This window comes from Populus euphratica, unplaced genomic scaffold, assembly GCF_000495115.2.
Source record: "Populus euphratica unplaced genomic scaffold, PopEup_1.0 scaffold120.1, whole genome shotgun sequence".
Taxonomy (NCBI): domain Eukaryota; kingdom Viridiplantae; phylum Streptophyta; class Magnoliopsida; order Malpighiales; family Salicaceae; genus Populus; species Populus euphratica.
The window spans coordinates 639,523-709,684 of NW_011499918.1; the positions used below are offsets into that span (position 1 = coordinate 639,523).

A 70,162-nucleotide genomic window follows, 5' to 3' on the forward strand; every position below is an offset into this window, starting at 1 on the left:
TTCAGAATAAGAATAAAAATGTATTTCTTCAGCCAATAACTCCCTGATAATAGAGTCAACAAAAGATATTGAAGAACGATGCAAAATTGAATCTCTAAGTTCTTCAAAATCACTACGAAGTGCTGTTAAAAATTATACCAATCGTTGCTGCTTTCTACACTCAATATAGGCACCACATGCCTTTAATTCCATAGATTTTGTAAGAGCCAATTGATTAAAAAAATATGTCATAGCAAAATAAAACTCTTAAATACTCGTATTCTTCTCATAAAGATCCTATATATCATTTTGTAATTGATGCTGCTTTGTAAAATTTGATTATGTGAATAACTATTGCAAATGATCCTGAACCATCTTTGTTGTATCATACTTTGCTAACCGAGTGCCTATAAAATGCTCAACGAAATTGTTAATCCATGTAATAATTTTTGCATTGGTTGCTTCCCATACATTTATCGAAGCAGCATCCCCTTCTTTAGTATTCCTAGGTTCCATATAAATTTCACTAACATTCCTACATCCTTTTACCCTTAAGGAAATTTCTCATTATATAGCTCCAATATAAACAATTCCTTCTATCCAATCTCATATTCACATATTAAAGCGAATCATCTCTTTCAGTAGCTATAATCAACAATAATAAAGAACCAGAATGCAAAAGTAGTATAAAAAAAAATATCAAATTGCAAAAACTAAATAGAGATTGCAAAAACTAAATAAATATCTTTTTGAAGTTATACGATTACTCCAAAACACAAAATAAATTTACAGAAATTGAACACAAATACCAAATTATAGAAGCTGAAGGGAAGATGAAATACCAAAATAATTACAAAAACTGAATGCAAATATCAAATTGCAGAAGCTGAAGGAAAGATGAAATATTGAATTTTACAAAAGTGGAAGAAAAAATATCACTCTAATTTTTTTTAATGAATAGTACAATGTTAAAACAAGTTGGATCCTTGAAAGTTGTATTTAATATTACATCTCGTTCCATAAAACCTGTTCCGATACTATGTTAAAATAATTCAATTAACATAAAGAAAATATGAATATGAAAAAGAAAGAGGCTAAAATTCTTCTTTTTATTTATTTTTGAAAATATATAATTTAGTCTAAATACAAAGAACTTATATATAGATTAAGTTAAAAATATTATTCTACTCTTAATAAATAAAACAAAATAAATTTATTATTTAACAAATAATTTAGTGACTTTGTTATATAATTTCTAAAACATGAGCAATTAATACATAAAATAGCAAACTAGTAAATATTTCTTATTGCAATAATGAAGAATTGGGGATTATAAAATATGAAATAAATCAATTAATATTAAAATCATGAAATAAAATCTTATAAGTTTGTTTTAGATTTATATGGGAACATTTAGACACGTAAAATGAGTACTAAAATCCAATACAAATCTAATTAATCAACAACTAGGTGATTAATTTCTAAAAATTTAGGGTATAACAATTGTGCTATTTGCTATCAATGGAATTAATTTTTTATTTTAAAAAAATGATGAGAGTTGATTTATATTGATACTATAATTACATATTGTTGTTTAAGAGGAAAAAAAGATTATTACAACTTATATAAAACTAGATATGCTACACCGATGGATGCTATTTCTAAGATAATTTATTGGGATTAATGACATAAATTTTTATAATTTACTTATACATTTATTTTCAAAACATAAAGGAAAGAAATAAGATAAAGTCTACAAGATTGCATTTGGTTAATGTTGTAAAATAAAAAAAATAAATATAAAGGGATATAAGTATATTTGATTGAATAACGAAGACATAAACATTAAATAAATTCTTATACTTTCGAGATAAAATATGCAAATTGGTTTTCACTATGCACTACCAAAATTTTCTGCCCTTCACAACAACCTTGAATGACTTGTCACCCGTGGACAACCAATACGGCATTTTGCGCCAGTTGTATTTGAATGACATGTCATTTACATACAAAATCAAAATATTATATGACCCGTCGTTTGGTGAAAGAACCGACATGCCTTCTAAAACTCATCCTTTAACACCTTCACTACTTCATGGCTGCGCTCACTCCAAGCAAACTGTGAACAATGGCTTCGCTGAATTTAGCTTCAATCTTTAGCTATAGTTACAGGGGTTTTAGCGCACCAGTCACCCTCCTGCGCACGCTAGCATCCACCAGGGCTTATTCTCTCAACAAGAAGGCTTTGGTTTGGTGTTCTCTGAGTAAAAGGAAGTTCAGCTGTGAATCATTGAAGCAAGATATTGCTAGCACAACTGCCACTTCTTCTGTTAATGGGTATTCTTTACAGTCCGTTTATTTTAATTGGTTTCTTATATTTTAGCTTGGTTTGGTTAAAGTTTCAATCATTAATGTTTTTGTTTGAAGTAAGAGGTAAATTTTTGGTACCATGGCTTGCTCTTCGTATGATGATAAGAAAGTTGAGGCTTACCAAATGTTATGATGGTGTATTGTATTTCAGAATTGTAATGTCTTTGAAAAGTTTCAGTTTTTGGTTTAGTTGCTATCAGTGGTGTAAGTGAATGTACTGAACAATTTTAAGAGCAAAAAATGGCTCCTGCATATTTTGGCTTTGGGGAAAGTTGACCTGAAAATAGCGAGCATTTTTGGTTTCTGAAGAAATTATGATATTTGAGAGTTGTAATGTCTTTGAAAAGTTTTGAGTTTTAGTTTCAAAGAGTTGTTGAGGTATTGTGAGTATTAGTTTTATTTGTTTTCTTTTGTAAGGTTTTTGATAAGGTATTAGCAATGGCCCTTAATGAAGTTGCTGTTTGCTCGAAGAAGGTATCGTGTTCTACTATTGAAAGTTGATTCTATGGAAGGACTGAGTTGGAATTTAGTGATAACAGAGAAGTTGCTCCTACTTGTAGAAACGTGGGATCTTAGCCAAATTTAACGGAAGATAAGAAGAGAGGTTTCTACACAATTTTTCTACCTTCTTATTAGCCTTCAATTAAAACACTTGACAGCCCTTTGAGGCCTTATTTAATTGAGCTTGCCATTCCTTTTTTGGTCTTGTTATCCACATTTAATTTGAAATTCATTTGTTGTTGCAATATACATTTGATGTCGCCTAATCTTGTCGATAGTGAATTTGGAGACTTAATTTGTTTCAGTTACCCGGAATATACCCGCTTGCTTCCGTGCCCCTCTCACAATAGCCCACCAAGAATTGAACACTTGGTTGTTTCAGAAGAAGGTCCTGTTCTAGACTATATCTGTAAAGCTCTGGACCTTCCTCCTCTGTAAGTGCTGTTCTCTTGTATTCTAAATGTTTTTCTTGATGTTAAAACACACATTCCAAAATTTTGCACAGCATGAACATCATTATTAATCAAGATAGAGTGATACATAGCAAATTACATTCTTTGAAGGTTTGTTGCAGATCTTATCCATTTTGGAGCTGTACATTATGCTCTTGTATGCCCACAGCCACCTCCAACAGCAACTCCTGAGCAGATTAGGGTATTTGAAGAAGTTACAGCACCATCAGTTCTAAAGAAGAGAGCTTCTATCAAAGGGAAAACAGTACGAGAAGCACAGAAAACTTTCCGGATAACCCATGTTGATCAGTTTCTTGAAGCTGGAATGTATTTGCGTGTTCATGTACACCCAAAACGCTTCCCTAGGTAAACACAATATTAGGTGGAGGTTTACTGCCATCTTCCATTAAATTGATACTCATTGACATTCTAATTGTCTTCAGGTGCTATGACATTGATTGGAAATCAAGAATTATACATGTGACTGAATCTTTTGTTGTTTTGGACAAACCTGCTGGTACATCGGTATGGCATTGATGCATTAGTTTATCAATTTTGTTGATTTGGCTTGACCAACAGTCTGATTCTGGTAAACAAATTATTTTCATAATTTTGGATTTGATATAAAATACTAACTATGATGATACAGGATATTCTCAAAAGAAAATAAATTAACAGCTTCTGCCTTTGCTCCAAATAAACTAAGACTTGTCAAGCCTTGATGAGCTCTTGTCTGTTCATAGTGCATGAGTTTGGAGCCACGCTCAATTTTATGAATGAAATCTACAGTCACTTTGTGCTTTTCACCATTTACACTAGTGAACTGATTGCTTATATGATATGTAAACATGAACTTCATTTAGGTTGGAGGAACTACAGACAACATAGAAGAAAGTTGTGCCACCTTCGCGACTCGTGCATTGGGATTGACAGCCCCATTAAGGACTACCCATCAGATTGATAACTGCACAGAAGGCTGGTATGCACTCTGATAGAATTATGTTGTTGTTCTTATAGTTATCATGAAGAGTAAATAATGGTGTGTATTTCATGTGTAGTGTTGTGTTAGCCAGGAGCAAGGAGGACTGCTCAGTTTTCCACGGAAAAATCAGAGTAAGTTTCTGATACTATATCTTACATACAAATATTTGATTGGTTAGCTTGGGTGCTGGGCAGGCCACCCTCCAGAAGTGCAGGACCTTCAGCATATTATCACCAAGGTCACCACTCCCAGAAGTAGATGGTCACGAAGTTTTAAGTGCATCTCAAGGCCCTTAATTCAACCACATCTTTTTTGCTGTCATCAGGAGAAAACGGTGAAGAAGCTTTATATTGCACTTGCTGCATCTCCTGTGCCCATTGGTGTAGTTAACCACTACATGCGTCCTATTAATATGGCTCCGAGACTTGTTTCAGAAGGTAATCATCTCCATCAAGCATTGAATTGATGAAGTTGCGACTCAAGCAGTGTTATTCCTGGATATTACCTTGGCATTATGTACACTTGACTTACCAAGTACTTGTCATCAAGTGTCGTAAAGGCTATATACCTCTAGAAAGTGCCTCTCCTCTCTCCTTTATACCTTCCAGTTTGTATTCAAATGCCTCGCCAACTGATACCATGAAACCCATACCAGGAAATTAGTTAAGAGTTGCATTCTAATTAGAGGCTCTTTTGAATTATTACAACTGGATAGGGCACAACTTTCCGAGCGAATATCTTTAGCCAGTTCTTTTTGAAATGATATTGGTTTGTCATCATGCTCATTTATTTATTGAAGGTGGCAGAACTACCGGGTAATCAGTAGTCTTTCTGCGAGGTGGTTGTGGTATAAATTTGAAATAAAAGCTTTTATGGCATGCAGAATTTATAAAAGGTTGGCATTTATGTCAACTTGAGGTCATGGAATGCAAGAGAGTTCCTTGGCCAGATGCTGTTGTGGAAGAGAAATATTGTGTTCAAGACTGTGGGTGGCCCTCAAAGGATCATGCATATGAGTGTAAAATCAACCTTTTGACTGGCCGTACACATCAGGTTATTCAGCTTACCTTTTCTTTCTTTGCAAGTCATAATCCTCTCTCTCTCTCTCTATTTTTTTTTTTTTTATATTTATACAAGTTGAGTCATAATTCTCATGTATTTGGATTGAATATGTATCTTATGCATTCTGTGCAAAAAATTAGCATTTGCTGCATATCCTCATTGAACCATGAGCATTCACTAAATGATCTGGACAAGATTTTCCAATGAGAAAACTCAAAAGTCGTATGGATCTGCATTTCTCAAATCATGATCTTAGAGTCTCTCAGCAGTAAGTCAGCGATTGGCATTGATAGTTAGCTTCTATATTACTTGGTTCATGGATGGAATATCTAGTGGGGATATAATGGTTACTTTGGCTATAACATTTAAGTCATATGGTGCAGATACGAGCTCAACTGGCTGCCGTCGGTGCACCTCTGGTGGGTGACTCAATGTACATGCCAGCTGCAGTTGCAGAAATGGTCAGTCCGGGTTGTAATCCATTTGGAAAATACAAAAAGCAATACACTAGTGAGGATGATAAAGCAATAGCTGTTGAAGAGTGGGTTTTATGTCACGGCAAGGAACCAAACGTTGCTATTGGTCTTCAGGCATGCCAGATTTCATGGGACGATGGCAAGCACATTTACAATGCTGGATCTCCCTGGTGGAGATGCTGAATGGCTTAAATAGGTACTGGATGATTGGGATCAATTACCAAGCTGAGTGTTCTTCTTCAGCTGAAGTTTGAGGTCCATCTAGCATCACTCTTTGATCTAAGGTTCTGACTCACTCTTGCAGCTGAAACTCATTTAATGGACTGCCTTTCCTTTCACTGTTTGCTAATAGTGAAACAGATACACTGTGCAGGTATCCTATGGTCAGAGGGTGAGAATCAATTTAAGAACCGTAAACTGTAGGCCTTGTGACATGTTGTAAAGCAAAGGCAAATAAAATTCTGAAGGGAAGATATAACGTGGCTAGTGTTATATGGTTAGATATCCTTGGTGAACCTTTCTAATCTTTTATACCAAGTCCCTTTCATGGCATTATGCATAGATTGTTACCAGGAGATATTTTCTTTTGATATGATGTTAGTATGGCACGCTAATTCTTTTTGTTTCAATACATCTCATTGTTTTCCATCCTTTATTTATGATTCGGATGTTTATTATTATTATACAGTACACTAAGATGTGGGAAAAAGAAATAGGAATCAAAAGAGCTCCTTTTGTTTTTCTGGATTTTTTTCAATTGCATCCTTCTTTTTTTTTTTTTTTTTGTCAAATTGATAATTGATTGCTTATGATTTGTTATAGGAACACACAATTAAAAGATAGAGGACCGAAGTGTAAAACATGAAAAATTGAGTTGGCCAATCTAAAATTAGCATTAACAAGTACTTTTTTATTTCTATTTTATCATTTTTCTTCTATTTCAATCCCTTTAGTTTTTGGATGTTTTACTTTGATCCTTTTTTTTTAGAATAAAAAAAGCAAGAGAAAGTCTGCTTGATTATGGTGATAGAGAAAGAAAGTTGTCAGTTTACTATAATTTGATGATAAAAATGGCTAATCTTAATGTCATAGGTTCCTTTAATGAGAGGTGTTTAATAGTGATGGTTTTTTTCTATAAAAATATCTGAAAATATAAATGGGGTTCTATTTATTTATTTTTAAATAATTTTAAGGTGTCTTGAGGTAATATGTTTTATATGAAAGGAGGTATAGGAAGATAAAAAGATTAACCAGTTGAAGATGAAGGCTCAAGCTCGTTGAACAGCTAAATTGTCTGCGCTGCAATTGCTAACTGGCTCGGACCAATCACAATGTAAGATGATCCCAATGCTTCCACCTTATTTGTTTTTTGAGATTACCAACGTAGCTACTGTACAATTGTGTCCTATTTTCCTTCTACTCCTCACAGGTGATATCTGAACTGAGCTTTTATCTGTATGATTACCAGAACTTGGTACTATAGATATGGTCTGCAGTTGCATGTGATAGGATTATGTTATGTGTTGTTTCAAATGGCCTGTCTTTGAGTCTCCGTAAGAACAAATTTTCAAAAGGGCTCGAGCAATGGGATGTCCAGTGTTGACTTGGCCGGTACCCAAATACGACTGGAAAAATTCAGATAAATAAATGTCGTTTGTATTTAATTTTTTTTGGTTGAAAAGTAATTTTTTCTAAAATAATTTTTTAAGAAGTATATTATTTTTTAATATTTGATAGTATTATAAAAAATAAATTGAAAAATAATTTCCAGTGTTCGATTATGTAATGAAAAATGAGTTGGAAAATAAATTCAAATTTATTAAAATAAGAAGGAATAAATTTTATAAATTAAAAAGTTGGAAATAAATTCAAATTTATTAAAATAATAAGGAATAAATTTTATAAATTAAAAGGTTGAATGAGAATAAAATTAAAAAAAATTCTAATTTCATAAATTATCTCAGATAAAATAAATAACAATGACAATAATAGAAATCAAATCTAACATATAAAAACATTGAAAAATGATGAAATTAAACAAAAAAAATACAATTTCATAAATTATTTTCAATAAAATAAATAACTATAAAAAAATAAAGACCAAATATGATAGATAATAAATTTTAATTAAGAAAATGATAAGAGAAAAGCAAATAAGAATCATAAAAATAAGAATCATAGTTAATAAAGAAATTTTAAGAAATGAAATTAAAAAAAAAATTAAATAAAATATATAACAATAAAAAGTTTGGAGATCAAATTTGATATAATCAGTAAATAACATGATATTTCTAATTTTTTCACAACTTTTGAAAAAATATTTTCCGCCTAAAATAAAAAGAAAACACTTTTTAGAAAATCAAGTCAAATTTTTCTTTAATTAAAAAGTGGTCTCTGTTGATCAATTTTTCTAATAACAAACAAACATAAATAAGTTTGGAAAGTAATTTTTAAGAAACTATTTTCCATGAAATAAACGGAACCTTAATACTTCAATCGGTCTCCAAAATATTATAAACAAATCTCATTCATATCATATCAAATTCAACTAGTCATTTCTTTTTCTTAATGTAAGGTTTCAATTCTATTATTGAGTTCTATCCTCTCATAATTCAAGATTTTTTTTTTTAATTTTGAAGTCTAAATTTAATATGTCAATTTTTTCCAACATGGTTATCAAAGCTAGTTAGGTTTAATAGGGTGTTTAAGAGATTTATGCATGTGTGTAGAAGGGAGAAATCCCAATAGAATGTAGAATATCAAGTGACATCTAAAGAATAAAAAACCTAAAGGTATAAGAAGATAGAATTTAATAAAAAAAATTAAAATATTACATCAAGAAATAGAGAGAGAAAGCTAAAAAAGGTTATGTGCAAGTTGATAAAATCTGACATAAAAGATGAGGTAATATAAAAGAGACCATATATGAAAAAAAGAAGAAATAACTCATTTTAAGGGAGATGAAAAATGATTGAGGAGCCATGATAAGAAGAAGACAACAACTTGATAAAAAGTTGATTATAAATCATATTTTGAAATCTTACCTAATAGTTTAAGTTTTTGAGTTAAGAAGATTTTTTATCATGACATTAGATTCTTGATAACCAAATAATCATGAATTTGAATTTTATCATTTTTATTCTAATTAATAAAATTAAGTATAAGTTAATGTGATTCTATATAAGTTTCAAACTCAATAAACTTTAAGTTGAGAGTGTGAATTAAAAAATAATATAAATAATTGATTATTATTGAGTTCTATCATCTCATAATTCAAGGTTTTTTTTTTTTTTTAATTTTGAAGTCTAAATTTAATATGTCAATTTTTTCCAACATGGTTATCAAAGCTAGTTAGGTTTAATAGGGTGTTTAAGAGATTTATGCATGTGTGTAGAAGGGAGAAATCCCAATAGAATGTAGAATATCAAGTGACATCTAAAGAATAAAAAACCTAAAGGTATAAGAAGATAGAATTTAATAAAAAAAATTAAAATATTACATCAAGAAATAGAGAGAGAAAGCTAAAAAAGGTTATGTGCAAGTTGATAAAATCTGACATAAAAGATGAGGTAATATAAAAGAGACCATATATGAAAAAAAGAAGAAATAACTCATTTTAAGGGAGATGAAAAATGATTGAGGAGCCATGATAAGAAGAAGACAACAACTTGATAAAAAGTTGATTATAAATCATATTTTGAAATCTTACCTAATAGTTTAAGTTTTTGAGTTAAGAAGATTTTTTTATCATGACATTAGATTCTTGATAACCAAATAATCATGAACTTGAATTTTACCATTTTTATTCTAATTAATAAAATTAAATATAAGTTAATGTGATTCTATGCAAGTTTCAAACTCAAGAAGCTTGAGAATGTGAATTAAAAAATAATATAAATAATTGATTGAAACCCTATTTAACAATTTATATTTTCGAGTTGATATAAATCTTTAACAAAATTAAACATTGGAAAGAGACATTTGACCCAGGAAATCTGATAGCAATCACAAGAAGAGAAAAATGGTCATGTTTAGACAAATTCAATTGTCAAAGAAAGGAGAATTAAAGAGATCTCATTAGCTAAGCATGATAAAAAGAGTACTTAAGATAAAGATGTAAGAAAAATCTTTTCAAGCTGAAGATGAAAGATAGAAAAGAAAGAGTGATAGCAACGTGGGTGTTCAAAACAAATGAAAGAAGACACGATTGAAGTTTTTGTCATCAACAAGAGATTTTAAAATCACATCATTCGAATATATTGCAAGATGATCCTTCAATATATTTATAAATTTTAAGAAATGTAATATTTTTAAAATTAAAGGAAAGTGTTAGAATTAATTTTGAAGGCTAAATTAAATATACCATTTTAGTTTTTTAAGTGAATAAATAATGTATTAATTTATTAATTAATTTATTTATTTATAAAAGTTCTCCACCTCATTGCAAGCTTTCTAACAGGAATGATTAGCTGAAGGAGGATAATTGAAGACAACTCTCCTCCATATCACAATACTCTCAATACATATGTTGTAAGAGTGTAGGGATAACTTGAAAGATAACTGTATTTTTGGACTGCTGTTGGCTGTGCAAAATAAATAAATAAAATAATACATGACAGGAGTTTTTTCGCACCTTGCCGCTTGGACTAGGCTGAGCAACGGGTAGTTTTCTGCACCTGTGCCTGGCCAAATGGTAGAAGACATGTGCACCATGCCGCTTGATCCAGGCCTCAGCCGCATGGTGATTTGAATTAATATTTTTGATATTTTTAAATTATTTTAATATATTAATATAAAAATAATTTTTTTTAAATAATTTTTTTAATATATTTTCAAATAAATTTTTTTTAAAAAAATAACTACTATTCCAATATCAAACAAAATCTACAACTCCTATGAAGCTAGAGTAGGTATTATACATTAGCCCATTTTACAAGTTAACTGAATTAATTGAGGTACATAGAGTATATAGTTTTTTAAAATATTTTTTTGTTTAAAAATTTATTTAAATAATATTTTTATTTTATTTTTTAAAATTTATTTTTGATATCAATATATTAAAATGGCTTAAAAATAAAAATAATATTTTTTTAAAAAAATTCAAAACTTTTGAAAACGTGCACGTGAGGTTTTTATTATTTTTAGTGGTATGGAAAACAGGTAAATAACTGCCTTAACTTCCCGCCACGACATCCTCTGCTTATCATCGTCAAGTGAGTTACTACTCCCTGCCCTTTGTCAAGTAAGGTGTATAAATACTCCAAATACAAACACACTAGGACATTTGGAACAACAACCTCTCCATCGTTATATTAAACCTTCTCTTCCTCACTCATCCTGATTTCTCTATTTTTCCTCACCATTTCACTAACTTGATGTTCAATGGAGTATCCCCTATTTTGAAAAACTTGTTTTGCAAGAAGACACCAAGCCTAACATGCAAGCCCAAAGCCCAGTATACATTTGAAGTGATATTGAGTTAGTGTTGCAGTTCTTGGATCAAAGATTTAGCTTTGTTAGATATCGCCATGGAGAGAGTGCTCATGACCTGATTTGTGTGTGTAAACAACCCAATTGCTCAAACCTTTACCATCGCTCATGAAAGCCCCTTCAACCTGCAAAATTCAAGGGTCGAGAAAACCTTTCTATGTTCATTCATGGAAAAGTTCTACTGTACTGAGTGATAGGGTTGTATAAATTACATTTAAAGGATGATCAAAGTTAACTTGGAGTGTAATGAGAGTGAAGAAGTTAAAAAAACCTGGTAAGAAGAGGGGGCTGTTCCAAGGAGAAAGTTAGCCGGAAATATAGAAGGATCTATCTAAACTTCTTTCAGAGTTTTGTGATCAGATGATATAGAAAGAGGTAGGAGGACACTCTGTTTTTCAAGGAGGATTGAGAGAAGGATGGATGAGAGGGGAGAGATTGAGGAAGAGGGATTGGGAGTATTAGCATACGTTTGACAAGAAGGATAAGGGTTCGAGGATTCAATCTTCCAATTTGGATAATTTGAATGGATTAATCTCATCGTTATTCTTACTTGTTAGCCAAACAACTAGAGGGATCTTAAGCCATCCCTCCACTTAAGCCAATCCATCCTTCCTAACAAACATAGCTTAAAAGAAATATAGCTTTAAACAGAGAAGGAATTCTCCTGGTGTATGGAGGGTTCTGTCTGCATATCCCCTGCTCTAGTGTTCTGTCCGCATTCAATTGTTGAACTTTAATATATAACTTGGGTGGCCAGTTGACAATGCTTTCATACTTGAGGCCACTGAAAATGTTGGTTTTTCATTTTCAAGTCCTGTTTTTTGACGTCTGTACTTGCTGGTGGCCTGATAGTAGCAATCAAGCCACATAACGTATGTTTGTATCAAGCGGGAAACTGTACATGTCATGCTTTATTGCAGAACTCTGCACGGTTTGAGAAGGAACTGCATGTTGCTTTTGGTCTTTAGGCATGGTGCTCCGGTCAACCTCATTTCGTACACTGATCTCCGAGGAACAGATGCAGAATTGCTTGACCTAGGTACTAATCTCCTTTACTTAAAAAGGTCCTTTCTTCTATTTCTGCTGATTTAATGTGCAGGTATCGGCCGTCAGTAGGCAGGACTCCAGACAAGATTGATGTACTTGTAATCATGCTGTTATGAAAATGCAAATAGAAGATTGAACTAGGCTAGTGTTATATGGTGAGACGTCTTTGAAACTTCCTACTCCTTGAACCAAATTCATGAAACTTCTTTCACTCTACTGTCAATTTGATATCACCATTCTTTTCGGCTCAATGCATCTCTTTATTCACATTTCTTTGTCTGTGATGTTTCTTCTCTTGTTATAGAAGGCATGACTTACCCCAGAACTTAATCTAGGTTTGATAATAGATAAATGATCTGATGAACGATTCTGCCAAAATCAAGCTAAGGAGCTCCTTGATTAAAAAATGCCATTGCATATTAGTAATATGTGCTGGATTATTGAAGAGAAAACAAAACTTTCTTATTGTAGATGCAGCAGAACCCAGCCTTTATTGAATTTCAATAGATTTAGTTATACAGTTACAAAAAATAGAATTGCAAGATATTCTCCAAGCATATTTGATTTTCTGTTACATAAAAGATAATCATTAGAAAACTTTGATACTGTAAACAAACTTAGATTATGTTGAGATTTTATTTTGCTTATAAAGTCATTCCTAGTCAACAATTCTCCTCTTTGACTCTGAAACTGCAAATTCTTAACTTCTATTTCAAATATTCAAATTTGACCTTGGAAAGTGCTTTTGTTAAGATGTCTGGATGTTGTTTCTCTGTTTTGCAGTAAAATAATATTACGTTATTAATAAATTGTCAACATAAAGAGAAACAACAATTATCTATTCTTCAGCTCCTTTAATAAAAAGAGTAAATTCACTTAGAAGTCTTACAAAACCTAAGTTCTGCGACTAAGCATCAATTTTGTTACACCAGCTTCTTGTAGCTTGTTTTAAGCCATATGAGATTTTTTTAGTTGATATACTTGATTCTCTTATCCAACAAAGATTTCTCTCTCCAAGTAACCATTCAAAAAAGCTGATTTGATATCTATTGGATGTAAAGTCCAATATTTTTGTGTAGCAAGTGTCAGCAGTATCCTTATTGTATCCATCCTTGCAACCAGAGCGAATGTTTTTGAAAAATCCATCCCAAACATTTGAGTATATCCCTTAACAACCAGCCTTGCCTTGTATTTATTCATAGAACAATCGAAATTCAATTTGGTTCTAAAAAACCATTTGACTCATAAGATTTTTTTGTGTTAAGGTCTGTCCACCAATTCCCATATTTAATTCTTTTCAATCATCTTTAACTCCTCCTTCATTGCATCTAGCGATTTCTAATCAGTTGCAGCTACTTCATAATTTGTAGGTTCTATTACAGCAACATTGCATCTTTGATCGATGTCAGCAAGAGTTCTGGTTCCTCTCACAGGCTCATCATATATTTCATTCTTCTAATATTGATCTTCAATCATTTTTTTTCCCTTCCAATCCCAGTTGTCAGATTCAAAAAATTAAACATCTTTAGTGATGATTACTTTATTTCTTTGAGGTATGTAGATTCTATAGGCTTTTACATCAGCATTGTAGCTTATAAAAATCTCAGTTTCAGCTTTTTTGTCTATTTTATCTCTCTTATTTTAAGGATTATAAGAGAAACATAAACAATCAAATATCTTCATATTAATTAGCTTTGGTTTTTAGCCAAACCAGACTTTAAATGGAGTCCTTGTTTGCAAGGCTTTTATTGGCAACTTATTCAACAAGAATATTAATGTATTCATTGCCTCAGCCTAGAATTTCTTGGGCAGTCCTTTATCATGAAGCAAGCATCTAGTTATCTCCATCATTGTCCTGTTTTTTCTTTCCATAACATTGTTTTGTTACGGAGAATATTGTAGCACATGTAGGAAAATATTTTCCTAATTTGGGCAAGCCTTTCGTCTTGTTGTTCTTTTCCATGAAAGATAATGCTTCATAACAATAATGCTTCATTCTCTTATATCAAAGCATTAAATTATTGACTTCTTTGTGTACAACATCTTACTCTTCTTTAAAATCCAATAAAAAACTTTTTCCTTTTATTTGAATATTGAAAACTTCTGTGCCTTCAGTATCTTCAATCACATAGCTTTTATCTTTAAACAACACTTTATAACCTTTGTCTAGAAATTGAGAAACACTTAACTAGTCTTGACTAATTTCAAGAACATATAGTGTATCTAAAATTAATTTAAAACTTTAATAGCTACTATTCCTTTGCCTTCTACTTTCAGGCGAGTTCCATTTCCAATCTTGACTTTGGAAATAATATTTATATCAAGCTTTGTAAAGAGCCTTTCATGAGCCATATGATTTGTATAGCCGCTGTCAATGAGCTAGTTTTCTGTGAATTTATTTGTAGCTAAACATGTATCACAAACAAATGCTCCTCTTGATGTTGATCATCGGCAACCTTGGCTTCAGCTTGTTATTGTCGAGTCTTGCATATCTTTTTCATATGCTCTAATTGACTGCACCTAAAACAACATGCATTAGGTCTCCACCAACATTTATTCTGAGATTGTTTTTTTTGCAGTGAGGGTAGGGAGGAAAGCTTTGAGTATTGCTAGTCTTATTGTTTTTGGTGTTGAAAGTAGAGCCTCCAAACTTGTTGTTCTATTTTTGTTTTTTGTTCTTACTATCATGATTATTTTAGGATTTGACAAAGAATACACCCTCTACGGTTCTTTCTTGCCTCATCAACCTCCTTTGCTCTTATGCTTGCAGTGCATTCAACAACTCTACCAAGGTAATGCTTGACTGATCTTTAGAGTTTTCTAAAGATGAGATTGTTATCTCAAAATTCTCTGGAATTGTTGCTAGAATTTTTTGAACAATTCTAGAATTAGAAAAATCAGTGCCAAGGAGTTTTATATTGTTAACAATACTAAGAAGTTTGTTAGAATATTCCTTGATTGTTTCTGATTCTTTCATCTTTTGTAACTCAAATTCTCGGATTCAGTTCAACACCTGTATCCCTTTGATTCTCTCATTTCCTTCATGTTCTCCTTTCAGAAAATCCCAGATTTTCTTTGTTGTTTTCAGAGTCATTATTTTGTAAAAAAAATGATAGTGAAACTATTGCAAACAAAATTGCTTTTGCTTTTGATATTCTTTGCTTCTTCTCTCTGTGATTTTTTTATTTGTGCGATAGTTGGATTATTTGACAAGATTGACACTTCATATACTTGATAATTGATCTCATCAAATACTGGAGATGCAACTGTAGTAAATGGCATTTCTGAATTCATATTGGATGTGTTGTGTTTAGATGATAAATATTTGAAGGTTATGTTTAGACTCTCTCAATCTTACAAGTTTTTGAAGGTTATGTTTAGAATCTCTCAATCTTATGAGTCCCTCAAAAAATTAACTTTGATATCAATTTGTTGTTTATATTGAAGAGAAAACAAAACTTTCTTATTATAGATGCTGAACATAACCTTTATTGAATTTCAATACGTTTATTATACAATAAGAAAAAACAGAATTGCAAGATATTTTCCAAGCATATCTGAATTTCTGTTACATAAAAGATAGCCATTAGAATAATAACATACTTTAAATAAACTCACATTTTGCCAAGATTTTATTTTGCTTATGGATCATTCTTGGTCAACACATATTAGTAACATGTGCTGGATTTCCTTTGCCAATTGAGCTACACAGAGGGGATGTCCTTAGGAAAGTGAACTTCTGTGTTCATGGGGGAGCAGTCCTCATCACAGCTCACATTTGTGATTTGTCTACCTTATACCTTGCTATAAATTCCTTGAACCAAGTAGCTGATAATTTTGGAGTTCTCTTCAGTGTAGTGAAATCAACGTGGTAAAGTCCGTATCTTTGTGTATAACCATATGTCCACTCAAAATTATCAAGCAACGACCAGGAAAAATAGCCCCTCACATCTGCTCCTTTCCTGATTAAAAGTAAAATGAAAGGGCGTAAGCTTTCAGTTGTATTTTGTTTGTAAAACTCTGAATTAGCTCTGAAAAGGGATGCAGTTTATGGAAAATGACCATGGTAATAGCGAGTTGAGTCTATATGATGTATAAAAGGTAAAATGCAAACACAATATGAACTTACTCCATTGCTGACAACAAGGAATCCCAGTAGCTAGACATAAACTCCACCCTTTCTATATCATGACAAACAATAGTGAGGTTTGGATTGTTCAGCTGGCCATACCCTACAAAACACTTTGCACTTGTATGAGGAAGACATTAAAAAGTTTGTCTGCTTTAAGGAACTCAATTCATACATACCATTCTCAGTAATGATCATTGGTTTGTTATTGTATCTCTTCTTTATATAGGTAACCATCTTCTCCATTCCTTGTGGATAAAAATGCAGCCAGTCCACATCAGTCTACATAGACCAAAAACCATTACCAAATTCCTGAGAAGGAAACATTAATTCTCATGATTGGGTTAACTTGAGAGGATACGTACAGGTATGCCGATGGGAGCTCCATCTTTTTCTTGGCTTCTCCGGGCAAGCCCTTCGGTCCTGGAGGCTCCTGTTCCGGGTTCACAAACGGAGAAGATGCAGTCCTGGACGTATTCACTGGTGTAATGATTGATGCCAATGAAATCCAGTCCGTTCTTCAGTTTCTCTTTGTCATTACTTGAAAATTTCGGTAAAGTAGACCCTAGAATTTTAGACATTTCTGCGGGATAATTTCCAAATATGATGGGGTCCAAGAACCTGCATTATACTTGAGATTCAACAGGTTTCATATGCTAAATGGATTTACAAACATTAAAATGGGCATTAAAGAAACCAACCAGTTCAGGAAGAAGTCTTGAGCTCTGTCAGCGGCTAACTTGTCTGCTGTGGAGTTGCTTATTTGTTCAAACCAAATGCAATCTAAGACAATTCCAATGCTGCCTCCTTGCTCTTTCTGAATAATTAAACAGGAAGTAGTAGTAAGCTTATCTGTCCTGAGCGTCTGCTTTCCTTATATTTTTTGTAGTTGTCTCACAAATGTTATCCAAGAAATTGTTTTATTGTTAATACCTGGTATTTAGTTCGGTAAACATCAACTGCTGTTGCATGTGCTAAAATCATATTATGTGCGGCAATAAAGGGCTCCTTCTCTGAATCCCCATGAGTGCAATTTCCGAAAGGGCTGGAGCAGCGACATGGTGGGTATTCACCTGATCGATAGGATTTAATAGTTTGTATATTTGGCTCATTGAAGGTGGTCCAGTACTTCACTCGATCTCCGAAATTCTTGAAACAAATATCTGCATAATATCCAAAATCCTCCCTGATTGAGGAAATGAAAGAAAGGAATCAGCTAATTCTCATAGCCTGGATTTATATTTCGTTAATGCTTTCTAGTTTATAGTACTGCAAACTCCATGGACATGTACTTACTGGCATCTAGGACTTAGCCATCCACCATATCTCTCCTCCAGTTCTTCAGGTATATCATAATGAACTAATGTCACAAATGGTTGGATTCCTGAAGCAATTTGAGAAAAACAAGTGCACCGAATAAAATATTGAAAATGAACACATTTTCCAGTTTCTGATGGAATTTCTTAGGCAGTAAAAATGATTACAGGTTCATTGGTTACAGAAGCTGAACCTTTAAGCAGGAGAGAATCGATGAGCTTGTTATAGTAGCTAATACCAACCTTGTTGATATCTCCGAATCTCCCTCCTGTTCTCAATTGAATGAAGTTACATATAAGCTTTATGTTTTAGTTATGTCAAGTCCTGCTGATAATATTCTGAATTCTTAAAGTTCTTACTGGGTAGAATTCGTGCCCATGAAATCGAGAACCTATAACTGCTGACTCCAAGGGAGTCCATTAAATCGGTGTCTTCCTGTTAACATCATTTAGCAAATATTTAGTGGATGAGCTTGTCCCATCATTAAAAAAAAATTAAGGGAGATGCTGTTGCATTACCAGAGAAGCGTAGTTTAGCAATTTATGAAGATAAGCATATCTTTTTTATAGAATATTTTAACCGCCACAACCCCACCACCCCTTTTAAAATTCTTTCAGGGATCGATACTAATCATCGTATAGAAGGCTTATTATTTGCTTACATGAGGTGATTAATTTAATAAACAAGTTGCCTTCTACCTAATATGACTATGTCTAGATCATTGTAAAAGTATAAACTAACTTCTTCAAGGAAGGAAGATATTGTTTCATTATTTTTCTCTGTCAAGCTTCTGTTATGGGGCCTAAGTACAGAAAGTATTCCGAACAGCTACCCATGCTGTGGATTCAGGCAACAAAAGGTAAGATAAAGGTCATATCTGTTTACCGGATAGAGATGGTATTGGTCCGCAGCTATATCTCCATTGCTTCCATCAATTATTTTTCCTGCAACAGGAAACATGAAGAAGTAAAGAGCCAGAAAAATAGGATGGTCTAAATCTTGCTTGCTCGAAAATTCTGGTTTCTTCTTTTTCTGAAATATATGAATAGATAGATAGTAGTAGATCACAGTAAGCCTCATCATGACTTTGTTATCTTGAGTGTGAAAAATTGACACTTTTTAGACTCTTCGATATAAAAGAGAAAAGAGTTCCTAACCTGGTGTGTGGGTATGTATATCCCAGTTGCTCAAACCTTTACCATCACTAAGATAAGAGCCCTCAAACTACACAGTACAAGAGTGGAAAAAAAAAGAAAAGATTCTCAGTGTTTAATTGACTATGCGATAATACTTTTATCATAGACTTTCAGGAGAAAACATTTAAGTTCTTGAGTTAGATGGAAGTCAAGGAGAGCAGTGGAAGTGACAAACCTGATAAGAAGAGGAGGCCATGCCGAAGAGAAAGTTGTCTGGCAATGAAAAATGATCTAAACTCTCTTGCAAAGTTTCTGGATGTGATGATACACAGTGACGAACGAAGATAAGGACTAAAAGAAACATAACGTGAAAAACTTGAAAATTTGAAGGAAGCTCCATGATGAGTAATGCCCTTCCTTTGGTCTCTCATAAAAGTTAAGAAGCTCTCTGCATATGCTTTTGAGAAATTAAGTAATTGTATACTGGATATGAGAGTTTAGAGAAGGTGTCGGAAATTTTAACTTGTGTGAAAAAAAGAAGGGAACACAAAAACTGTATGAGAAAATCACATCCCTGGCCCTTTTAGATTTACAGATAGCTCCACTAGAAATGATCACACACTGGACCCTCAGCATTATTTTAGTGCAGCCTATGGATCATTGTAAAACACACTTCTATTATAGTGGAATTGTTGTTATCAGGTGATTACTTTTTAATAATATCAGCACCTTTTACGGGATATTTAGAAGTATAGTAGCAGTTGGTTTTTAAATTATTACTTTTAATAATTTATTTTTGATATTAGTACAATAAAATGATTCAAAAATATTAACAAATAAATTAAAAAAAAATAAATTTTGACGAAAAGTAGGCTGAAACTCAATGCCAAACACTCCATGGACCGATTAAACCTCCGTGTGCGGCACGAAATGGTTAGTCTCTGACATCTAATAATAGAATTTTGAATATAAATATATGACATATTTCAAGACATGTGAAAAGAACAAGAGGCGTGGATAGCTACTATGTTACTGTCTTGCTGCTGTTGCACTGCATCCTGTCCTGAACATTAGGATAGGAATGCAGGGATTCAGGTGTTTTCAATTTGATTTAAAAACTTCTTGCTAGCTTTTCAGTATGCTACTCAGATTAAGATTTTCTGACCGAAGAAAAACAAAACGGTAGCTGCTAGGGGGGGATCTGGAATTTCAGAATCCTGGTTAGTATTTTTTGTACTGGCAATTAACCGATTGCATTGATAGACGGCTTCGTGCATTTGGTTTGCAGTCAACTCAGAGCCAAATGTTGCTAATGATCTACAGCCATTCCAGATTTCACATGATGGCAAGCATATTTACGAGGTAGGATCTCCCTTGTGGGAATGCCTTGTGGCTTCAACTGGAGGATTTAACTCCTCTAATCGAACATTACTGTTTGCTGATCAATAAAAGGGATTTAATCTGCAGGAATGAGATGTTATCTGTAAGAATCCAAACATGCTTTAGAAACCGAGTCGTTCTCTCGAAGCTGTAAATTAAAGGCAAACAACATCTCTTTGGTAAAAAAAAATAAAAATAATCTGCTTCGAAAAAATCCCTGCTTGTACCAGACTCCAGCCATGCCAGACCAGGTTTTATAACTATGCTTTATAGTTCAATTTAAGGGTTCATTTAATTGCTTAAATTTGACTTCATCAAATTCTTTTGGACTGCTGAAAACAACCAAGTAATTTAGTTCATAAGCAATTTATCCTGCATATAAATTATGTCAACTAAGAATCTTTCTCAATTCGTAGCCCAAGAATGATGAAAGACATTGCCCTTGATCCAAAACTTCAAACCTGCATGATTTAACAATCCACTACATAGTATTATATGTTCTCTGTTTTCTTCGCCCATGGAGCTATGTGGGGGGGTATCACTAGTGGAAAGTACAGTTCTATGTTTTATGACGAATAGTCCTTATAAGTCCTCACATCTGGGATTTGTCTACTTTATACCTTGCTATAAATTCCTTGAACCAAGTTGCTGATAGTCTTGGAATTCTCTTCAGTGTGGTGTAATCAACATGGTGAAGTCCAAATCTTCTTGTATAACCATGTCCCCACTCGAAATTATCAAGCAAGGACCACGCAAAATAGCCCCTCACATCTGCTCCTTTCCTGATCACATGGAAAGTAAAGCAAGTTAGAGGAAAATAAAATTTCAAACCTTGTGGATTTGCTTGTGTTCTAGACACTCTGAACCAGATCTTTAAGGGGTTGAAGTTTCAGAAAATGAAAACAGTAATAAGAACATACAGCATAGCTGTCATCAAGGAATCCAAATAGCCAGACATGTATTCCACCCTTTCTCTATCTTGGAGATATTCTTCAATGGTGCGGTTTAGGTAGCTCTCTTGGCCAAATCCTACAGGACTCAGAAATTTTGTGAGAAAAACATTAAAAAATTATCTGCTGAAAAGATTTCTAGTTTCTATATATGTTTACCATTCTCTGTAACGATCATAGGTGTGTTATTGTATCTCTCCTTTAGATATGTTATCATCTTCTCCATTCCTTGTGGATAAACATGTATCCAGTCCACTTCACTCTACATTAACCAAAATCCTTAAAACAACTTCATGTGTGGAAAGAAATAGTTTCTGAAGAACATAGTATCATGAGAGGGTGCACATACAGATTTGCCAATAGGAACTCCGTCCTTTTCTTGGACTTGTTGGGCTAAACCTTCAGTCCTGGAGCCTCCTTGTCCAGGTTTACACACAACAAAGCTGCAATCTTGGATGTAGAAACCAGTGTAATGATTGATCCCAATGAAATCCAGTCCCTTTTTCAGTCTCTCTCTGTCATTGCTTGAAAATTTTGGTAAAGCAGACCCCAGAATTTTCGTCATTTCTGCAGGATATTTTCCAAAGATGATTGGATCCAAGAACCTGCATTATACTTAAGATTTGCAAAGTGTCATGTGCCAAATGAATTTGCATATGTCGAATCATGTAAATTTGTTTAGAGATGTTGGAAAGTAAAGAAGTTAACCAGTTCATGAAGAAGTCTTGAGCTCTATCAGTGGCTAAATTGTCCGCTGTGGAATTACTGTAAGGTTCAAACCAAGCGCAATGGATGACGATCCCAATGCTGCCTCCTTGCTGTTTCTGAAAATTCCATTAACAGGTAAGTAGTAAGCTTCCTCATTTCTAAGAAAATGTTATTATTTTCAATACCTGGTATTTTGTTCTATAAATATGAACTGCATTTGCATGTGCTAAGATTATGTTATGTGCTGCAAGAAAGGTTTCCTTCTCTGAATCCCCATGAGTGCAATTCCCAAAAGGACTGGAGCAGCGACTGGGTGGGCTTTCGCCGGTGCGATAGCCATTTATGACTTGTAGATTTGGCTCATTGAAGGTGACCCAGTAGTTCACTCGATCTCCAAAGTACTTGAAACACATGTCTACATAATATCCGAAATCCTCCCTGATTGATAAAGCAGAAGGAAGATATCTAGTTCATAGGACTGCAGACTATTTAGACATGTAAAGGGAGTAGGTTACATACTGGCATTTAGGGCTTAGCCACCCCCCATATCTCTCCTCCAATTCTTGAGGCATATCATAATGAGTTAGCGTCACAAATGGCTGAATTCCTGAAAGAATATTGAGGAACAAATGATTTACATAAAACTGGAAAATGATGCAGATATTTTGATGGCAAGTTTGAGCAGTTTGTAGGTTATATAAATCAACAAAAAGATTATCAGAAGAAAGGATACCCTTAAGCAAGAGAGCATTGATGAGCTTGTTATAGTAGCTAATGCCAGACCTATTAATATCTCCAAATCTCCCTTCTGAATCCATATTGAAAGAACTTCCATATCAGCTTTATGTTTTATTAATGTCAGACGTTCCTGTTGAAAACATCCTGAGTTCTTAAAATTCTTACTAGGTAGAATTCGTGCCCAAGAAATTGAGAACCTATAGCTGTTGACTCCAAGTGTTTCCATCAAATCAATATCTTCCTGTTAACATCATTCACAAATCTTTGGAGTGAAGATTTCATCGATATTCTTGTGATGTAGACATTGCATGGCATACAAGAACCCAATCAAATAAAAAACAACAGAGGGACTCAATCAAAGACACTAGAAGAGTACATGGATGAATTGGTAAGTTTAAAAAGTAAGTAAGGTATCAACCTAAGATTAGATTTTAAAAATAGCGACATGAACTCCATACTGTTGCTTGAAATAACTAAAAGATATGATAATAATGATGTGTTTGTACCAGAAAGCGATGGTATTGGTCCACAGCAATATCTCCGTTGCTTCCATCAATTATTTTTCCTGCAACATGATGAGAATAGTAAACATGTTTCAAATCTTTTTAACATGAATCTTGAATCTTGTTTTCAGCCCTTGATCAATTCATCTAAATTGCAAACAGATTGAAGCGATTCTCTCTTTTAAGAAATTGTTATATCACGCACAGTAAGTAAATCATCAATGAAAATGGAAGAAATACAAGAAACATAACAAACATGAAAACACATCATTATTCTGGAAAAAGATCATTAAGGAATATTAGTTTTTTATTTAAAAATACAAGCCTTCATCTCAAATTTCAACTCTTAAGAAAAACAAGATATCTAGAATTGTTTTAGCAATATTTCAGTCCGATACATATAATATATCCATTAATAATATGTATACTAGAAAAAAAATAATCTCCCACCTCTGTATTGATTCCATGGATGCAAGGCTGACACTCGTAGTGCCATGAATATATATATATATATATATATATATATATATATATATATAAAGGAGGAGAATCCTCACCTGATGTGTGTGTAAATATATCCCAGTTGCTCAAACCCTTACCATCACTGAGATAAGCTCCTTCAAACTACAAAGATAAAGAACAAAATAATTTATGCCTATGTTTAGTAGCAGTATTCAGAGCACTATGCTGTAATTTTCTGATCATGGACAAAATGGATTCAAATTTTCGAATGAAATGGAGGTGAAGGGGAGTAGTATTAGAAGTTACCAACCTGATAAGAAGAGGAGGCTGTGCCGAAGAGAAAGTTGGGAGGCAATGAAGAAGGATCTAAGCTGTCTTTCAAAGCTTTTGGATGAGATGATACAAAGAGAGGTAGGAAGATCAGCTCTAATAGAAATGGAAACTTAAACAGTCTAGGAGTTCCCATGATATGTAATCCTCTTCCTTTGTTAGCCTTCTTTAAATACATGTGTGCAGTCTATATATCTGCAGGATTGTGTACTTGCTCTTGGGGAGTCAGTTAATTATATAGGAATTATTGGAGAAGGTGTTGAAGAATTCTAGTTGTATATATGGACAAAAGAAAGGTAAACAAATCTATACGAGCAACAAAGAAATAGAAAAAAAAAGGGTAATTCTCCTGAGGGAGTTCTTGCCTGAATGGTCAATGTCCAAGCTATATGGCAGACAGTTTAAAGCACAGATCCGGTGCTTATCATTTTTCAGGCGATTTTAGCTTTATAGATTGGATTTAATTTACAATAACCGAAAGCAATGATGTAATATCTCATCTCACGTTTCGGAATTATTCTGAAACACTCCTGTATAACTGTAGCAGCACTACCTTCAATTTTTTAGAAGACATTACCATTATTATTTGAGTTGATATGACAGAATTCTAGTCTCTTAAACAAACTTCAAAATATGAAATTATCCCATCTACGTCAGAAAAGGGATCCAAAAAGCTTGACGTGCTGAATCTACTGTTTCCAGGTCACAGAGATTCTTTTATGAGATTAAATCAATCACCTTGAACATCATTTTTCTCTGAGCTGATGTTTAAATCCACTCAAAGACTTTTAGGTTTTTTATATTTAATTTTTAATTTATGGTGACTACTATTGATAATAGTAAGAATTAATTTTTTAATCTTTTAGCTTTTAAAATTCACTATAAAAAACAATTAAGAGTTTTTAACTTTTATTTTTCAGATTTTTCCACAGTCTTTCACATCTTATTTTTAGTATTTTCATTTCTTTTTATTCTTTGATTTTTCTTTTAAATTTAAAGCTGAGTTTATATTATTGAGAAATATTTAAGTTATATAATTTTTGGTTCAAAGAACTACCAAATATTTATAAAATTTGTGGGGGTTATAATATGTTTTAAAGAAAATCAAATGGAATTATGAAGAGAAGATTGGAATTTGCCGTGTTATATGGTGTGATATCCTTGAACTTTTATACCCTTTCCACTTATTTCATTTCTGGCAACAGATACAGTCAGTGTTACTAGTTGGATGTAGATCAATTTGTTTTGGCTCAATGTGTCTCACCATTATCAATCCTCCATTTGTTCCTTAATGAGTTCATTCATTGTGTTAAACTCAAGTTGACCTTGATTTCAAAAATAAGGAGCTGCTTGGTTTAAGTATGCTTGAATATTATTAAATGCACAATTTAGCAGAAAGTACACTACTCTGTTTTCTTCTGGAGTACATTCTTCGCTTCTCACATCTGGGATTTGTCTACCTTATACCTTGCAATAAATTCTTTGTACCAAGTTGCTGATAATCTTGGAGTTCGCTTCATTGTGGTGTAATCAACATGGTAAAGTCCAAATCTTCTTGTATAACCGAATGTCCACTCAAAATTATCAAGGAAGGACCAGGCAAAATAGCCCCTCACATCCGCTCCTTTCCTGATCACATGGAAAAGTATAGGGTTTGAGTAGAAAAGAAAACGCCATCCTTAAATATTTTCAGTTCCCTTGAGTGCTAAAAAAAAATCTGAACCAGCTCTTAAAGGGGATGTAGTTTCATGAAAATGGCGACTGTGGTATAAACTTACTTCATTGCTGTCAGCAAGGCATCCAAATAGCCAGACATGTATTCCACCCTTCCTGTATCATGAAGGAATTCTTCAATGTTTCGGTTTGAATTGCTCACTTGAGAATACCCTACAGGAGTCATTGCAATTGTATGAGAAAGACAGTATAAATTCTTCTGCTTAAAGAATTTCTAATAATCTAAATGTTGTACTTACCATTTTCTGTGATGATCATGGGTATGTTATGGTATCTCTCCTTTACATAGGTAACCATCTTTTCCATTCCTTGTGGATAAACATGTAGCCAATCCACTTCACTCTAGAATGACACAAAAACTTCAAAAACTTTTTGAGAAATGAACTAATTCTAATGAGACTCATAGCTTGAGACTTGAGAGGGTACATACAGGTTTGCCGATGGGAACTCCATCTTTTTCTTGAGTTAATAGAGAGGAACCTTCTGTCCTCGTGCTTCCTTTTCCAGGTTCACACACAGACAAGATGCAATCTTGAACGTAGTAACTGGTGTAATGATTCATGCCGATAAAATCCAGTCCCTTCCTCAATTTATTCATGTCATTTCTTGAAAATTCAGGTAGAGTAGATCCCAGAACTTTTTTCATTTCTTCAGGATATCTTCCAAATATGATTGGGTCCAAGAACCTGCATTATACTTGAGATTCACAAGCTGACATATACTAATGGATTTATATATACACGTGCTTGCATGTATTGAAGAAGTAGAAAATATGCCAATTCATTGTAGGATAAAGAAATTAACCAGCGCAAGAGGAAGGCTTGAGCTCTTTCAACTGCTAACTTGTTTGCTGTTGAATTGCTAATAGGTTCATACCACATGCAATGCATGACAATACCAATGCTGCCTCTTTGCTCTCTCTGAATATTTACAAATGGAGTTAGTCTTACGTTTACTAGCCCTTAGTATATGCTTTCTTGTATCCATTTCATTGTTGATACCTGGTATTTGGTTCTGTAAATATCAACTGCACTTGCATGAGCTAAGATTATGTTATGCGCCGCAATAAAGGGCTCCGTCTCTGAGTCCCCATGACTGCAATTTCCGAAAGGCTTTGAGCAGCGTTTTGGTGGGTATTCACCTGCACGATAACCATAAATGGCTTGAAAATTTGGTTCATTGAAGGTGGCCCAGTACTTCACTCGGTCTCCGAAGTACTTGAAACAGATGTCTGCATAGTATCTGAAATCCTCTCTGGTTCAGAAAATTCAAAAAGAAGATTAATAACCTGTCATGTCTAGTTAATGGCTGGTCAGCATGGTCTAGCTCTTAAAACTCTGGACTCAGCATTACAAGAGAGAAAGTTACTTACTGGGATTTAGGACTTAGAAAACCCCCATATCTATCCTCAAGCTCTTGGGGCACATCAAAATGAGTCAATGACACAAATGGTTGAATCCCTGGACATATGAAGATTGCAAAAACAAACGCTTAGCATAGAATTTGATAGTGATGAAGCTATTTACGGTGGTGTATACAGAGTAGACTGCTGCATTCAGAATATAGGCAGTGAAATTATTTGGGGAAAGCAAACCTTTAAGTAGGAGAGCATTGATCAGCTTGTTATAGTAGCTAATACCAGCCATATTGACACCTCCAAATCTCCCTTCTGTTTTCATATTCAATGAGGTTTTTATGAGCTTTATGTCTTGATTATATAAATCCTTATTGAAAATTTTGCTAGTTCATAAATTCTTACTGGGTAGAATTCGTGCCCATGACATCGAAAACCTATAGCTGTTGACTCCGAGGGAGGCCATTAGATCAATGTCTTCCTGTCAACATACAAATCTTTAGCCAGAATCTTGATTTTCAGAATCTGATATATAATCTTGTTTTATAATAATCAGAAAGCAAAAATTCAATGAGTTGCTGCATCGCTGTTGAAACCTGAGCAGTAGCACTTATAAATTATTCATCCTATTTGGCAGCATATGCATATCTAGCCCAGAATATTATAATGGAATATAGGGCTTAGTCAATATTTATATTTTACTTCCAGCAATTCCCTTTGAGTCTTTTGAAGGTTAATGACTAATCATCCACCAAACTGTAATCAATATTTTTAGTTACTTCTGGCATTTAGTGGTGGGATCTATTAACCTAACCAATACCTGTTAAAAAACTCTCATGGATGACTGATAAATCCACAGAGATACGACTAATGATTTCTTATGTGAGATAAAATTTGGTAAGATATCTATTCTTTTATTTATATATTTGTATATCACTATCAACTACATTATTAGGCCTAATTACAGTAGTTATTCTGAAAAATGCAGCATGTTTACAGACAGATGAAAAAAAGACAAGGGTGATAAAAATCATGCCAGTACCCGATACCGATGATATTGGTCGACGGCGATATCTCCATTGCTTCCATCAATTATGTTTCCTACAACAAGAACCTGAGAGGTTTAAATGCTGCTCAAAGTGGTAATATTAATTCTTAACGTTTAAATCTTCATTGAATCTTTGCTAAGTTCTTACCTGGTTTATGAGAATGGACATCCCAGTTGCTCAAACCTTTTCCATCACTCAGGTAAGCTCCTTCAAACTACAAAGTGCGAGACAAAGGAAATCGTTAAGCTTATGCAAGAGAAACAGGAAGTTGGTAGAAGAGAAAAACCTGATAAGAAGAGGAGGCAGTCCCAAAGAGAAAGTTGGCAGGAAATGAAGAAGAATCTGAACTTTCATGCAGAGTTTTTGTATCAAATGATGCAAAGAGAGGTAGCAAGATCAGCTCTAAGAGAATTAAAGCTTTACAAAGTGAAGAAATTCCCATGCTAGATAATGCAATTCATATGCTGCATCCAAAGTTAAAAAACTAGATGCCTTTGTATACAAGTTTGTGCTTCTATATATATGTGCAGGGTTGTCTAGTTTCATGTAGAAAAAACTCTAATATAGAAGGAATCAGAGAAGTTGAAACTTCTGTTCTTGTTATGGGAAAAAGTCAGAAATTAGACAAGATGAAGAGGGAATCTTTTTCCAGAATGGCTCAAAACTCCTATAGTAACAGGTTGCGAACAGTATAAAATTGTTTTTTTTTTTCAAGTAATTTACTTTTATTTGATCCCTGTATTTGTAATGCAATGATTAGTTAATCCCTTTGGTTTAAAAACTTGTAGTTAAGTCCCTATTTCTTCATATTTGATTGTAACTTGGTCCTTCTGTTGAGTTTTCATCACAATTAACTTATTCTTTTGTCTTTCTTAGTTTGCAGTCAAATTTCTCAATCTTACCAGATAAAATTAAAAATGCATTTAAAAAAATTAATATAGAAATTAAATAAGAAATAGAAATCAATTTTTGTCAAGGGACTCGCATATACTTTTCAGAAACAGAGGAACTAACTTACAAGATCATCAAACATATAGGGACTAACTTATAATTTACTCAAAAAGCTGGCCCTTGTGCATCACAAATCAAGCTTTTTTATATTTATAAAATGGATCCACTTCAAAAGGGCCTAATTATTTAAATTAGTTTATTTGTCATATGCTCAAAAAAAAGTTGGTGGACCAACCACACCAATATACTCTCAAGAAATAAAATACCAAATACTCTGGACCCAGACCACGGCATTGTTTGGATTTTTATTTGTGATATGCTCAAAAAAAAGTTGGTTGACCAACCACACCAATATATTCTCAAGAAATAAAATACCAAATATTCTGGACCCAGACCACGGCATTGTTTGGATAAATCATGAGGATAAACCACCATTAATGTTTGATTGTTGGCGTCGACGGCAAGAAACTGGCGAGTCACCTTCCAGGCTTGGACCAGGTAAACCCGTGATTAGCCTTCCAACAACTGGTGAGAGAGATGAAGATAAATATTAGGAGAATTCAAGGCATGAGAAAAGAGCAAGAAGGTTAGATTAGATTGCCAAGTATGCTATTATCTTCCAGCTTTTATTGACATGGCATACTTAGTCGTTGCTATTTGCTGGGAGGGATGATAATGAATTGGGAGGGTTTTTCTTCTTCTTCTTCCTTTTCTTCTTCTAAAATAGCATATTTGGAAGAGGGGAAAAAAAAAAAAAAAAACTAGCACACCTCAAGTGATGCTTCACTGAAAGGGCATAACCTTTGAATTTCATATTCTTCAAAAAAAATTTATTTATTAGATATAAGAAAAATTAAAAAAGCTCAGTGAAAATAGCGTCCATACACTCATATTATATTATATTATATTGGAGATTCGCATGGTAAAACTAATATTTTATTCTTAATAAAAAACTTGTTTAATTTGATCCCAGGGATGGAAAGGTTTTTTTTACAAAATTCATAAGCTTTAGTAACTTTTTTTTACATTTTAGATGAATAGTGTGATGTCTTAAATATTATTAAAAATAAGAAAATTTAAAATTGGAGAGGAGGGTCTTTTGTAATTTCAATGCAAAATAAAAGGACTGTATTGCCCTTAAAATAAAAAATAATAAAACTTATATTTGGGGGCACTTAAGTCTTTTCAACACAATTATTTTGTAATCATGTATTTAGACAAGCGAAATTAAATCTTTGACTATATATAAAAATAATTAAAAATAACACTTAGATTTTTTTTTAATGATATATACGGTGCCTTCAAGTGATCTAATGTTGCTATAATTGAAGATATTAGAAGCAATGGTTCATCCTTTTCATAGTGGTTGAGAGTGTCTTCACAACAAAGGTGAAGTTGAGCTCTATTGAATCTTTTTTTTATTTTATTTTAGTTTAAAAATTTATTTTAGCTCTTTCAAAAATTAATGGTATCTTTTAATTTTTGTTTCAATTAATTTTGATTTTTATTATTTTAATTGTTATTTATTTTGCTTTTATGTCTTTTATACTTTATTTATTTTTTAATTTCATCCTTAAACATTTAATTTTTTAATAAATTTGATCCTTATTTTTTTATTGTTTTTTTTTAAAATCCATCCTCATAATTTTGTTTTATTTAATTTTTGTGTCCAATTATGGTCCTCACTCTTTTTATTGCTATTTTTTTATTTTTTTCTTAATTTATTTTAATTTTTAATTTAATCCCTTATTATTTTCTTTCATTTAGATTTTATACCAGATTTGATCCTCATTGTTTTGATTACTATTTATTTTTTTAATATATAAATTTTAGATAATTAAGGGTTTTGCTTAGTGATTTTTTGCTATTTACTTTTTATAGGGTGATTTCAATCTAATGAATAGATAACTGGTTTCAAGAATTAGTATGATTTAACTTTAGTATTTCTTATACCTCTTTAAAAAATTAGTATTTTTTTAGTATCATCCTTCAACTATAGGTTATTGGACCTTGAAGTTTATGGTTTTTTTATTCACTTGTCTTTAAGTGAGTTCATCTCGGTCTCATATTCTAGATTGCAAATTTGCTAAATTAACTTTAATTGATTCCAATTTTGTTTTTCAATGTTTTTTTTATTTATCCTAATATCATATAATGGGTCTTTGATTTTATTTTATTTTTGTGTTTTTTAAAATGATCTTTTTTCATTTATATCATTGAAATTACATATTGGGCCTTGAACTTTGTATTTTGTCTGTTTTCTTTTCTATAGGGTCATCTAAGATTGCATGTTAGTTAAATTAACTCAGGGTTTTTTTTTTAACATTTTTTTTAGTTTATTTTAGTCTTTTATTCTAAATATTTTTTTAATTTATTTTTTTATCTTTATCTCATATCACAAGTTACAGGTTATTCAAGTTGACTCATGTTTTTTAATATTTTTTTAAATTGATTTTTTTTTAATTTTATTATTTGATATTAGATTATTGAAACTTAATATTTTTGAATTTTTATATGTTTTTTTTTTGTGAGGTTGGCCCAGATCATGGGTTAGTAAAGTTTTTTCAAGTTTTTTCTCATTGTTTTTTCTATGGATTTAACTTTGGTTTTTTTTTTTATATATATATAGGTCTTAATTTTTTTATAAAAAATATTATTTTTTTATTGATTTAACTTGGGTAACAGATTGACGAGTGAGCTTATGTTAACTTAGATTTTTTTCTTTAACATTTATTTTTAATTTATTTTTAATTTTATCTTTCGACATTAAATTATTAGATCTTAAATTTTTTTTTATATGAAGTTATCTCAATTTATTATCTTGACTCATTGATTAGTCAAGTTAATCTAACTTTACTTGAGTTATTATCATCCATCTATCTATCTATCTATATATATATATTATTTTTAGAAAAATTTTACCCAGCCCACAGTATATCACGAGTTGCCTATATAGTATGTTACTATTTCTAGTATCATAACATGTGAAACTTCATAAATCTAATATGGTGAATAGCACAACCTATTAAATTTTGATTGATTGCTCTATTTTTAGTAACACAGCCAAATGGTGTTGTTTGTTTTTTTTAAAAAAAAAATATTATAACCAAGCTAGTTTACAAATGATTTTAGTAAGTTGTAGCATTTTGTTTTAAAAAAGAAGTTGACACCTTACAAAATAAACTAAAACTGATGGCATTTTTGTCATGCTTCCACACACAAAACACTGGACCATAATGGTCTTCCTTTTCCTTTTTAATTTTTTCCAGTTGGTGCGTGCAAACCAAGGGGACGAAAGAGCAAAGAGAGAAGAATCAGTCTTTGAAATTTTGTTGTCGACACAAGCTGCCTTACAATGGAGCACTTGAAGAGGCAGTTTCAACGACATCAAGAGGCTATCATCGAAGCTCGAAGGAGATGCTCGTGCCACCACAAAGCAGTATCTTCTGCTTGGATATCATTTTAATTTAGTTCTAAATTTCAGATAAATATTTTTGTTTGGTCCCTCTTCAATTTAGATTCATATTTCATCTTATCCTAGGCTAATTAAGGCATAGTTAAGCACCGCTTGTGGAAAAATGAGGGATAAAAAAACAAAGAAACATTAATCAACCAAGTTATCCTATTATAGTGATGTATATTACACGAATCATCAATTTTATAGGTTAACTAGGTTAACTAAAATAATTAAAAGATAATTTCTTTTAATTTTGTTCTTAAGTTATGAATAATCCTAGATTTTATCTGATCCAAGGCCAATTAAAGCTTAATTGGTAGAAAATAGCACAAGAAAAAAAAAAAAAAACAAGTTGTCCAACCAAGTTAGCTCATTGTGATTATTTTCATTATTAGTTCTAAATTTCAAGAGTTAACTTGTATCAATACAAGATGCCACTACCTTTTCATTTTAGGCTTTAAACTCTTTTTTTTTTTTCAGATTTAATCCTTGTATAATTTATTATTTTACATTTTAAGCTTTATAAGATTAGGTAGAAGTTGAGACGATGATGGCTTCACCATGAGCTAGAAAACCTTTTAAACGAGGCGACTAGAAAGGCAAACAATGGCCACCCGTGGTTGTTGGTAAGAGTGCATTAAATGATTGAATGGGAAAGAAGTGATTGGGACGCAGGACGAACATGTGGGTAGGTACCAGCTCATGATGATACTGGTCCACTGCAACATCTCCATTGCTTCCATCAATTATTCTGCCTCCATTTACCAAAACAGGAAAAATGAGGGAAACATGAAAAGAAAGAAGAAAGGTCTCTGTTCAGCGGACAAATTAGCACAATAAACATAAAAAACTGACGGAACGACATCTTTTGCAAAATATTTAGTGAAGTAACATGTTTTTATCCGAGAAGAATTATATTTATTAAATATTATTATTCTTAAATATAACAAATACAACAATATAGGTATAGCTTTTCAGAATAATGATATTTAAGTAAATATTATGCTTTTAAAACACAATAAGGTGAACATCTAATCTTCTAGCTCAATCAGTTGGCTACTTCATAGTAATTATTAAAATCAATCAATCAATTTTAAAAATAACAAAAAAAATCTTAAGATTGTCAAAAATAAAAACCCTCAATAAAATTTTTTATATCTAAAAGTCTTACAGTCTATGTAGTAGAATACTAGCTATTATAGAGGAAACAATATTTGAAAACTCCTGTAAAAAAATTTACTATTTAGAATCATTTATTATCATAAGTCTGACTACTCAGAGTCTTTTTTTAGTCTACAAATTGGATAAAGATATATATTTTAACTCATAAAATTATGTTTTTTTATGAAACGATCAACTAGTTTTTATAATTACATCCCACTAGCCGATCAGTTGAGTTTGAAGATTGAACTTTTATCTTGTCACCCTTCAAAAATGTAACATTTATTAAATATTGTTATTTTAAAGTGTGACAATGCAATTTTCATACATATGAATAACGATATTTAGTAAATATTGCGCTTCTAAAGCACAACAAGATGAAAGTGTGTTATTTTATCAAAAGTGTTTACAGTGTTATTCCTCTAATATTTTATGTTTATTGTGCTAATTTGACAAAAATAAACTAAATTAAGCTATATCCATGTTTCTCTTTAACCTTTTAATTGTAAAGTTATTAAACTTAACCTTTTCCATAACCTAATCCAAGATCTATATGCTATAACAAATAGAAATAAATGCTATAGCAATATTTTTGATGTGACTGAAGAGAAAGATCCATTAACAATGAGATACTCTAAAAAGCACAAAGTATACTTATAATTTGCAAAAATATAAATGAAAAATTTAAACAATAATAGAAATAGTAATAAATAAGATTTGAAGAAATCTTATTTAAATTTTTATTAAAAATGTATATAAGAGATATAAGTAAAGGGGATTTTGTATATGGTTACATGAGGATCTTGTAATTAGTTTTGTTTACAAATAACCATCTAGAGAAATATTTTTCAGAAGAGAAATTCTATTTAAAAGTTTTGCCTTGAATGCTTGAAAGGAGTCCTCTTTTATAGAGCAATTTGAGAAAGATATCTTTGAATTTTTATAAAGCAGTTATATTGTCTCTTGAAAAGTTGATGTAATTATTTCATATGAAATTCCATTTTTAAAAGTTTAAAATCTTCTTCTGCAAGTGGAGAAACAATTTTGGATTGCAAAGGCCTTGAAAGGGTTTACAAATGAAAATCAGCTATAAAAGTTTTTTAAAATACTTTTTAAAATTTTTTTTAATAAAATGTATATTTATTTAGAAAAAATACATATAATTTTTTTATAGGAAAAAGAATGTCATAACTATCATATTCATTCATTTTGAATCTTCTAATAAATATGGGATAATTCAAAATCAAATGATAGAATTTTTTTATAGCAAAATCAAAAAATTCTAATCTAATAGTTATACAATGGCTTAAACAAAACCAAAAGGTTAAGATTAAAAACTTGAATCTTCAATCCAAATTCTTAACTCAAAGATTTCACGCCTTTGTACTTTTAGTTGCAGCAAAATTTGAAGAAGAATACTTTATGATTATGAAGCACCTCTTGTATAATGAAGATGATAGTTATTTTTTCTTCTATATAAAAACCATAGGCATTTTCTATATGTAGATGTAAATGTCATTAAAGTTATATAAAAAAGTATTTTAAGAGATCAAAAACTTTTTAGTTAATTTTTATTTTTAAACCCTTTCAATACCTTTACAAACCAAAATTGTTTCTCCATTTATAAAAAAAGACATAAGACTTTTGATGGTTGGATTTTAAGACAAATAACTATATCAACTTTTTTTAAAAACAATATACTTGCTTTATAAAATTCAAAGATGCTTTCCTTAAATTGGACTCCCTTCATATGTTTAAGACAAAACATCAAAATGAAATTTCTTCTAGAAAAAAATTTATCTAAATAATTCTTTATAAACAAAACCAATTACAAAATTCTCTATACTCATATCTTTTATATGCATTTTAAATACAAATTGAAGTATGATTTCTTCAAATCTTATTTATTATTATTTCTATTGTTGTTTAAATTTTGCATTTACATTTTCTCATTTATATTTTGCAAATGGTAAGTATGCTATGTACTTGTTAAAGGATTTCATCATTGCGGGACCTACCCTTTTTTTATATCAGAAATTTATGTTATTTCTATTGTTATAAGTGTTATATATATAAATAATTAATTAATTAAGGTGATGGTTTTTAAATCAAACCGAGTTGATAAGATAATAGTTGTTTTATTAGATGGATCGAGTCTAACTAAATCAACTCTCACCCAATTTATTTTAAAACTCAGAAAGGATCAATTCCCAGTCGGCAGGTATTGTTATTGGAAGATGTTTCTGACAATCTAGGATGAAAGATTACCACAGTGAGATACAGAAAAGGTGAGTTTTTCTCACCTGAATTGCGGGTATAAACATCCCAGTCATCTTACATTTATCATCAACCTGCAAAAATGCAAGAGAAAAGGAAAACTTACTGGCAAAGCTCTACCGTAATCTGTAATGACATGCCTATGGAATCTGAGAAACAAACCGTAGCAGAAAGAGGAGAGGAGAGTAGCAGAAGAAACCAAATCTAACAAGCAGAAGAAGCAGGCCCAAAGAGGAAGTTGGAAGGAAATAGAGAGGGATCTAAGCCCTCTTTAGGGGTTTCTAGATGAGAAGATATCAAGGGAGGTATCAAGATCAGCTCAAATACAAATAAAGTTCAAAAGAATATTCAAAGAATTCCAATGGCAGGTAAGTTCACTACCTCTCGCAGGCTTTGTCAAGACAAAGTTAAAAAGGTTGTAGTGTTCTTGTAGATTCAGCTGATGCAATGAAGATCTGTATTTCTGCTAAGGCTAAGCCCATAAAGTAGGATAAAATTGTGTGGACAGGAGAAAAGATAATTTTGACTTCCAATTTGATATTCAAATGCAATGATTTTTATGTGAACACTGATCAATTTGGACCACCCTCACCAGCATCGCTGTCAAGTATTTGGAATCATTCATGTGCTGAACATTTTTCGGCTTTGACAGTATCTGCTGTGAGCTTCATGCAAATCCCACAAGTGCAAGAATTTTAGGTTCTATATAATTTCAGCATCCCCTTTTTGAGGGTAAGATCACTGTGGTGGCCAAAGGAGATTAAAGTTGGAAGACACATATCCAGGTATTAGGATTGTCTATCCCTGATCACTCCACAGAAAAGCATGATGTCCATGCTAAAAACAGGATGCAGTGAAGTATAATTTCAGAAGAAACTGCCTGATCAATTTATTTCCTTTCAACATATAAGATGGATGCCATTCAAAACTATTCACATTACACCCATCAGATTATTACACCTTTTTTCGCAAAATGTTACAATTTGATAGCAATTAAAAACAGATAGAAAATGCCTCTGAAAAATCACCAAATTTTCACAAACTGCACCACAAAACCTTGACAGGGAGACATCGAATTCTTCGTGCAATATCTAGTGAAGCCAAACCCAATTAGCATTCAACCTGGATGTGAAATACTAACTACTAAGATTCTTGATTATGCTCAGGTGCTAGTTCTGACAACCTTGTGGTGAGCAATGTAATCTTTGTACCAAGTTGCCGATAGTTTTCGAGTTCTCTTGAGAGTGGAAAAATCGACATGGTAAAGCCCAAACCTTATGGTATATCCAGATGTCCACTCAAAATTGTCAAGCAATGACCATGCAAAGTACCCTCGAACATCTGCTCCTTTCCTGAAATACATTAGTTAGACCTTAACGTTTTAAATGGCGTCTCTTTTTGAAGACAAATCTGAGAGACAATTCAAGATATCAAGGACAACTAGAGGCTCAGATCAAGTATGGTACTACCTCACAGCCGTTTCCAGGGCATCCAAATAGCTGCTCATGTACTCCACTCTCTGAATATCTTTCAATACAGCTTTAGTTGTGACATTGACGTTTTCCTCCTCGCAATACCCTACAAGAATGACATTATGCAAAGAAGCTCAGAAAGACAGAAGAAACCATAGGTCTTTAGGAACCTTACAACACGGTTGACCCTGACCGTTTTCTGTAATGTACATCGGTATGTTGTTGTATCTGTCTTTAAAATAGGTCACTAATTTTTCCATTCCTTGAGGATAAACATGTAGCCAGTCAAGTGCGGTCTGCATAAGTAAGAAGCTAAAGTTATCTTCCAAAGAATAGGAGAAGGCAAGTAAGTTATAGTTATGGAGATAAGCAGAGGTTACATACAGGTTGACCAATGAAGAAACCATCCTTCTGTGCAGTCCTCAAATAGAGACCTTCTGTCTTGGAGACTCCTGGTCCTTGTTCACATGTAGAAAACGCGCAGTCCTTCACATAGAAACCAGTATATTGATTGATGCCAATAAAGTCCGCTCCACTCTTCAGCTTCTCCAGTTCGTACTTTGAAAATACAGGTAAATCAGATCCTAGAATTTCACGCATTTGTGTTGGATATTTCCCAAGTATAATTGGGTCCAAGAACCTGCTCAACATGTTAGGATAGCATATAGCTCTAAAGTGTATATAGGGAGTTCTACAACCATCAAAATATCAACAGGACTTGAGATTTCATTGTTCTGACAAAAAATGAGAAATAGAAATGCTTACCAGTTCATATAGAAAGCGTTAGCTCTCTCGACTGCTAGTTTGTCTTCCAAAGAATCACTGATGGGTTCATGCCATATGGCATTCATAACAATTCCAATACTTCCACCTTGCTTTTTCTGAACATTAAATGAAAGAATAAAACTTTAATTGATGTTTACAAAATCAAAACCTCTATTTTCTGGGTCCTTGTTTTCTCATGTATTAATGAGTTTCGGATATGTAACAACGACAATATTCCCTGGACAGAAATGATGTAAGGAGTTGGAGGAGATCAACTGAAGTACCTGATATTTAGTTCTGTAAACATTGACTGCGGCTGCATGGGATAGGATCATGTTATGTGCAGCAATAAAAGGCTCTCTCTCTGAATCTCCACTGCTACAGTATCCAAATGTCCCAGAGCAGCGAGATGGTGGGAAAATTCCAGATCTGTAACCGCGACTTGCTGCAACATTGGGCTCATTGAATGTGGTCCAGTATTTCACTCTGTCTCCAAAGGATTTGAAACATATATCTGCATAATATTTGAAATCCTCCCTGAAACATTGAATTCAAACCATGGCAAAACAAATGATAAGCAGATAGCATAACAATATTGCAGGACTGCAAGGAGATCAAAGAATCAGCTACTTGCTGTATTTCAGGACTTAGCCAAGCTCCATATCTGTCTTCAAGTTCCTGAGGAATGTCATAGTGAGTCAAAGTCACAAATGGTTGGATACCTGAAATCAGAAGAAGTAAATACGAGAATAAAAAGGTGATCATTCTCGCACAAACCAGAGCATCTTAATACTTATTAAGTAAAGTGATTCTGACAATAAATATCTTTTTCTTGTCTCACTTTCTGGGTTGGTTTTTCAGACTACGATCACATTGTGACAGTTTTGCAGCTGCCGGAAGTACTTTGACCAGATGAAAGATGGTGGAAATGGTATATACCTCTACGCAGAAGCTCGTTGATGAACTTGTTATAATGATTGATTCCAGCCCTATTCGCAGTTCCAAATCTTCCCTCTGGTTCAAAGTTAAGATGAGAATTAGAGATGAAATCAACAAATGTAATCAAATTAAAAACCTTCTACAGAAACTGAAAACTCACTTGGTAGGATTCTTGCCCATGATATGGAGAAACGATAGCTATTGACTCCAATATACTCCGTGAGATCCAGATCTTCCTGTTTTCATCAGGTCATAACAGAACATATTTATCATTATCATCTCCATGCATGATGGATACATTTTGTTCATTTTCATCTGCTCAAAACAATTGTCAAATCACAACAATTATGTTAACATGATCAGTTTCCTCCCATCATTTGATTTCCACCGGCGAAGAATCATGGGGCATCTGGACCCTTCAGTCATGTTCGAAAGTAGAAACACATAGTTACGGCACTAGAACAAATTGTGGCTTATGCTGAACTTCAAAGAAGCACACCATGGTGTGGAGGAAACAAGCATGGTCTAGACCATACAGTGACATTTGGGGTCCAAAATCTTCTTGTCCAATCATATATTACCATCCAAATCATGGAGGGGGTCATATCCCTGGAAGCTGTCAAAATGTTGCACTTTTTTTTCAAATTGACATGCTAACCAGAAGAATGATTGCATACTCAGCATGTCAGCACGCAAAACACAGCTGCCACACGCCAAAGCATGATTATATATGTAATGAGTTCAAATCTTCATAGAAATTGCCTTGTTGTCAATCTAAGCCCACCATAATAGTTCATAATTAGTAGACTATAAGATTTCTCCACAAATTCATGTACTGTGTGAGAACTATGAAAGAAGTTGTTTCCACCTTCCACCATGGAAACTTACTACTTCTGTTTCGGATACAGAGTTGTGCTGTTATGTAAAAGGGATGGATAGACAAGTTTCCATATTTCATAATTGCAGAACATGGGCAGAACTGTAAAGCTTCCTAGCATCTATCAGAATTTATTGTTTTGAAAGTTAAAAGGATAAATGAGGCACCGGATATCGATGGTAATGATCAACAGCAACATCTCCATTAGTTCCATCCATGATGGTACCTGAAACAAATTCCACAAAATCAAATCTAAATTTAAAAAAGGGGGGGCAAGAAGGGACTAAAGCTCTAAAACATAGTAATTACCAGGCTTATGAGTAAAAACATCCCAGTTGCTGAGGCCTTTGCCATGACTCAAGTAAGCTCCTTCAAACTGTGCAAAGGAGAAATAGAACAGAATGATATAAAAACACTTCAAAATACTCCCATGCACAGGAGAGAAATGGAGGCAACAAAACCTGATAAGAAGAAGAGGCAGTTCCAAAGAGAAAATTGCTTGGAAATGCTGAAGTATTTGAACTCCCCTTGAGAAATATAGGATTGCAAGATACCATAAGCACTAGGAACCATAAGTCAAGCACAATGAAAGCATAACACCCTACCAAGAACTCCATAACACAACTCTGCAAAGAAAATAAAAGATGTACATCAGAAATGTGAATTCCGTAATGATTCAAATGAATAAACACAGGAATTTATAGGACCCTTGAGACATCAATTGTGACCTGATACTTTCAGCCAAAAGGGAATTACCTCCCTGCCATGCAAGCCATGTAGGGTTGGGCTAAAATACAAGTGAATCATGGCCAAAAAATTAAGCTAAATAAATTATGTATAGCTAAAATTATGCCGGATTAAAGCTAGAGGAGCATTTTTTCCTTGATATTATACAATAATGCATGCTTCATGCTCACTCGATGTGACAAATTTAAAAGTCATATTGATAACGATGGAATGCTACGTCAGGATATTGAATCATTGTAAGTATTAGCGTTGCTGGACAGGGGGAAAAAAACAGACGAAATAAAAATATATTTAATTAAAAAAACTGGTTTCAAGATTAAAAAAATATTTTTTAAAATACAATCTCTGTCACAGTGCCGAAAAGCTAGAGATGTCTCCATCTTCAATCACAGCCCATCGCTACCGGGATCCTTTAAGCAACAATGCACTGCATCCACCGCAAAAATTGCATAAAAATAGCTTAGCCAATGGACTTTCATAACGAGTGACCTCTCTGTATTTATCATTCAATTATTAAACACACTTTTAAGATTCAACAGGAATTCAACCGAATGGTCGCGTTATATTTTGACAGAGCAGAGCAACGTACTGATGTCATGATTGATTTTGTGATTTTTTTTAAAAAAATAATATTTTTATAGTTATATAAATATTATTTTAATATATTTTAAAAAAATTATTTAAATATTTATATAAACATAAAATTAAAATGGAAAAGGAAAGCATGATTGATCTATTTGTTAGAATCTATTGTAATATTCGAATTCGATGTCAAGAAAAATACAAGAAGCAAATTGGGGGGCTTGGGGGCATGCCAATCTGGCTATCGTGGCTAATGTGCTAATGTGCACTGAAAAATCACATCAATCAGATCCCCAATTCATTAAACAGTATGTAATGTTTAGTGGATCTTTAAAATCAAGTTAATCCACAGTAACATTATTTAAAAAAAAGTTAAAATAATATTATTTTAGAAATAAAAATACAAATTCTATTCTTACTGGATTTTTTTGAAACTTGATTTGTTAAATTTCAAGTCATATTATATCAACATGAGTATTTTATTTTAATTTTAGAATTAATGAAAACTAAGCTTTTTTTTTTAAATAAAAATTTTCATCATCTTATCTTGGTTTCAACTCAAAAATAAATAAATAGTAGGTTTTTTTATAATTTAAGTTTTCAAAGTTCTAATATAATATTAGAATTTTATTAATTAAGTATGAGATGGTTTTGATATAATATTAGAATTTTATTAATTAAGTAATCATATTATTTTTATTTTATTTGATAAAAAATTAAGTTTAAATTTTTTAGTTAAGATAATTTTTTGATATGGTATCAAAAATTTATTAATCAAGTAATCAAGAATTTAAATTTTACCATTCTATTTTATTTGGTTTTTTGACATGGTATCAAAAATTTATTAACCAAGTGATCAAAAATTTAAATTTTACCATTCTATTTTATTTGATAAAAATAAAACATAGTATAATATGAATTTATGTAAGTTTTAAATCTAAAAATTTTTTATTTAAAAATATATATTAAAAAATAATATAAAAATTTTATTTAATAACTTAAATTTTATACGTAATACAAAAATATTTCTTTTACAACTATAGGTTTAAATTATTGTATTTCATTTCAAACCAATAACATTCAACCAACACATAGAAAATATTAGTGCTTTGCTGCAGTCGATTGGCTAAACATTTAAAAGTAGCATCTCCTCCTGGATAAGTTTCGAATATTCACCCTTATTTCTTGCATGTTCGGAGGTGAAACCCTTGCTAGAGAAGGACATTTGGTGATCCTGGATTTTACAGGCTGTTCGAATTTTTGTTTTAAATAGTGTTTTTTAAAAATTATTTTTTTATATTTTTAAATCGGTTAGACAAAAGAACCATTCGACCGTTATCATAACTTAGTCCTTCTATATTTGAAAATCTATAAATTAATCCCTTACTTTTGTTGACTATTATCTCCTTCGTTTATTCTTAATCCCAAATGCACCCATTGACAATTTAAGAGAAACGACCATAATGGGAGATCAAAGAAAAACCAACCATTTTTTTTAAGAACACAATGGCCAACAAGAGACAAGCTCATGAAGAGGCCAGCCTACAGGTCTCCAAACATGAAGGACTAAGTCATAACTTCATTCAAAATAGAGGGACTAAAGAAGCAATTCACTCTTGTCTCTTCTGAATCTGAAGTCCATTGGACAACGAGCTTAAGAACCCCAGCTAATCATACCTTCAGACAGCCAAGTGAAGCCCAGCTAAACGTCCACAGATGTAATGATAGGAGGGCGGGACGGGACAAGGACCACTAGCAGAAAATACCTAAAACAGCCTGTGGAGCCCCACCAACCATACAGATTTGCACTCAATCATGGCAGGCAATGCTCCAACGAAATTTTATTGTGGTGGGGTTTCCCCCTTCGTACAAGTCTGAGCCACCTAACCCCAGCCCCAGCACAATAACTAAGTGACTTTTTTTTTTTTAATGTTTTTAATTTTTTAATTTTCAGATATTTTAATGTATTAATATTAAAAATAATTTTTAAAAATAAAAAAAATATTTTAATATATTTTAAAATAAAAAATACTTTAAAAACTAACTACAATTCAACTTTTAAACACGGTGCGAAGCTCAAGTGTCCATCAAACAAGTTATCACAATCTTGCAGTGGCAATTTCTGGGTGTGGGAATTTGTGATGGTTGGAATGACAGTTAATTTGCTGTCATTTCATTACTAATTTTAAAGTTGAATTTTCATGATGTTTATAAATTTATTTTACTGAGACTTTTATAATGATAGTAAAAGATTTATTATTGAAGTTTTGATGTATTAATTTTTTTATTTTTTTAATATTATTTTTTTTTAATTATTGAATTCATGTTTTTTTTATCATGACCTTTAAATTCTTAAAAATATACAAATTAACTTTTGTATATATAAATTATAAGGAAAACATGCATATGCTAAAAAAAAAGTATAAATAAAAAATAGATGAAAATACCCCTTTTTTTTCTTACTAAACTTCTTTTTTTTTTTGTACTTGTATCTTAAATTCATGTTTTTTTATCTTGAATCATATTTTTTTGAATCTAAATACCTTTCCTAAAAGAAATCCTATTTATTTTGGATTGGATTATCTCTTTGATTAATTTTATATAGTATGTCAAAAGCAGTTAAACCAAGTTTTTTTTAGGTGAAGAAAGTATGACTGCTTTACTAATAGTTGAAACCCAATCAAAAGACGTTTCGGCTTATATTTAGATGAAAATCAAGAAAATTTGAAGTTAGAAATCTTTTTAGATAAAAAAAATTTTCAATTTCAAAGAATTTTAAAGTCTGGAATAGAACTCAAAACTTTTTTGTTATATTATATGTCCATAAATCAATATCTAATGGGATTGCTGAAAAAAAGATCTTGAAGATTGTCTAATGATTATTCTCAAACTCTTTATTTACACAATAGTAATATTCTTTGTTTTTCTTTTTATTGGATTTTTATCTAATGATCTAGCTAATGATCTAGCTGCAGGCCTTAAAAAAACATTGGATTTTTATCTAATGATCTAGCTGCAGGCCTTAAAAAAAGAATAAACATTGAAAAATTTTTAAGAAAAATAAATAATTCAATATATTTAGGTTCTTCCAATAACAAAAAAAAAATATATATATTATATCTGAATCTAATAGGGTTCGCGGTAGCAGAGAAACTAGATTAAAAAAAAAGAAGAGATCCTGGTTGTACAGGTAGCACCTTGACAACATCCCTAGCCACATAGGTGATACTTGTGTATATTAATTACTAAACTAATTTAAAAATTAATATTTTTTATTTAAAAATATTTTTTCACATACAAGAAAAAAACTCTACTCTTTACATGGGCAAAAAAACACACGTGATCCGTTTACCTTGCAGACTTTTTTTTTTTTAGATTAATGTGGGTATCTGGGTCAGCTTGCGCGTATCATTACTAATCCCACGGGCCCTAAAGTTAATGACCATGTAAGCCTCCAGTGACCATCATATGAGCAACCAAGGACTCGAACCTGAGATCATAAAGAGAGTAAATCTCTTGATCCTAATTCCTTACTACTTGACTACCACCTGGATGGTTATTTACCTTGCAGACTTGATTGAATCATAGCTATTACTTTCAATAAGGTCAAATCAACCGTCTACTTCAATTTAAAGGCACATTAGAATCTCAAGGCACACAAGAATCTTGTATCCAATTACGACTCCTTTGAGAACGCGTTGCATTTGCATTTTGTGATTTACTGCTTTCAATAAGGAAATATTAAAAATTAAATTTTAAATAATTATTTCAATACTTTTTAAAAAAAAAACAACTATTATTAGTAAACTAAACAAACTTTAAATATATATTTATTTTAAAGCTTATTATTTTTAAATGTATATTTATTTTTGTGATTATTTTTGCATTTATCTATTTAAAAATATAATTGCAATTACTTTTTAAAATATTTTTTACTCAAAAAATATTAAAATAATATTTTTTATTTTAAAAAATCATATCAGCTAATAAAATTAATCTAAAAATATTTAAAAAATTAATTTCAAAAAATAAAATCATTAAACTCATCACTGAAAACAAAAAAATACAATAATAAAAGTATAAATTTACTATTTTTGCTCTTACATGTTTTGCTGTGGAGGGCTGTCCCCTATAATAAACGCAAAAGCAGAGGAAAACATAAACACACCCTGAAGGGGAAACATATAAAAAATAGAGAAATTGGTTTCATTATTATAATTCTGCTTCAAAACATTAAATTTTTTTATTCTTATATACTACAAGGCATTTTCTTCCGTAGAAAGTGAAGAGGAAAGGAAACTGTTATCTACTCAAGTCACTAGTACTCTAAGTTCAAGCAAGCATTATCTCTCTGTTCTCTAACACCACAGTCCTAGTCTATCTCGGCAAAGATAATCCTCTTGTTCACAGGATACACAAAAATTTTGTCTGTCAAAAGCATTGCCCAAGATTCCAGCCAAGCCTACATCTTCATTTTTAACTCTCTTATCATCTGAAGTTAAAATCTTGGACCACTTCCTCTCAATGTTTTGCCTGCTCAGAAATATATCAGAATGTTGTTAGAGGTTTTCATGGTATCCACAATCTAACTTCAAGAATTAATATAACACCTTCAAAACTAAAGAAAGGAAGACCAGGGACACTTCAAAATCAATATGGTGCTCATCTTACTTGACAATCTAATCTGACTTCAACCATTTAATCATTTTATATGCACACCAATCTTGTGTAGTCAATTCCTTGATCATAGAGTTGATTGTATGATCAATCTCTCAACCAAGAAGTAACAAGGGAATGAGAAAGAAGCATGCTCAATTTGGTTTGTTTCCCTGTTCCTTAATGACCCTAAAGAAGATCGAAAGGCTACCTACGCTGATTTTGTCTCCATGCAAACAAGTTGGATGAGAAAAGCACATGCATAAAGCAAAATTGCCCAAGTAAGACGATCTGATCCCCACAAAAATCTGTATGACCAATCTAACTTAAATTGAATGGAGATGGGAATATACCTGTGAATAAAGGAAGGTGCCAAGAATTGCAATGGCAGCTCCAAGGGCATTGACTGGTTGAACAGGAGAGTGGAAGATGATGATGGAGGAGACTATGACGGATATCCGTTTCATCGTGTTTCCAATGCTAAATGTCAATGGCGAGATTTGATCCAGAGACATGTATGAAACTTGATTGTATAGGTGATAGAAAATGCTTTGCGCCGCCACCCACCTGTTTCAATTCAGAGCCGCAGAAATTATTATAATTAGCGAAATGGCAGTAAATTGTCCTCGATTTTGCAATAGATTAGTGCCTCTAAAGAAACCATCACATCAAGATTGCTACTTCAGTTCAAAACAAACTGGAAAGGGGAAATGAACATGCCCTCTGAGAAAAGTGTAAGAAAATGAAAGGAGATTTTAGATGTTAAATCTCTGGTAATAAGAAAATACTACAATATCTAAGCGAAAATATTTGCAGACACAATCTTAGAAACTTATCAATGTCTTCAAGTAACATGCCAGTCACTGTCACCAACCAAAATCAAAGCTAATCTTTACTATATACTAAAAAAAAAAAAGATAGTAAAAAGAAATCAAAGCTAGTCTTTTCTATCTATTATCAGATATTGAATTACTTTTTTCAGATATTGTAAATATCACATGTAAATACTCAATATACTTAGCATATCTGCCTTTTACATTCAATGTGTTTTGCCTGAATAAAAAAAGACAAGAAAGTATGGTGGCGAAAAACTTGACATGTTCATGAAAGTTATAGGTCATTGTAGTTACCAAACAAAATTGGGTCCAATTTGAGCAAGAGCATTTTGCCAGCCAGCAGCCCACATTTGAGGCCCTTCTACCGCAATTGCGAATGGAGTGAGTATCAACAGAGACAACATAGACAAACAAGCATAGTAGTTCATTCCACTAACAGACTTCCCACTCATCCCTTTCTTCGAGAATATGTTCCGAAACACAAATGCCAAATTCGATATCATAGCCCCCATAAAACCTGAAAAATATAGCAGCATAATTTCAAACTCGACCACTAAAACCCATAAAAGTTTCCAGTTATTCAACAGAACATAGCTCTATATTGTTATTAAAATTGTGTACCCTGAGAAGTGATCTTACCGGTCATGTTGAAATTGAGCTCGGTAGCAGCTGATAGAGCACAGCCTCCAATAATTGGTAGTAGAGACAAATAAACTGGCAGGGGGAATGTCTCACCAAGCAGAAACTTTGAAACCAAGACACTGAAAGCAGGCTCCCCACTCTTGATTATGTGAGTGAATGAGACTGCAACTTTTGACATGCTCACAGTTGCAGCCACATGCCCAATTGTATGTGCCACAGCAACCTAAACACCAAACTCATAAATCAGCTTTTCATAAAACCAAATTCAAACACTTCTCACCCAAAATTTTTGCTCTGCTATATTAAAGACTAAAGCTTGCGTCAACTAAGACGGTATTATGATCATGTCTTCAACAATTTCAATGTTTCCATGTTCCAAAATAACACAAAATTCACTAACCAAATTCAAACTTCTCATCTTTTCCCCCACATTCTCAGCAACCAAAAAGGACTTGAATACATTAAGACTGAAATTTTATGCAGCGTATGTTTTCATGTCCCAAAAATAACAAAATTCACTAAACAAACTCGAATTTCTAATCTTTTCTACAAATTCTCAAAACCAAGCAAACAAACCCATAAAATACAAAGGGCATAAAAGACTTACAGGGAACAGAGTCTTCCAAAACTCAAAATCAGTCTTAGGAGCATCAGCAATCCTTGTAGCCCAAGAAATCAGCATCATAAGAGACCCACAAGCAAGTGAGAGAGTAGAAGTAAGCCAAGGGTAAGGAAAAGCATTCAGGACCTTCTTGTTATAAATATTGAAAACCACATTCAAAGCCCACCATGTAGCAAAATATAACCCAATTTTAATCTTTTGAGCTGCATGCTCATCTGATAACTCAATGTTAATATCTAGTGGCCTTGACCTATCAGCCTCATATGCATTACAGACTGTAACAGGCTTTTCTTGCTGGGTTTTTCTTGAAAATGAGAAACTCTCAATTGAAGAAATGTGAAGTGGTTTTTGTGAAATCTTATCATAGCTCAGGCCTTTTTGTGAGTTTTGGATAATGGGTAGTGGAGAAAATTTCAAAGCACTGAAAGATGAATGCTTTCTTGGTATAGGATTAGTCAAAGAAGTGAAAGCTAATTTTGATTGGTTTAATGAAGACATCATTGCGTTATTCATGTTTCAAGACTTATAGCAAGAGGGTTGTGTTTTCAAATGCAAAAGGGTCTTCAAAGAAAACACTAAAAAAAACCAAAACCACAAAAAAAAAAAAAAAAACAAGAACTTTGTTGTCTAATCGAAACAAGACCCAAGAATATATATGTTTTTTTGGGTTGTGTGTATTGCTAACCTCGCAATCTCAGAATATGAGCTTTGTTTTAGTGTTCAAGCGGATTCATTGAGGAAGAGAAGAGGAGAGGAGGTTTATATAGGAGGGAAGTGAAGAAGGAGCAATGCAAGGAAGGACATAGAGTGGTGACAGCTGTTTGATATTTTGGTATTACTTGAAGATACTTTGATTTGTTGTGTCTTTTCATGCTCTCCAAGTTGCGACTACTTTGTGCAAACCAGAGACAACAATGCTGTGAAAGGGAGAGTTAAATTTTTTTTTTATAAATTTTGAAAATACAAAGTTAAAAAGAGAAAGTATAGTCTCGATTAAAAAAACCCAGATAGCCAAATATATATATATATAATGAATTATGCAGATAAAGTATTTATAATATAATTGCTATTGTATCATAAAAAATATGGCTCATTTTTTATTTGCATGTGTTTGTTGTTTAATCTAATTGTTCATTGTTGTTTTAGTATTATTGGATTAGATACAATGAGTGAGTTATATATATATATATATATATATAATTAAAAAAGAAAACAGTCTAGAAATTATTTTAAAAAATAATATATTTTCACAGTCACATACTTTATATACACACGTAAAACAAAAAAAAAAAGAAAAAGAAAAAGAAAAGGAAAATTAGAATTTTAATTTGATTGGATTGCTTGCAACTTGAAAGTGTTAAATGTTATATACAATTTATCAAATCATACCATTTTTTTAATATTTCTTGAATTGTGTTATTTCCTCTATTTTTAAGCTACGCTAATTTCAAAAAATAACTCAGTATTTATTATTGCAAAAGCATGTTTTGAAAAAGGAATGTTGTAGAATACCAATTAGTGTAATGTTGTTATATAAAATACAAGAAGACTAGGAAAGAGAATAGAGCTTTTTCATGAACATCACATGAATATGTAAAACGAAATAGGCTAAAAATCATGTATGGTCCTCTACTCTTTTATTTTTTTTTTCATTTGATTTAATCAAACCATCTACTATAGATGGGATCAAATCGATTTTCATGCTTCTAATTAAAGGCTATTCAACCCTTATTTTTTGTTTTGATACCAAATACTATCAAATTATAAGATGGATTTTATGTTTTATGATGTAATTGGATAAAGAATCTTAGATTACCTTTATTTGAAAATGGACTAAAAAAGGTTAATTTGACCCAATTTTGGGTTTGATGGAGGATTGTTGTACAAATTGGAGATCCAATTGATAAAAAATAAAGGTTGGGGACCAACTTATGAACCTTAGGAAAACATCTTTCCGTTTGAAATTTGGTATACGTTTGAACCAAAGAGTTTTGGATTTTCTATTCTGATTTTATTTTATTTTATTTTATTTTATGGGAATATTCGTGGCAGCTAGAATCCCTATCAAATATGCTTTTCGTGACCAAATTCTTCAACCTCCCAATTTTCCAAGTTAACCTTTGATTCAAATTTTGGATTTTTTTGAGTGATTGTAGGCAATTCAAAATTATAAAATCCAGAGAATTCTCCGTATTTTTTCATTGTTTTAAAATCTAGATCTCCAGTCGACCCTCTGTTTGAATTTGTTTGGGTAGAAAAAAAATAAAAAATAAAAAATCTAGTTAATCCAGTTAAAAATTCAAATTAATCCAGGCAAAACACAATCATACATCTGTTCATTACCCAGACCTTCTCCTCTGTTAAACTTTGAAAATTATGCATATTTTTGTGGTTGATCTATCACCAAAATTCAACTGCACACACAATTTGAACATTGAAAATGTCAATTGGATTAAAATCCTCCACCAAACACCTCTCAAGTTCTTCATTTTGGTCAGCATTTCCCCTCCCCAACTTGGACGTCATTGATGTAACTCTGTCCAAGAAGTGCCAATTTTTGTGATCTTTCCTCCCCCCTTCACTTCCTCGTATACCGCAACAAAATTTGCAGCCGTTCCTTTTCTTTTCATGGTGGGGGAAATGGGATCGAAGACGCAGCCATCAATAATTGAAATAAAATTAATACAAATATCGTTCACGGATCTCCAAGAACATGATGAATCAAAGCCACCAGAGATCGATGTAACTATTCAGACACGCCTTTAGCCCTTACAAATTCTGCACCGCTAGTTTCCTCCAGCAATGAACATGAAAGGACAATGTCTTGAGTTATGTTCATTGATTTTGAGCAAAATATCACCGATGAAAAGACACACACCTGGCTTCTATTTGGTTGGTAAATGTCTATGATTCTTGTCACCTTGTGTTCATTGCATGTATTGATAGTGATTTCCAATGTTTTCCATGCTTTTCATGGACGGATGGAGATTTTTTGAATAAAGAATATAAAATCTTGATTGTGTTCTTGGAAATTTTGTTCTAGTTGTTAGAAAACAAAATTTTCAATAACTTTGTCTTTTTCTTTTAAAAAAAATAATGAAGATAAAACCATTGATGCAACTCATCCAACTCATGGTGTAAAATTGGAGATTTTGTTAGTCTTTATTAGTTGTAACTGGCCATGTACAAGACCTGCATCATAATTAATTATGTTAAATTGATTTTACTTGAATTTATCAAAATAATTTTGTTTTAAACACAACCCAAACCAAATCTTAAATTAACTAGTGGAACCAAATCAAGTTTGTTTATATATATATATATATATATAGTGTACGTGATTAGGATGAGTTTAGTAATTACGAGTTTTAGATAACCTGTGTTATGTTTGGTATGATTTTATTTTGGGATGATCATATCCATGGAGTGGATTGGATATCATATATGCCCTGTAAAAAATGCTTCTAAATAATTAATTTAATATTACATTTCATTTTTTTTTTGTAAGAGAAAAATAAAAAAGTAGATTACAAGAAAAAGCTAGAACTCAAAATGTCTTAAAAGGAAAGGAATAGCTATTGTATAATTGAACCACAAACCTCGATAAACAATAATATGTAACTAGAGATTTTCACATCAAACTGAGAGGTAATTATTTTAAAAAAAATCATTTAAAAAACCCAATTCACCCTTTTTTTACTAGAAAAATCCGAACCAATTCATTTGATATTAACACGAGTTAAAAAAAGAAAAAAATAATAATAAACCCCGTTTAGTCATACAGACAGCCTCCAATACCATTCCTAGGATCATGACATGTTGGTGTTTGGTAATTGCAAGAGGCATCTCACCTTCATGCTCGTGCAAGACATTAGGTGTCCCTCCCCTTTGACTTTCTTGGAGGGGTCAACCTAACCTTCCCAACAATATAATACTCCCTTGAATTTTTATTTTTTTTAAAGGCCGATCGGGATAGTGTTATTATTTTTAATAATGGGATCCAAATAAATAAGAGATTGAATCAACTCTATTTTAGCTGTCTGTCCATGCCTTCATGCTGCATGCAGTCAAATTTCTCTCTTTTTTGTAAACTTAAAATGTATATTCTTTGAAGGATAATTATTAAACCAAATTTAAGAAAAACCTAGCATACACCTAATTCTTGGGTCGGGTTATTTGAATTATTATTTTTTTTAAATAATATTATTTTCATATTTTTTTTAGTTATAAATTAACAACTGCAACTGAAGAGTCAAATCATTAAATTAAAAGTCAAGTTGGTAGGGTTCAATATTAAACGGATTAAAATCTAAAAATAATAATAAATATACTAATTCTTTTATAAGTCTAAACTTACAAGAACCGGTAATCCAATAGAATATAATATGTCTAACATCTATAATATACTTTTCTATGTGCATTACATAAATTCAGCCTTCCTAGATTTTATACTTTTCTATAGTGTTTTAACAATATATTTAGTTTGGAAAAATATTAAATTGATAATTTCATAGTGTTTTTTCATGTTTTTGATGTAATAATATTAAAAATAAAAAAAAATCTAAAAAAATTATTTTAATAAATTTTCAAGTTAAAAATACTTTTAAAATCACTCTTAACCATAATAATAAACATACACTTCATCTCGAAGCTTTGCAAGGCATAACATAAAAGTGTCATATTTACAAAATCAAATAACACTATAATACAAAATGAACTTGATTTAGATCCCCTTTGGTATTGTGGTTTAATTATATTTTAGAAGTTTTTTGAATTTTTTGAATTTTAAATTAATTTTTTTAGTATTTTTAGATCTTTTTGATGTGTTAATATAAATAATAAATTTTTAAAACATATTATATTGATGCATTTTTAAGTAATTTTTCTTTTAAAACAACCTCTACAATACTCCAAAACAGTTCCTCAATTTAGAGTTAGAAGAAAGTGCATTCAATCTCTTGTTGTTAAATGATATCCCAATAAATTTTAGGCTTAAGAGTGGACTGAAAATATACTTTATTGCTTAAATAAGATTCTAGATACATAAAAAAGGGATTTTTTTTTTAAAAAAAAAACTTATCAAATATACTTAATTATACCTTTATATAAATAAATAAATAAATAACGACTTAGTTTATCAATGATTTATTGGAGTGGTTCATGATATATACTTCACATCCCAAAACAAAAATAAATAGTAAATCCAATTCAAACGTTTGCAGTATGATCATCCGTTGGAATATCTGGACATATTGGTGTTTGGTGATGGTAAGAGGCACGACCTCATCATCCACGTACAAGTATTAGTTGTCCCTTGGAGTTTCTTAGAGGGCCGGGGTCATGCTTAGATCTACCTAACCTTTTCCAGAATACATTTGGCTCTTGTTTTTGTTTTGATGCTTCGTTTCTTCATGATGTCTATGTTTCTTCTTGGTTGATATCTTTGATATATACTTTTACGGTGTTAGTGTTAGGAAACTGAATATGTGTACATGGAGATTCATACTGATATTATTAGACTATTCAAAAACTGGCAAAAATTATGGAAATCTATCCCTCGTCTGGGATTTTCCATTCAAGATTGTGGCAGTAATGATATGAATTCTGCAGAAAAAGTCCTACTTCCTGATTTATTCCAGTGAATCCAATGGGTAGCAAAATCTCATTTACACTGATGAAGATATAATAAACATTATTTTGTTGCTCAATCTAGTCCATGAAGTATTATCTTATGATCAAATGGATCTTAAATTATTTAACTTTATTATTGATTTTGTCCCAACAATAGATTTCTAATAATTCTTTCCCTACAAATTCTCCACACAACATCATTTTATAGCATAAAATATGGAGATTAAATGGAAATACTTACCAGAACTGAGAAAATTGAGGATATGCTAGGGTTTCACTACTATTCATGACCTTAACCTTCCATGAAAGTCCAAGGGACAGCCAACACTTCCACATGATCGAAAATCACATGCCTCCTAGCTACCATTACCAAACAACAATGTGCCATATACAACTCCACCAAACATAAACGTATGATCCTTTTATATGTTACGTCGATCACAATTTATAATATGTAGCAATTACTATTGGAAAAAAAAATTATATAGTCATTAGATACATTTAAGACCAAATTTAAGACCTAATTAGAAATGAAACCCAAGTTAAGATTTTATATCCTACAATTATTTGGTTGTTTTATTTGTATCACACTTGAAATAAAAGGTTATATAGACCAAAATATGATAAGTGAGTGATCATGGATCATGTATAAATATATACCTTTAACTCAAGCAAGTGTTTCTAGTAATTATTTAGTTTTTTCATGTAGAAACCATGTACTAGTTTTATTATTTCAAATTCCTTCTTTACTACATCCTATGTATATATTTCGTTATTAGAAAATCGATAAATATAAATAGAAATATCAAGAAAATATTTTTATCGGTAAATTTTCATAAAATTTTACTAATAAAAATATTCCCTTAATATATACCAAGAGAATTACAATGAAGAAAAAAAATTAAAATAAAGCAAAAAATATAATGATTTACTAATAGAATTACCAACAGAATAAATTCTGTTGGTAAAATCCATTAGTAAATTTGTTGGTAAATTGTGAATCACTGACATAATAGATTATATAGGGAATTACCGATAAAATGTTTTGTTAGTATTTTTCAAAGAGCTTTAAAACTATTCACTTTTCAATTGCACTGTTAATTATTGTTTTTCTAGAAAAATCACCAACGGATTGAAAAGTCATTAATATTATATGGTGGTTATGTGAAAAAATTCAACTAATTTAAAATTTTAATTTAAATATTACAAACAGAATATCGATGAATTGAAAAATCATTAATGATTACTGACGGTTTCTTAAATTTTTATATGAAATTAAAAATTTAAATTAAATATTATAGATAGAATTACTAATGCATCCTAATAAAAAGCCTGAATTTCTTTATTTCACAAAAAACAGACTCATTTCTTATTCTTCTTCACTATATGTAAAAAATATCAATATCTATTTCTTTCTCTTCTCCTTTCTCTTTATCTCCTTCTCTTCTCATCCATGCTCGGGTATATTTTCTTCTTCTTTTAACCTCTTATTTTTTTAAACTAATATGCTTTATAAATTTTTTTCTCTCATTAGCTTCACTTGCAATTATATTAAGATATAATTTTTTTTCTTCTTTTTTCATGATTTTTTCACTATATTTTATTTTTAATTGTTTTTGTTCTTAATAATTATATAAATGTTGTTGTGAGATTTTATTTTTTAATATGAGATCAATTTTTAGTTGATTTATTTATAGAATTTTTAAATTTTTATCAAATTGCAATTTCATTTTTTTCATATGAATTTTTTTAGTTGAATTTATTTTTTCATTTTATTTATTTGTTGCAAATTTATTTGAGTTGATTTTATTATTCTTTTTTTCAAGAATTTTGAGTATATATTATAGAGTATTGATTTATGTTGATTTAATTATTTTATAATTTTATAAAATGTTTTTAAATAATTACCGATAGTATTTTTCGAGGGATATACCAACAGAATGAAGCAGATATTTTTTTTTACATGTCTGTCCCATCAATAAATCTGCCAATAATACTATTTTTTTGTACTAACAGATTTGATGACAGATAAAAAATTACCAATGAAAGATTCACTGACGGAGCATATTCTTCAGTGATTTTATTGGTAAATTAATTGCCAATAAAATATGTGTTTTACACTAATAAAAAAATTCTGTCGATAAAACTGTTAAATGATGTAGTATTTTTTCCTATAAATACTTCTAATTATTCAGTTGTTTTATTTTTTTTGAAATAATTACTAGTGATATTTTTTAAGTGATGTACCAACAAAATAAAGTGAATATTTCTTTTATGTGTTTGTTCCTTAGTAGTAATAATAATAATAATAACAATAATAACATACACTAAGCATTAAAGAAAAACTGGAAAACCTTAGTCGTCCTTGAATCTTTTCTGTAGTCCATGTTTCCCACGTAAGATTGAAACTTGCCAGACCTGATTCCTTACCCCAGGCGTTGCTGGCCCAATCCATCCCTTCATTGTTTTCTCTGTTCTTTTTCTAAGAAAAACTTAACACCTCCAGAATAAAACCCTTTTTAAATCTCACAAGTCATATCCAATCATATTTTTCCTGTTACTAAGTACACGATTAGATAATCTTAATAGTTGTATGAATAATCTTAACAAAAGTGCTTGAGTATAGTCCATCAAGCACGTAGAATTGATTTAAAGCCGTTAAAAAAATAATAAAAAAATATTGTAACGATAACCCTACATAATTGACTAAAAATCCTAATATCTGTTTTTTTTTTTGTAAAAAACAAAAACTAAGTTATGTAGCACTACATAATTGACTAAAGATCCTGACATCTATGTATTTTTTTTAAAAAAAAACTAAGCTATCTAGCGCTTTAAGTAGCTTTAGAAACTAATAATTTCCTAGAGATTCCCATGATAATATATATATAAAAAAAGCTAGTTGGAGCTTGGAAAGAGTAAGTTGTCCTCATAATAATTTTTATATCTTAGTTAACCTATAAAAGTGAGAATTTTGGAATGATGAATTCTCTAATACACTTATTAAATTAAGATTTGTTAAATGATAAAATAAATATAATTGTAAAAAATAAAGAAGTTTCAAGGAAGAGAACTAAGTAGATACCATTATTTTGGTAAAAATACATACCAAATAGTATTATGTTTAGTAATCAGTAAAGTAAATCCGATAAAATTCTTGATCCTTAGGAATTTTATTTTCAATCCCTATTTTTGGGTAAAATTTGGATGATGACATCACACTTTAGCAAAATATGTTTTATAAAGGGTAGCAATAAATGAAATGATGTAAAATGAATTATCTCAATCTAAAAATTAAAATAGTTTTTTATTAATTTTCTAACATAATAATACATACATAAAAAACTTTCAAACTAAGGCTAAAAATTTTGAAGTAACAAATCAGTTTATAATGCTAACTAAACAATTATGAGAAAGAAGAAAGCAAGCCTTATATATATAAAAAAAACTTTTGAAATGTTAGTAAATTTCTTTTTAAGTGAATAAATCCCTCTATAGATAATGCACATTGATTGAAAGTTGACGACTAAGAATAAACTTTTGATAATTAGCTAGAATAAGAAATGTTATGGATGCAACTATATTTTTGTCTAGATTGTTTTCTGTGCTAGTCCTGCAATTTACTAAATCCTTGGCTCACTCTAAGCCAAAGGTTGAATTGTTTTTTAAACATAAAAAATATGAAAAAATATTATTAACATGTTTTTTTAGCAGAAAATAAATTCAATCACAAAACTCAAAATTTGATATGGACAATATATTTTATAAATATTAAAATGATAACATATTTATTAAATGTTTTTTTTAATACTAAAATAACAAAATATTGGATCGATTTGAACCGTTAACCTACAAAACTCATTATCTATGTCATAAAATATTGATAACTCCAGAAAAAAATAAATCAAAATAAATTATAAAATCCAATTCTCAATCAACAAAATATTAAAGGATAATAAATAAATAATATACAATTAAAAAAATCCAAAAAAAAACTCAAATTAACTCAAGTAAATTCATAACCTGGGTAATAAGAACTAAAATACACTATATAAAGAAAATTAAAAAAAAAACAAAGTAAAACCCATTTTCCAAGTCATCAGACCCAAATAACTTCATATAAAGAAAAAAAATCCTAAAGCATAATTTTTAAGCAATTAAATGTTGAAAGATAAAGTTAAAGAAAAAATCCTCGAAAACTGACTCGAGTCGACCTAGGCTGACCTTCTAAATCCTCAGCCCAAGTTATAAAATTAGGATTACCACATAAAAAGCAAGGAATTTTTTTTCCACAATGTCTAATACTAAACAGCTTGGTGTTAAAAAATAAAATTGAAAAATATATAAATAAATAAAGAAAAAAGCATTCAAAATAATAAAAATTAAATTTGACATACAAAAAACAAACAACCCACTCTAATATTTTTGATTAAGCAAGGTGCATAAATTGAAGAGATGAGAGAGAAAATAAAAGAAAAAAGAATGGCTAGCACAACACATCTCCTTAATTATCATAATTATCACGTGTTGTAAAAAAAAAGTAGCCTTGTCAAGACAATTTCAACACCACCCAAAAAAGTAACATTTAGAGATCGGTGGATTCCACATACATCACCACAGTATAACATCTTACTTCAAATGTTGGCGCTCTATTTTCACATTGCCTATTGAATTTAATCTTTTACCTTATAAGAAATGAGGCTAATAATTTTTTATTCAATTTCAAATTTGGTTTTGAAATATTTATAGAATTTTACTTTCAATAATCAATAATCAATCATATTTATATTCTAAAGATTAAGGTGTGTTTGGATTGTGATTATTGTTGTGATTGTTATTTGAAAAAAGTTATTTTATAAAAAGTACTTGTAATTGAGGTTCATTTGAAAAAATTATATGTTTAATTAAAACTATGGTTAAAATTGAGATTTGTCAAAAAGTAGTTTAATGTGTTTGGTTAAGAATGCTTTTGAAATTGAGATTATAAAATAATTTTAATATATATATATATATATTAATATTTATGGTTTTTAATTTAAATATTATAGATTTAACTATTGCTATTATATCATGAAATAAATGATACTTTATATAAAACATTTTTTATTATTTCATTAAGTTATCTATAATTCCATCATGTATAAAATATATCCTACAAGAACTGTAGTTTTCACAAATATCTTAAGAGCATAACTACATCAAGTAAAATATAATCAGGAATAAAATTGGAATTGCGATCAAATTTTATAAATACTATGTCATCAGATGATTTTCGTCTAATTTATATAGCGTAATTGAATAATATTTAACACTAGTTTTTTTAAATAAAATATAATTAAAAATATTTTTTTTATTTTATTAAGTCTGATCCGGTTTAATGTATAGCTTTGAACCATATTGGTCTGACCAAAACAGTGAAGCCCATGCTCCACTGGTCATGAAAGCAAACTTATGAATAATGGAGCATAGCTCCATTGTTCATAAATTTACGCAAAAGGTAAAAAGGAGCTGTTTCTTGCAAACCGGTGGTTGTGCCGCAATTACTGGTTGGTTTTATAAAAAAATAATTTTTCTACTTTACCATAATAGTTGTGGATGTGGATGAACATCATCCATAGCCGCAATACTAAACAACATCTAATAGAAAATAAAATTCCATTATCAGTACATTATTTCCGTTCATCCAATGGTGTTGGATTAGTGCAGTGTTATTGAGCATGGTTAAGAATTATACCTGAGTTGTGAATAAATGAAACTTGCGGGTGTGGAGTGAAAAATAAATAAAATTATTATGGATAGGGAAAGAAGAATCTGCTCATGGCTTGGGATAACTAGCTTCTACGTGAATTGACTCAACGCTGAAAGAATGGAACATTGCATGCATTTCTGATTAGGAGATCTATAGAGGGAACCTTTTGCTGAAAGAATAATAGCTTTTAGAAACATCTATATTCTTTTTTTAAAAAAAAATATTTATATTGATTTTTTATTTGCATATTTATATTCATAAAATTTGATAAATCAAATATCTCTCTTAGTTTTATTTCTCGAAATACGAGCATGATAGTTAACTCTCTGCCAAGTGGGCATCACAGGAAGAAAAAAAAACATTTCGAATAACGAAGAATACAAAACCCACCCTTTAATAATATATTAATTGTTAAGAAACGACGTGGACATATAGCATTCAAAAAATAACAGGCGAATTTTCATTAAACAAACATTAATATTTATTTATATTAATAGAAACTAGGGAGACTTCTATTTTTTGGGTTAGCTTCTTTCATTTTTGCTCTTTCATGTGCATGGAAGTTATTAGCTTCTCTAGCCTTCCCTAGATAGACAGTTGAAGCTTGCCCAGTGATGAAGCCGTGAAGTTTGAGTGGTGAACTTTTTCATTAAGTGTTTATTTTTGTATAGTTCTATTCTTGTTAATTACTATAACTAATTATTAGAAAACATTCAAAGCACCTCATATCACTCCATAACATATATTATTATTATTATTATAAAACACATTTAATTTAAGTGATTAAAGCGCACACATTATTATTATTCAATATCGACACAGACAAGATACATAGAGGGATGACCGTCTTGATTACATAAATACCCACAATATCAGAAGGCATCGCCGTTTCATGCTACAACCTCCATAGAAGGGAAGCATGTAAGGAGCCAGTCTTGTCATGTGAGTGAATATATATGGTAGCCTAGCCAGCCAAACCAAAAGGTACATACGTATTATTACATCTTAGTATATAAGTGGGCGGGAACATGCATGCATGCATATAATTAAGCTCCTTTGAACTCTTTATTCGTCAATACAGACACTAGTAAGTAGTACGGGCATGTTCTGTGATGTTGATTATGTTTAGTAGTAATCATTAGAACGAAGGTAAATATCAACAGTAGCGTTGACAGTTGGCAAAAGTTGGAGGTAAAAATCAGGGTTTTCGCTGGCAGGATCTTTTTTCTGATAATTGATAGTCCATTTCGCGGTGCTGGAAGAAGTAACCTGTAGAGTAACAGAGAAGGACTCGTACTGTTGCAGCAGCGCTCCTTCCAGCACTTTGTAGGTGATTTTCCTAGAGCGGTCGTCAATGGATTCAACTACATACTTGATTTTCTCCGCAGTGTCTGATCATAATTGAAAAAACAATGCCCAATCTTATAAGTTTCTAAGTAATTTCAACCAGAATCTAATCTATTATAGCTAGAATTAAAATCATTTACTGTATGGATCAGCACTGAAATATTGTTATTGCATCCTTAATTAATAGCGGACGTACCACGGCAAGACTCGGAAGACAGGATTTCAATCACTTTGCGGGAGCCAACAGTATTAACCCAGCTTTTGTTACCGTCAGCGAGTCCTACTGTCTGCACAATAGAACCGCAGACATTCGGTAAGGAGTTTGCTTGTTTCTTGAAGAATTTATAGAAAGCATCAGTAGAGCATTGAATTGGTGTTTCCACGACTTTTCTGCAAAGGCGAGCCATATCTTTGATCTTTTGTAGACTAGCAAGTAGCTAAGAGACCTTGGCTAGATAACTGACCAGGAGTGAAGAAATGCAGTGAAGAAATGTAGAGTTCTCCTTGGCATTATATAGAAAAAATGCCCAGCGTTAACCCTCTTGTTATTCATCTTTTGTCAAGCCAATACGTCATTTTCACATGTCACCTTTCACACCGTCGTCGAAATTTAGAATGCATTCCCTCCAGTAGCTCATGTTCACACGTTACCTTTTAAAGCAATAATATGGTTCTGATAATTGAATGTTATTTGTAGTTTTATTAAACAATTTTCCAACGATCTTATGGCTAAATTTTTACTTATTTATTAATTATTTAGTTTAATATATTTTGTTGTTATTTAATTTATAACTTCTTTAATACAGTTCTTTTAAAAAAAAAATTAATATGCACATTCTAAGTCAGATTTTAATCAAAATAGATATTTAGCTGTTGTTTCTTTACAATAAAAATAATTATGGCTTCACCAATTGCTGCAATGACAAGTTCTATTACAGTAAGGAGGATTACACCATTATCTTCTGTGATTTATGATGAGAAACCTGAAAACTTAATAGTTTAAACTTTAAAAAATCATAATAAAAGATATAATTTTATCTGATCATCTTAAAATTGAAAATATTTTTAATTGGAGATACATCAAAGTTATTAAATGATAAATCTATGGATGAATTGATGCAATATGATTTTGCATACAAAAACTATATCTTGAGTGGAATGGAGAATACATTTTATGATGGATATAGTTGCATTAATAATGTAAAGGTACTATAAGAATATTTTGGTTAGAAATACAAAGCTTAAGATGCCATTATGAAAAAATTCATAGTCAATTAAACTCTTGACTTCAATATGGTTGATTCATTGTCTATAATTAATCAAGTTTAAGAGTTTCAACTTATTTTACATGAAATTCTTACCCAGGGAATGGTTTTGAGTGAATCTTTCTAAGTGGTTGTTATTATTAAAAAATTCCCACTAATTTAGAAAGATTTCAAGAACTACTTTAAATATAAAAAAGAAAAGATGGTAGTTGAAGTCCTTACTGTAAGGTTGAGAATAGAAGATGAGAACAAATTTTTCAAAAAGATAACCAACTCTTATTTAATGACCTTTGGGAGAATTTGATTAAACAACTAACAAAGTTTCATAATAAAAACCAAAATAAGAATCTTGTTGTGAAGGGAAAATATATTGCTAAAAGACTTAATGACAAATGCTTTATCTACAATAAAACTAGATATCAAGCAAAAGATTGTAGAAATAAGTCTCATTAAGGTAACTTTAAAAAAGAAAGGGCAACTCAAGCCCATGCCATTAAGATTGATGATCTTTTAATTGAAGTGTTAGAGATGAGCATGTACATGACTAGCTACAAAGTCAATCTAATCAACAATCCTAAGTAGTGATGAATTGATAATAGAATTATAAAAGATGTCTACACTGATATGAGAATGTTTTCCACTTACAAAAAGATTGATGATGAATAATTTTATAAGAAAAATTTATCAACCTTAACGGTACTAAGTGTTGGAAAGGTTATTATAAATATGACTTTCAAAAAGCTTTCAAGCCTTAATAATATGCTTCATGGTGTTGATATTAGAAAGAACTTAATATATTGCTCATTATTAAGTGGTTTTTGAAAATTATAATTTATATTAACTAAAAGTGGGATGTATATAGGAAAAAGGGTATCTTTGTGAACACATTTTCAAAATGAATGTAATGACTACTGTAACCAAAAATAAGATTGATAATAATAAAAATACCTTTTGTCCTTACTTTCTTTAGTATTGTGATATATAGCATAACAGGTTTTGATATTGATATGTGAATTATAATTCTATATAAATATTAATTAATCTTGAATTATTACTAATTATGGTTCTTGAGAAAAATAATAAATTTAATGTTTATAAAGAATCAAAATTCATAAATATTAAAAGAAAACAATTGAAAGATATAGTGAACCTTTATATTTAATCCATTCAGATAATATTTATTTATAATTTAAGAAAAATAGAAGTGGGGAAAAAATATTATATTACTTTTTATATATTATTGTATAAGATGTTAATTTACCTATCTACTAAAAAGCAAAGTTAAGACTCGTAAGTTATTTAAACATTAAGAAAAAAAGTTAAAAACCAACTTAATAAAAAGATAAAGGTAAGAAAAATAGATAGAGGTGAAAAATATAAAACATCATATGATGAATTCTATTTCTAAAATGATATTATTCACTAAACTATTACTTTTTATTCATATACTCAAAATGGCATTGTAAAGCAAAAACACAAAAAAACCAAAATTTAAAGGAAATGATGAATGTCATATTGATAAATTTGAGAGCACCTTAAAACTAGAGAAAGAAATTTTGACTACGAATTATACACAAAAAGATATGTCATAGGAAGTTAGAAAAGACACCATATTAGTTATAAAAAGGTAAAAAACCTTCTAATAAAAAACTTTAAAATGGGGAGATATTTTAAAAAATGGCTATACTTGATGTTAAAAAGGTCAAGATAAGACCTAAAATTATGAATTATGTATTTTTCGATATACTTGTAATAGTAGTGTATTTTAATTTTTTACACACAAGTCAAGTACTGAAAATTTTTATCTTGAACATAATAATAGAATCAAGGAATGACATATTCTTTAAAAATATGTCTTCTTTTAAAAAAGCATAAAAATTTCATTCATTTAAGAGGATGAATGAAGCAAGCTTAAGTAGTCATCATCTAATAAAATATGATAAAGTTGAGCTGAGGAGTAAAAAAGAAAAATTGATATGAATTCTTAGTCCTAATTTTCTAGTATACTTGTTAAAAAATAAACTTTAAAACTATTCCAATGTAATATATTTATTGAAAGGAGGTTGTTAATAATGAAATTGAATTTAGTATTTATGCAGAAGGTTCTAATCAATTAAAACTCATTTTATTGTATTTGAACCATAAAGATAGCATAATTGTTAAGTACTGGACCTATTAGAAAGGTCTAAGTCTAAAAAGAGATCTGGTCATGTTAAATAACATGGATGATAGGAAGGCCCATAACTTTTTATTTTACCATTTGATAAGGCTCATAGTTTTTCAAAAGCCTCTACAGGCCTAGATCTATAATGAGTTATGTAACTATAAACATTTTAGGTTAGGAAGGTCTTCAAATCAGACATAAAAGTTTATATTTCTATGAATTTGTTATTTATCTAGTTAATTTTAGATTTTTTTTCTTGATTTAAAAGATATGTTATTTTTCTATTTCAATTAAAATTAGAATCATAATTATTCCTATCTCGTAAAAGTTAATTTAAGGTCTATTTAAGAGATTTTTAACTATGTTTTATGGGAAGACAACAAGAAATAATTATTTAAAAATAATAATGCAAATTAGGATTTATATGTGATCTCTTCTTCAAAAAAATATGTCTTATTCTTTAATTCTTGTTCCTTAGGTCTAGTTAAGCCAGTTGATATTAGAACACAACAATCCTTTATAATATATTGCTATGAGCTTTTAAATAATCATGACTATAAAAGATCACAAGATAGGTCGTCTTCATATAGAAGGTGATGAAAAGATTCCATATTAAGAACGATATATCTAAAAGGGTGCAATAACAAAACCAAAAATTAACTAGTTGACTAGTAAGGAAAGACATGTTGAGGCAAGTTATAAAAACTAACTCATCAATTGTTACATAGAAACCTGGAGGATCATAAATAGAGTGATCATTCATCTATAATCACTTTTAAGAATTGATTTTCAATTTGTTAGTAGAGGAGGCATCTTTAAGATGAATATGATATTAAAAGTGGAAATTTTTTAAGATTCTAGTTCTTTTATGGATTGAAATTAACCATTAAAATTCAATGAGGAACAAGCTCAAGATACCATTAAGCTTAATTGTTATAGAAATCCTAATTTTTTTAAAATATAAATTTAGATTTATAAGGATTTTTTTATGAAAAATAATAGTTATTTTTATACTCTAAAAGAGTTTTTTAGAGTTAATTTTAAAAACATCATAGTAGTTAAAATTTCAAACCACAAAGAAATCAATAGACCAACCTACTATTCCTTGCTAATAATCAAGTGTCCAAAATTTATACTTGAACAATTTCAAGGTGGTTTTGGTATGGTAAAAAAATGTGTATTTCTAAACAAAGAACATCTTAGTTGTAGTTAAGGATAATAATATTATAATAGATTTTGAATTTAATGCTCGATTAAGAGATTTTAGTTTGGCATGTGCATTGGAGAATGATATGAAGTCATATAAAGAACTAGAGTGTGTGCCTATCTGTTTTAAGGCTTATTCCAAATTTATTTGTATTACTAGTTCAACCAAGACAATATCTTGGTGGTTGTTGGCTAGCAAACTAAGTAACCAGTTTTACTACTGTAACCATAAATATTGGTGATGAATGAGAAATAATTACTAGTGAATTATTTTATGTTATACTTACACTAATAAAGAAGATAAAAAACACGGTTATAGGTTTAATTTCTTAAATACAATCAATTATAAGCTCATTTTTGTATACATTACTAACACCAGGAATAATTTGAACTAAGGAAAAGTTCTTTTGAACATAGAAAGATTGTTGCAGGGGATTTTGATCAAACATGAAGCTTTTTAATAATAGGCATAACTTTCAATCTAACTATTACACTAGTCTAAACTGTTTTTAGATGATTCTAAAAACCATGTATCCTATAATGTTAGGTTTTAGTAGTTGTTATGCCTAAAAAGTACTACTTAGATTTGATTATATTTTCCTAGTTAATTTTGGACTCAATTTTCTATTTAGTGGGTAACTCTTTTATTGTTTTTCACATTCTATTTAGGAAATTGTTTTGCATTAATATTAATGTATATCATATAGAATAAAATTCAAATTTTTTTTCTTACACTGTTAGAATTCATATGACTAAGTTTTTTGAGGTCATTTTTGTATATTTTTTCTTGTTAACCTTTCCATCTATAGAATAAAGTGTTAATATTCATAAAGAGATTAATGATTTATTTATCAGTGATCCAAGGGTTCTTTGACAAATATTGGTTCTTAGACTTTTTAGTCTATGTCGAATGCTTTGTTAAATGTACATATGGATTTTATATTGGGCATGCCTTGAACCTAACAAGTTATGGACTAAATCCTTATATTGGTTGAAAGGTTCTCAAAAATAGCTCGCTTTATTAACTATAAGAAAATCATGAATGCTTATTGAATTGCCTATCTCTACTTCAAGAAAATGGTTTATTTACGTGGAATTCCTAAGTTTATTATTTGTGACTAAAATACCAAATGCATAAGCAATATTTATAAGAGCTCATGGTATAAGAGAACTCAATTGAATTTTAGCAATGCTTAACATCCTTAAAAACAAGGATAAAAATGTGGTAAATCACAACTTAAGAATCTATTTTGGAGCTGGTTAGGAAATAAACCAAAGCAATGGGATTTGTCTTTAACATAAAAGGAGTTTTTTCTTAAAAGGTCAAGGAATCAGACTATTTAATTGAGTTCTTTTAAGATTTTTATGGATAGAAATCCTTTATATGTTTTTGATTTGACACCTAATCATCAAATTCATTAAAAAAAATTAATTTTGAAGTCGTAAACATGTATGGATGGTGTTTACTCATGATATATTTACTTTGAGAGAGTATAACAAGCTTTAGGAAAAGAAAAAATATTCCTTGTAAGATGCTGTAATAAATCAGTGATAATTCAGTGATAATTCATATCGATTTCATGTTTCTATTCATTAATACTTCTAATATTTTAATGTTTAACATTTATCTCCTTATCTAGTGGATGACTAGAACTCAAGGATGAATTTTCTTCCAAGTAGGGAGGTTAATGCTAGAGACTTTGATTAATTAGAAACACATTCATTATATTTTGACCATGTGGATTGCCTAACATATTATTACTTAGATTAGACTTCAGGCCAAAAACTAAGAAAAAGGCTTAGTCATGCCAAATGACTTATATGACAACAAGATTTATAGCTTTGGATCTACTATTGAAATAGACTCAAATTTTTTCAAGAAATTTTATAGGCCTAGTTTTATAAAAAAAAATAGGTTGATTATAACCATCCAAGAATGAGAAGGCCTTTAAATTAAATCCATAAATTCCTAGTTATTTTTGTTTTATTTTTAGCTTGATCTTAGACTACTTGTTATTTTCCCTCTTGAATTGGAATTCTAATTATTCATATCTTGTAAACCTTTGGTTTAAGGTTTATTTAAGATCATTGTAACCGTGTTTTGAGGGTCAACTATTAAAAGATAATTATATAGTAATAAAACTATGAATTTGGATTTCTATATAATCTATTCTTTTAAAAATCTTATCTTTCTTGTTTTTTGATTCTTATTCTTTAGGTTTGGTTGCATCATTTATACAAAACCATGTATGAAACTAATGAATCTTCCATCCGGAAGTAAACTGTTAGGCTATAAATAGTTATTAAATAGGAAGATGGAAGCTAATGGAACTACTGATATATACCAAGTAAGACTTATTGTTAAAGAATTTAACTATTTTGACACATATTCATCAATGTCAAGTGCAACTTTCGTATGAATATTAATAGTCACAACATTTATTAATAATCTTGAAATATATCAAATGGATATAAGGACAACTTTTTTAAATGATGACTATGATGAGAAGGTCTACATGAAGTAACGTGAGGAGTTTGTAATTAAAAGGCAAGAAATGAAAGTCTATAAGCTTATTAAGTCATTATATGGTTTGCAATAAATAGCTAAGACAAACATATAAATTTTGACAAGATTATGTTATCAAATAAGTTGAAAATTAACAAATGTGATAAATGTGTTTATGTAAAAACTAAAAATAAAGGTTATGTCATTATATATCTTTATATAGATGGCATGTTAATTTTAGGCAACAATAAATACATGATCAAATCTACTAAAAACTATTTAACTAATAAGTTTGATATAAAAGACTTGGGTGTTACATATATTATATTAGAATTTAAAATTTCTTAGATATTTAATGGATTGGTAATGTCTTAATCTCATTATCTGGAGAAAGTTCTTGATAAATTTTATAAAGTGACAATACCATTATCAAAATACTAATGGATAAAGTGTGTATCCATCAAAAAACAAAGGTAAAGGAATACACCAATTAGAACATTTTCAGACAATTGAAAGCTTGATATATGAAATAAACTATAAAAGATCAAATATATTGCATACTTAGTTACCAAGTTAAATAGATTTACTAAGAATCCAAGTATGTATCATTGAAAAATAATAAACAGTGTACTTAAATATTTAAGATACATCTTGTGCTATAGGCTACACTATACTTGATATCTTATGGTACTAAAAAGTTACAGTGATGTGATTATATATCACACACCAAGGGTTCAAAATTCATTATTGGATATTTCTTCATACTCGATGAGTAACAATGAATTGAAAGTCTTATAAGCAATTATGCATTACAAGATCTATGATATAATCAAATTTTATTTCTTTGTCTATTCCTACGATGAAAGAGGGTGCTTTTATAACACTCTTAATGAGAAATTAGGAATAAAGTTATTTTCATATATTAGTTTACCAAGTAGAGTACAATAACCTAATCTTAATAATATGTCACCTATATAAGTGGAAAATGTAGATGTTTCTTTGAGAATTTTGAAAGATTGAATTCTTTAAAGCATTTATGAAACTAAGAGTTGTTTAGGGACAAAATAAATACAATTATGAAAACTAAAGAAAACTTTAAAAAGAGAACTATGTGGGTACTATTATCTTGGTTTACAAAAAAAAAATATTCAAGATATCATGTTCTCTAATTGACCAAATAAATCAGATAGTACTTGACTAAGAAAAGTTCAATTTCAAAAGCTATTTATCTTAATATAGTGATCTTCAAATTTATTTTTTCTCTTTATTCTTTTTGTCTTTGTATATTAGCCATTCAATTTTCATTCATATGAACAATTGTTGAAAAATGGTTTTGAAATGATATTTACATATCTTTTAAAATCATTAATGGTTATGTGAAATTTAATGATCAATTTCTTTCTATCTTGTCAAATTCATTGATTATAAAAATACAATAAATTTTCATGAATTACTTCTAATTAGTCTTGAATTAATTATGTTCTATTGAATCCTTTTGGATTCATTAATTATGTAAATTCAATGAATTGTTGGAATTAATTCTAATTAATATTAAATCAATTCAATTTAATTAAATCTTCTAAGATTCATTGATTTTTCAAAGTCAATTAATTATTCTCAATTCATTCTAATTAATTTGAATGAATTTCTCTTCCCTAGCCTCCTATATAAATAGGGGTAAAAGGAGCTCATTCTTATAAGTTGAAGAAGTAGAGAGTAGACAATAGAGAATTTGAGTAAATTTTCTAGTTCAAAGGTCTTAATTAGAAGTTTATTGTTTTCAAGGCAAGTTGAACTATGAGATCGTTTGCATTAACGAGTAATTTAACCTAAAGGATAGAAGGTACAATTATCAATAATAGCAATTTTTTTCCTATCTTGGTTTTGATTCGAAAATCTACAAGTACTTTATATGTTTATAATTGTTTTTTACTTAATATTTTATATTATTTTTTATATTATCCTCCAAATATAAATATATATAATTGATTTTACTAAATAATTTCCCAATAAAATTTATATGAGATCCTTGGTAGCATATCACACAATATAATGTGACTAATTTGGTTGAAAAACCAACCAATTATTTAAATTTTGTAGATATTGTTAAAACAATAAGATTTTGGACTGGATGCAGTAAAAAATTAGGCTCCTTTTAAGG

General features: G+C 30.6%; 7 protein-coding genes and 3 long non-coding RNA genes across 10 annotated transcripts; 4 read left to right on the forward strand and 6 right to left on the reverse strand.

Annotated features, from left to right (window-relative positions):
- The first annotated feature begins 2,044 nt into the window (after positions 1-2,044).
- On the forward strand, positions 2,045-6,481 carry LOC105134833 (Pseudouridine synthase family protein). The gene is made up of 10 exons (XM_011039389.1): positions 2,045-2,316; positions 3,156-3,284; positions 3,414-3,668; positions 3,746-3,827; positions 4,166-4,281; positions 4,361-4,415; positions 4,610-4,721; positions 5,168-5,337; positions 5,730-6,106; positions 6,196-6,481. The coding sequence occupies exons 1-9, from the start codon at positions 2,108-2,110 to the stop codon at positions 6,003-6,005; spliced, it is 1,404 nt and encodes a 467-aa protein (XP_011037691.1). The 5' UTR covers positions 2,045-2,107; the 3' UTR covers positions 6,006-6,106; positions 6,196-6,481.
- A 9,351-nt stretch (positions 6,482-15,832) lies between these two features.
- Positions 15,833-19,656, reverse strand: LOC105134834 (beta-glucosidase 46-like). Its single transcript, XM_011039391.1, has 12 exons — positions 19,177-19,656; positions 18,963-19,029; positions 18,691-18,749; positions 18,165-18,240; positions 17,999-18,073; positions 17,785-17,872; positions 17,422-17,674; positions 17,190-17,305; positions 16,854-17,109; positions 16,668-16,770; positions 16,489-16,591; positions 15,833-16,321 (listed from the first exon to the last, which is right to left on the reverse strand). Exons 1-12 carry the CDS (start codon positions 19,339-19,341, stop codon positions 16,132-16,134), a joined length of 1,551 nt encoding a protein of 516 aa, XP_011037693.1. The 5' UTR covers positions 19,342-19,656; the 3' UTR covers positions 15,833-16,131.
- A 562-nt stretch (positions 19,657-20,218) lies between these two features.
- LOC105134842 (uncharacterized) lies at positions 20,219-20,502 on the forward strand. Its single transcript, XR_844084.1, has 2 exons — positions 20,219-20,303; positions 20,409-20,502. It is a non-coding gene; the product is annotated as an uncharacterized LOC105134842 (long non-coding RNA).
- On the reverse strand, positions 20,299-23,241 carry LOC105134841 (beta-glucosidase 46-like). The gene is made up of 10 exons (XM_011039396.1): positions 23,224-23,241; positions 22,713-22,958; positions 22,499-22,586; positions 22,165-22,417; positions 21,980-22,095; positions 21,621-21,876; positions 21,431-21,533; positions 21,242-21,350; positions 20,935-21,103; positions 20,299-20,422 (listed from the first exon to the last, which is right to left on the reverse strand). Exons 2-10 carry the CDS (start codon positions 22,795-22,797, stop codon positions 20,384-20,386), a joined length of 1,218 nt encoding a protein of 405 aa, XP_011037698.1. The 5' UTR covers positions 22,798-22,958; positions 23,224-23,241; the 3' UTR covers positions 20,299-20,383.
- A 2,078-nt stretch (positions 23,242-25,319) lies between these two features.
- On the reverse strand, positions 25,320-28,827 carry LOC105134840 (beta-glucosidase 46-like). The gene is made up of 12 exons (XM_011039395.1): positions 28,436-28,827; positions 28,297-28,363; positions 28,143-28,201; positions 27,506-27,581; positions 27,341-27,415; positions 27,119-27,206; positions 26,748-27,000; positions 26,551-26,666; positions 26,177-26,432; positions 25,986-26,088; positions 25,791-25,899; positions 25,320-25,641 (listed from the first exon to the last, which is right to left on the reverse strand). The coding sequence occupies exons 1-12, from the start codon at positions 28,589-28,591 to the stop codon at positions 25,452-25,454; spliced, it is 1,548 nt and encodes a 515-aa protein (XP_011037697.1). The 5' UTR covers positions 28,592-28,827; the 3' UTR covers positions 25,320-25,451.
- A 4,076-nt stretch (positions 28,828-32,903) lies between these two features.
- Positions 32,904-36,465, forward strand: LOC105134839 (uncharacterized). Its single transcript, XR_844082.1, has 2 exons — positions 32,904-33,316; positions 36,022-36,465. It is a non-coding gene; the product is annotated as an uncharacterized LOC105134839 (long non-coding RNA).
- Positions 36,466-36,522: 57 nt separating this feature from the next.
- Positions 36,523-39,178, forward strand: LOC105134838 (uncharacterized). Its single transcript, XR_844081.1, has 3 exons — positions 36,523-36,780; positions 38,834-38,989; positions 39,094-39,178. It is a non-coding gene; the product is annotated as an uncharacterized LOC105134838 (long non-coding RNA).
- LOC105134837 (beta-glucosidase 47-like) lies at positions 36,860-40,865 on the reverse strand. The gene is made up of 13 exons (XM_011039394.1): positions 40,805-40,865; positions 40,510-40,674; positions 40,358-40,424; positions 40,216-40,274; positions 39,332-39,407; positions 39,172-39,246; positions 38,867-38,954; positions 38,517-38,769; positions 38,233-38,348; positions 37,852-38,107; positions 37,661-37,763; positions 37,465-37,573; positions 36,860-37,347 (listed from the first exon to the last, which is right to left on the reverse strand). Exons 1-13 carry the CDS (start codon positions 40,853-40,855, stop codon positions 37,158-37,160), a joined length of 1,608 nt encoding a protein of 535 aa, XP_011037696.1. The 5' UTR covers positions 40,856-40,865; the 3' UTR covers positions 36,860-37,157.
- A 4,695-nt stretch (positions 40,866-45,560) lies between these two features.
- On the reverse strand, positions 45,561-48,886 carry GPT2 (glucose-6-phosphate/phosphate translocator 2). Its single transcript, XM_011039393.1, has 5 exons — positions 48,119-48,886; positions 47,509-47,734; positions 47,164-47,386; positions 46,387-46,600; positions 45,561-45,910 (listed from the first exon to the last, which is right to left on the reverse strand). The coding sequence occupies exons 1-5, from the start codon at positions 48,644-48,646 to the stop codon at positions 45,899-45,901; spliced, it is 1,203 nt and encodes a 400-aa protein (XP_011037695.1). The 5' UTR covers positions 48,647-48,886; the 3' UTR covers positions 45,561-45,898.
- An 11,401-nt stretch (positions 48,887-60,287) lies between these two features.
- On the reverse strand, positions 60,288-61,351 carry LOC105134835 (kirola-like). The gene is made up of 2 exons (XM_011039392.1): positions 61,057-61,351; positions 60,288-60,904 (listed from the first exon to the last, which is right to left on the reverse strand). The coding sequence occupies exons 1-2, from the start codon at positions 61,265-61,267 to the stop codon at positions 60,639-60,641; spliced, it is 477 nt and encodes a 158-aa protein (XP_011037694.1). The 5' UTR covers positions 61,268-61,351; the 3' UTR covers positions 60,288-60,638.
- Positions 61,352-70,162: the final 8,811 nt, after the last annotated feature.

What these genes read in the sequence shown, in the direction of transcription:
- LOC105134841 (XM_011039396.1), bottom strand. Translation starts at nt 22,797, where the DNA reads ATGGATTCAGAAGGGAGATTTGGAGATATTAATAGGTCTGGCATTAGC. An exon ending in CAAGACTTCTTCATGAACTG is followed by an intron (nt 21,877 to 21,979) that starts GTTAACTTCTTT and finishes AGTATAATGCAG; the next exon opens with GTTCTTGGATCCAATCATCT. An exon ending in TATGATCGTTACAGAGAATG is followed by an intron (nt 21,351 to 21,430) that starts GTAAACATATAT and finishes TGAGTCCTGTAG; the next exon opens with GATTTGGCCAAGAGAGCTAC.
- LOC105134840 (XM_011039395.1), bottom strand. Translation starts at nt 28,591, where the DNA reads ATGGGAATTTCTTCACTTTGTAAAGCTTTAATTCTCTTAGAGCTGATC. An exon ending in GAGTTCCCATCGGCAAACCT is followed by an intron (nt 26,089 to 26,176) that starts GTATGTACCCTC and finishes GTGTCATTCTAG; the next exon opens with AGTGAAGTGGATTGGCTACA. An exon ending in GCCTTGCTGACAGCAATGAA is followed by an intron (nt 25,642 to 25,790) that starts GTAAGTTTATAC and finishes CCATGTGATCAG; the next exon opens with GAAAGGAGCGGATGTGAGGG.
- LOC105134834 (XM_011039391.1), bottom strand. Translation starts at nt 19,341, where the DNA reads ATGGAGCTTCCTTCAAATTTTCAAGTTTTTCACGTTATGTTTCTTTTA. An exon ending in ATGGGCACGAATTCTACCCA is followed by an intron (nt 18,074 to 18,164) that starts GTAAGAACTTTA and finishes AATTGAGAACAG; the next exon opens with GAGGGAGATTCGGAGATATC. An exon ending in TGGCTAAGTCCTAGATGCCA is followed by an intron (nt 17,675 to 17,784) that starts GTAAGTACATGT and finishes TTCCTCAATCAG; the next exon opens with GGAGGATTTTGGATATTATG.
- LOC105134837 (XM_011039394.1), bottom strand. Translation starts at nt 40,855, where the DNA reads ATGATTCACTTGTATTTTAGCCCAACCCTACATGGCTTGCATGGCAGG. An exon ending in TGTTTTTACTCATAAGCCTG is followed by an intron (nt 40,275 to 40,357) that starts GTAATTACTATG and finishes AATTTGTTTCAG; the next exon opens with GTACCATCATGGATGGAACT. An exon ending in GATGTACATTACAGAAAACG is followed by an intron (nt 37,574 to 37,660) that starts GTCAGGGTCAAC and finishes TCATTCTTGTAG; the next exon opens with GGTATTGCGAGGAGGAAAAC.
- LOC105134833 (XM_011039389.1), top strand. Translation starts at nt 2,108, where the DNA reads ATGGCTTCGCTGAATTTAGCTTCAATCTTTAGCTATAGTTACAGGGGT. An exon ending in GCTCTGGACCTTCCTCCTCT is followed by an intron (nt 3,285 to 3,413) that starts GTAAGTGCTGTT and finishes CATTCTTTGAAG; the next exon opens with GTTTGTTGCAGATCTTATCC. An exon ending in TGACTGGCCGTACACATCAG is followed by an intron (nt 5,338 to 5,729) that starts GTTATTCAGCTT and finishes CATATGGTGCAG; the next exon opens with ATACGAGCTCAACTGGCTGC.
- GPT2 (XM_011039393.1), bottom strand. Translation starts at nt 48,646, where the DNA reads ATGAATAACGCAATGATGTCTTCATTAAACCAATCAAAATTAGCTTTC. An exon ending in TTTGGAAGACTCTGTTCCCT is followed by an intron (nt 47,735 to 48,118) that starts GTAAGTCTTTTA and finishes TTTGGTGTTTAG; the next exon opens with GTTGCTGTGGCACATACAAT. An exon ending in GCTCAATTTCAACATGACCG is followed by an intron (nt 47,387 to 47,508) that starts GTAAGATCACTT and finishes TATATTTTTCAG; the next exon opens with GTTTTATGGGGGCTATGATA.
- LOC105134835 (XM_011039392.1), bottom strand. Translation starts at nt 61,267, where the DNA reads ATGGCTCGCCTTTGCAGAAAAGTCGTGGAAACACCAATTCAATGCTCT. An exon ending in GTCTTCCGAGTCTTGCCGTG is followed by an intron (nt 60,905 to 61,056) that starts GTACGTCCGCTA and finishes AATTATGATCAG; the next exon opens with ACACTGCGGAGAAAATCAAG.